General features: G+C 41.8%; 1 protein-coding gene across 1 annotated transcript; it reads right to left on the bottom strand.

The window, feature by feature from the left end:
- Positions 1–5,414: 5,414 nt before the first annotated feature.
- Positions 5,415–23,068, bottom strand: LOC109897605 (heparan sulfate glucosamine 3-O-sulfotransferase 2). Its single transcript, XM_020492122.2, has 2 exons — positions 21,972–23,068; positions 5,415–6,409 (listed from the first exon to the last, which is right to left on the bottom strand). Exons 1-2 carry the CDS (start codon positions 22,505–22,507, stop codon positions 5,791–5,793), a joined length of 1,155 nt encoding a protein of 384 aa, XP_020347711.1. The 5' UTR covers positions 22,508–23,068; the 3' UTR covers positions 5,415–5,790.
- Between the last annotated feature and the right edge of the window lie 28,935 nt (positions 23,069–52,003).

The following is a 52,003-nucleotide window of genomic DNA, read 5'->3' as shown; positions in this document are numbered from 1 at the left end:
ACAAATAGGCCCTAGGTAGTCATTTTTAAATACAACTGAGAATTTCAGGATTATACGTGTGCTTGGAAAGCAATACGTGATTGGAATTATAATGATTTGCATAAATGAAAAGTAGTTATTTAAAGGTCTCCGCAAGAGGAAATCGGAGTAGATAAAACATGCATCAAATCAATTGTAACCAATATCTGTGAAGCACGTTCGAGAAAGACTAATACAAAAAGCTGGAATACCGTCAGAGCATTCAAATATACTGCAAATAAAACTGCTTTGACTATCAGTAATGATGGAAGGATCTGTCCGCATGCAAACAAGATATGTGAATGGGATCAATATCTACCCAATCATTAAATGTATCTGGCTCTGAGCACATCCTAATATCCAGTACATACTATACAGCACATTGTCAGTTGAGTTGTATAAGATCCTGAGGGGATGCAGAGGGGTATGAGTACAAGAGAATGCAAATGGCTACACATGCATGAATCTGGGACAAGCTGGCCGTGACCTCCAGCGATCTACCCATGGCTGGTGGTACAGTAGCTATCCAGGGAGCTGGTATCCTCCAACGTTGCAGCTTGTTGCTAATTAGCCACACTGGGCTACTGAAATCCTGTCCTGAGACTGACCTTTCTCCAAGGTGAGGCAGCTTACTTAGAAATGAGCCGAGTCAAGGTAGAGCGTTTCCTGTTCGTTTAAGAGGGGCCACAGTCCAGGGGAAAGTCTATTGAGAGACATATGGCAGAAACATTCACCAACAAACATTTTAACTCTGGAATCAACCTGAAAATAGATTCTTATTTACACCGTTTAGGTGTGGGGGTCTCTAAAGAATGCAGAGGATCAAAATAGGTTTCACTGTACCATGGTGTGTGTATCCATATACGTTTTTGTATTTTCTTCTCTCTGCACGTACAGGGCTTGACAGGATCAAAGGCGATGAGACTTTCTGCAGCAGTTTTAATGGCATTGGTCTTCGTTAGTGTGGCGTTCAGCCTGTCAGGTGGAGAGCACATCAACTATGAAGCCGCAACATCCACACAGCTTCCCTTCCAGACCTCTCAATAACAAATGTGTTATCCACTATCACTCCCGTCTGGGAAATATCTCCATTCATTTTGTACACCTTTTGATTTCAAATATCCCCTTGAGGTAAAGAATAGCAAATATGTGTTCTCAGGGAAGGCCTTGGGGAATTATAGGGATTCATGCACTGTTGATGCACGTAGAGGTTTGCCCACATGCCATCCCCTGCATTTAATGAGAGTTCCTTGGAGAGGGGGTTATTGCTGCCACCATATAAATCATCCATATTGCTTCCTTATTGTACTACGGAGAAAAGAAACATCCTCATTATCCTCTATAGCTTTGCCTTAGGAGGAGAGAGAAGGTGATGTCTCCGATAAAATAATCTATAAATACCACAAGACTATTAACTTTTATACGGAAGAATCCAAGTTGCTGAGAAAAGTGTGTGTGTGTGGGGGGGGGGGGGGGGGGGACTTACATATTTATTAAAATGGTTAAATTTCCCTGCAGTGCATTGGTCACCAGTTTTATTGTGCAACCGACAGTGTTACGGTGATTCATTTAGAGAACTACATACAATTATGCGACCATGTATATGCTCAATCATTCCATCTGGATACAACCCAGGTTAAAGGGGTTGAGATGGATCTGTTTTCTTCTAAAGTAAAAGACAGTGAACATCGAATATCAATCCACATACTTTGAATTTCCTGTTTTGAGAAAAAGTTCTGTCTCCAGTTTCTGTATAATTGCTGTTAGAACCAAACCAACACTGAACAAGCTGGCTAATCATTGCCTGCCACAAATATCTAAATATACCTGGCCAATCATCTAAACTAAGTTCTTGTGAATGTGCAGAGAGAAAGATGAGTTGCAACTAATTTGGTGTAAGGACTGCAGAAATGGTTAGTTCAGTCCTCAACAGATGCTCCTCTGATCAGCTACAGTAGATGTAAATTGGAACTGAGTAACACTCACCTTTTCAAGCTGAAACATCTGGTTTATAAGTGGGAACCTCCCAAATGCTAAAATCATTAGGGATGGTATGCCTCTGGAGTGACCTACTGTGTGGTGAATTCTGACATGACATAATCTACTGTACAGTAGGTTGTATGAAAGGCCAACACCACATAAGTCAAATATTACAGGGCCTGATAAAGTTGCCTATAGGACAGCAGACAATCAGCAAAATAAACTGCAAGTCTGTCTAAAAAAGAATTCCAAGCTCAGTTGAAGCTTGAACTTCGGATAGAGAATAGGTAAGAGTTCAGGTAATTTTGTCACACCCTGATCAGTATCACCTGTCCTTGTTATTGTCTCCACCCGTCCAGGTGTCGCTTGTTATCCCTGGTGTATATATCCCTGTGTTTCCTGTCTCACTGTGCCAGTTCGTCTTGTATGTTCCAAGTCAATCAGCGTGTTTTTCCCGTGCTCCTGCATTTTCTATTCTCTTTTACTAGTCCTCCCGGTTTTTACCCTTGCCTGTTTTATGGACTCTGTATCCTCCTGCCTGACCATTCTGCCTGCCCTGACCTCGAGCCAGCCTGCCACACTGTACCTCCTGGACTCTGAACTGGTTTTGACCTTTGCCTGTTCACGACCATTCTCTTGCCTACCCCTTTTGGATGTAATAAATATCAAAGACTCAAACCATCTGCCTCCCGTGTCTGCATCTCGGTCTCGCCTTGTGCCCTTGTAAATTTCCCCATACATTTCCTCCCAGACGTCAGCTAATGGACAAAAAAATATGTAAAAGTTTTATGTATAAGCCTGGCTTTTAAGATGATTTGAACAGGCTTTTTCTCATCTTAGAAGTTTTAGTGCCCGCAACCATTTTTCCATTATTGATGTCTCATGACCAATATCATTTTCAGAGATGAGCATACAGCACACCCTGGGACTGTTCAACCCTCTTCACTTCTCTCTTTTAACAGTTGTTTATTTAACACTGCCCGAGAGCAGACATCAATTCTGTAAAGTTCATGAAGTTTCGGGTCCCCCTTGAAATCACAATGGGATTTCCTGTCTGGTAAGGTAAAAGAAGTTTCAGTAAACCGGTATCAACTCTGAAAATAATGACTCCTTAAATGCTGTCCTGCATGTATATTGTTTGTTTTTTTAATTCAAAAGCTGTCCTGACAGTGAAGGTTTTGACGAAATGAAACAATGAATCCATTGGAATTGATCGCATCATGTACTGCTTGACATTGCCTGGTAAATGCTGTGGCAAAACTTGCCTCGGTCTTTTCAAAGTTCATGACATTTACAACAGCAGCCTGTTTGGTGCTTGGTATTTCTTTTGAAGGTTAGGCTGGCCATTGGAGGTAATTGGACTGTTACTTCTCCCATGATCATGTCCAATCAATACCTGATGTGGAGAGCACAGTAGAGTAGGCCTGGGAAAGATGACATTTTGCCTATGACCATACCAGTTCACTGTGCTGACTGTAGTGGCTAAAGGACAGTTCTGAGGTTCACTGTCAATACCGTCTATTTGAATGGCATTGAAGAAATAGTACACACACACACACACACACACAAGGAATAATATATGAGCCTCAGATTTCAGGCTGTAGACAGATTTCTATACATTACCATGGTGATGCATTCTCACACACTCCTCTTTATTGACAACCATCTGGGAATAGTTACCCATAAACATTACGTGAGGTGTGTTTCTTGCATGGCTGCTACAAGTCAGCTAGAAATCCCATAAGTCTGTTTTCTTTGTACAGGATGGATCATTATTTCTGTCTGCAGTGCAATCGCACCAAACCGGGAAATAACTTTCTCTCAGATGTTCTGTAGTCAAGCCAAATGCATTCTGGGAGGAAAAAAAGTTGTAATCAACTGTGGTTAGATAAAGTTGAGCTCATTGCTAAACTGCTCAGCGTATCAGTGTGTACGGTGGTGGCTCACAAAGTAGCAGGCAGGGGTAGACAAGCATTGGCAGGTTAATCAAGAATTAATGGAGAGTATCGCAAATGACAATTTAAATTAGGGATGGGAAACTTTGATGGGGGTGGGGGCTGCAGTGGCTCGCAGGTCTGCATACCCACATCCATACCCACACATGCAGTCAGAACCGGCCCTAGCCTTTTGGGGGGCCCTAAGCGACATTTTAAATAGTGCTATGGCACGTAGGTCCCCTGAACGCAGCTCACTTTCCAGCTCACACTCTCAAACACCTAGATCCCCTGAACGCAGCTCACTCTCCAGATCCCAGTCACCTGAATTCTAATCACCTGTTCACACATCTGTAGGTCATTATTACACACTATTTAGTTCAGTTCTTTGCACCCCATCACTGTGAGGTATTGTTTGTTTTGTGACACATGTCTTCGGAACTCTGTTTTTCACGTGATTTACACCTCCCGTGTATGATAATTTTTGCCTGCCTCACTAATGACACCTTTTGCCTATTCCCTGCCTGTACTTTAGCCTATCGGATTTCCTGTTATCAACCTATTGCCTGATCTCCCAGATGACGTCACTAGCCTTTTCCCTGCCGGTACTGTTGCCTTGTTGGACCCCCTGTGTATGACCTTCTGCCTGCCCCTGGACCCAGCTACCTGCCTCCTCCTGTGGTCCTTTTCAGTCATCACCTGCTGCGCCCTGAACTTGAAACCAGCTCTCTGTCTCCCCTCGTGTTCATTACACCAAGGACATGCCGTGGAAGGAACAGCACAGTTTTTATACTGCTGCTATGAATATGTAATACATATGTAAAATATGCATTAGTTCTATGCGTCTATGTTACATGGAGGTGGTTATTTTACAACCCTGATTGCAATTAAACTAGGAATACTGGGCATTTATTACATCCCCAAATTTGCAAATGCTTTGTAGGGGTTCAATTAGATGTAACGCTCTGTAATTTGTGTACTTCTATGTACTGTTTGGGCAATGATTAATACACAAGTTCTGCCTTAAAACATTTATCCAAGACTGCAGTGCTCAACTTACATTATTCAATCTGAATCTGCTTGTTTGGGAGCTTCTTAGTTGAGCTTCTTTAATCAAGCCATTCCTAATTTCTCAAAAGGCAGAGTAAAAACAACAGCTGTTTTTCTACATGCTGCCTTGGATGAAGAGCTCACTTTGCTCTGTAGTTCCCCACGTCTTCCTCTGTCTTTCCATTACACTCTACCTCTTCTCTCTTGTGTGAAACTGAAAAGACAAATGCTTCCAATTATCATCATAATGCCCATGATTTGATACGATAATATGCATGAGGGCATCCATGAACTGTTTTTACATTAATTATGGTTTCAATTTGCCAGAATGCCTTTATGATACACATTTTATGCCAAGTTCACATACAATAGCTTTGTCATGTCTGTGATCATACTGTAGCATAGGACAGACATGTTACAACAAATCTCAGCTGTCTCTATACTCTTTATTGTTGTCCATTGAGTTGGAACGATTGACATGGTACAGTGTTGTAAAAGTAACAGGCCTTTGTGAAGAAGCACAATTTAGTTGATGACGAATACTAATTGTGAGATTAAATGGCATGGCAGCATATCTTTCTCTTTTATTTGGTTAACAAAACCGGCATGATGTGAAAGTAAGAACTAGGAAATTATACCAAAGGTCTTAAAGTTAGTGGCAGATTACACACACCTTGTTAAACTCGCACTGTATTTTCAAACATGAAGAGAAATTGGATTTACTTTAAGGTGTCCTCATTCGAATGACTCCACTAAGGTATGCATTTCAATAAGCACATATCACCTGGTTATTTTTTTAATCAGATTCTCAATCCCACCTAAAGTCTTGCCCCACCATCTCATAGAATTTGATATTGAAAGGCCTATAAAAGTCCCGGAGCTGCTCAATGACCTCCCGGTCGATCTGCACGTGAGTTCTGCCCTTGGACTTGCCCAGGCAGCGGGGCTGGCTGCTGCTCTCTGGCTTCTTCAGGCAAGGGAAGCCTTTGGTTCGGTTAAAGTAGAAGTGCTTGTCTGTGATGATGCGTTTGAGACCCAAGAAGTCCTGGACGCGGCCCAGCTCCCCCGCCGGGTCCGTGATCAGCCGCTCGCCGCTCACAAAGTGGATCTGGGAGAGGCGAAAGTACTGCAGCCAGTTCTCTAGGTGGAGGATGTACATCCCTATGCGGATAGCGTTCCATGAGGTGTCTACCAGACCCTGGCTACGGTTCTGGAAGGCCAGCTCCTCGAAGGTGGGGATGTCCGGTTTCTTGGACAGAGTCTGTGTGTAGTCTGAGATGGCCCTGGTGACTGGGTTACGCACCACCACAATCAGCTTGGTGTTGGGGGACATACTGGCGATGCGCCTGGGAGCCTCTCTTGTCACAAAGTAGCTGGGGGTTTTCTCCAAGGTGATTTGGCTGTCTAGAGTCCGTGGCATTAGTCCTCTAAATAGGGAAAGACAGAAAGAGAAAAACGCTGATTTAACTTTTATGCCTGGAATCCATTGCATTAGTACTCTAGAAGGGGATAGAATAGTAAAGCAATTTAATTGTCTTGCAGAAATTGTTATCCACTTCGACAGCTGAAAAGGTTTCATGAAAACAACTCATGTTCCCTATCTCCAGGGTGACAGTGATGCTGAGGGCTGGAGGGAAATCATCCAATCACATTTTAGACTGGTGTTCATAAATCACAATCACCTGCATTAAGGACATCCAACAGAAAAAGATGCTTGGGAGAATCTGGGTCACACTAAATAGGTCATCATTTTCATAAAGTTTCTGGGGAAATGCATCTTAAAATGTTTGTAAAGTTTTTCTCATATCTATGGAAACCATGCATAGCAAAGTAAGGACTAGTGTTCTGATATTTTCCAAGAAAATGTAGAGACTGGCATTGCTCTGGAAATTTCCTTTCATGATTCGAGCAATGGGAGTTAAGAAATGTATCATTCCTGTTTAAAACCTGGGTTATGCAAAAGTTGTATTTAAACATGGAGCCACTAGAGCCAAGTAAAGCCCCACCGGCCAAACCCTCCCCTAACCCGAACAACACTGGGCCAATTGGGCCCGGTTGTGGCACAGCCCGGGAATGAACCTGGGTCTGTAGTAGCACCTCTAGAACTGCAATTCAGTACCTTAGACCGCTGTACCATTCAGGAGGCCTGAATAGTACTAAGATACAATTACAACCTACATTTGAATACAACATCATTGTCCATTGGTTAGAACAGAAATGTGTATTCTGCCTTTCCCAACATGCTTCTGGTCCACCTCTCTAACCTCTAGGCTACTGGGCTTTCCCATTGTGTATCCATAATAAAAGCCATAATAAAAGCTCTAGATACAGGTCAGGACCTTGATTCCCTGAAACTTTTGACCATTGACATGGATAGATCCCACCTAAAGTGCATCGAGCAGTTTCTCCCAAAACCATTCTTGCACTTAAAACTGATACAGTAAATAAAATAGTAACTTTATGTCTGTGACTGATGATTCTGTGCTTCTGACTTTGTGGCAACAGTTTGGGGAAGGCCCTTTCCTGTTTCAGCATGACAATACAGAAATAGTTTGTCGAGATCTTTGTGGAAGAACTTGACTATCCTGCTCAGATCCCTGACCTCAACCCCATCGAACACCTTTTGGATGAATTGGTACACCGACTGTGAGCCAGACCTAATCGCCCCAATATCACTGCCGAACTCACCAATGCTCTTGTGGCTGAATGGGAGCAAGTCCCCTCAGCAATGTCCCAACATCTATTGGAAAGCCTGCCCAAAAGAGTGGAGGCTGTTATAGCAGCAAAGGGGGGCGACCAACTCCATATTAATGCCTATGATTTTAGAATGAAATGTTTGACTTGAAGGTGTCCACATACATTTGGTCATGTAGTGTACCTTAACCGTCCGATAAATATTGATCAGTTTAGCTTGACTTATGAATCATGTGCGGTTCTGCTGGGTGTCTCAGTTAGCCTTACCAGTTTAGGGCCACAGGCAATCATTAATCTTCCATGGGATAGAAGGAACAGAACAGCAGTAGCACCATCCCCAGAAAACAGCTTTACAGTATGCTAAATACATGCTACTACTGTATATCTCAGGTGCTATGTGATGGAATCCCAACTTAGTTATATCATCAACCTTAACCTATAGTATAGCATATTCTTCCTCTTTCTTCACACTTCCATACATGTATTATTGCGTTGATGGAATTTTAGGGACCTATATAATCTCATGGAGAAAGCTACAGACATTCCAACACTGTTGGGTTATATCATTTCAAACGCTACCCTTTTCAGTTTCACAATTCTCACTGTTTCACAATTCTCACTGTTTTAACACTGTTAAAAGAAATAGCTGCAATTAAGCATATTACATAAACCTTTTGTTAAATCCACACAACCAACACCCAGGATGGTGTTACTGACAGTCTAACACTTCCCCTGGTGCCTGGTGCAGGAGCTGAACGCAGCGTGAACAAGATCTGAAATTCTCACTCTTTTGCTGATGAGAAGGAGTGTTGGTGCTGTACTAGCTTTAGCAGCCGTGCTTTGTAGCATTTCTAGACTGCCACGAAGAGGTGCATTTCTTGTCGATTAGGAATGAAAGAAAATCCCTCACCTCCTATAACTTTATTTAATCCACCAAGGTTTCAGACGAGACCAGGACACAAAAAGGTTTAGTGCAGCTTTCCATAGAGAAAGCCATAATGGAACATATAATTCAATGGGATTCTCTTACTCCACACAACCAATTACATTTTCCATTTTCCAAGTACAAGACAACAATGATCCACTGCCTAAAGATGAACATGTGCATGTTGGGGAGCACAAGAAACAACATGACATGTTCACATTATCTCCTGGGTTTGCTGAGTCCTGGGATTGGTTGAACAGAAACCTAGCTTGAATTGAACTTTATTTGTTCATGATTGGAGTGATGGGATGCGCATGTACATTTGCTCTTTCGATTATTCCCCCCTTCTCTTTATCATTAAACGTTAACAACTTGTCAGGGACAGCCTTGCCACTGTTTCATTAACCTGATTTGAATTACATTGGTGGAATTTGCATTGGCATAATCTGCCCTTCCATAGTGTAGGCCTACACGTTGTGCATACATTCTCATTTCAGCAGAGATTTAATCCATGTCATGTATTTGAGAAATGAATTTGCCCTCTCAGATCGAACAAATTACATTGATAAAATAAATGGTCCACCTGCTGTTCTCTGCAGTTTTTTTAATTTATTGAACTAACATTTGTTTTACAGATATTGATTATTATAAATGAAAGCCCATCCACATGATTACAAAACATTCAATTGACCAGAATATAAACCCGCTTCTCATCAAGAAACATTTCATTAACATTTAACTAAAGTGCCATCTTCCATTTTCCTCTTATGTAAATACCCAAACCGAGGAGAAGAACAGTTATTCATGTGAGCATACTGACTGCGTAACTGAGAACACAACCACCACAGTGGGACATTAGGAATGGCTCCATGCAAAGGTCTGATATCACACCAGAAACTTCCACTAACATCAATTGCCAGTTGCTATTTGCATTGGTCTCCCTGTATTTAGATGCCTGCCTTTTTCAATGGAGGTGCTTGTAGCATTATAGAGGATGGGAGGAGGCTGTAATTGTAATACGCCAAGGTTTCTGTGACATGGCTGTAAGCCATTTAGCAGCAGTGTATTCTGTCCTGACACCCTATGGTGCTTGAAGAGAACAGCGAGCACCTTCAGTCGTGTAGCTTTCTAAAAGCCTTCATTGTCGCTCGATAGGCCTACTCTCAAAAGGATAGGGTCACCATGATCACTCCAGCTCTCAATTACTGACGAGCTTTTTGGAGCTCTGGGACAATGTTACAGATGATATATTGTAAATCATATCAGATAACTCTGTAGAATTAACCATTAGTGAAATATTAATAATGATGTAGAATATAGTTGGAAGGTATATCCACAATGTGGAACTGTACTGCCATTGCACACATTTTGACACATTGAGTACACCCACACACATATATCTATAAAGCTGGCAGTAACTGGCATTTTGTGTCATGAATCAAAGTTGTAGAGAGATGGATGGGCTCCCCGCTCTGATCATCATCCGGATCCTGTGAGCTGGAACTAAATTGACTGGAATAATTTACAGCCGTCTCCTGTTCAGGTTATTGGTGAAACTCTGAGAGGAGTCAGGATGCGTTACAGGCTTGGCTGTGACATTTTAATCCCTCTAATGAATCGAGGTGTGGAGGATCTATCCCAACATTGTAAATGTGCCCAGTGCTCACAAGATTGCAAAGAGATAGCAATTCCCCCCTCACTGGTAAAAACACAAGTGTGTATTTAATATCCTCCCCTGACAGATGTGTTGAGACCAACACCTAAAAATCATGTCTGGCATACTGTAACATTAAAAGTGCCAAAGGATGTGCCGAGTTCCCTGGCTGCTAACGTGGCTCCACTGAGCAAGTCAACATTGTACAGACACATATATCAGGCATGTAAGACCGTAGCAGCAGGTAAAGGTCGGCTTTGGATCATCTCCTTCAGCACAATCAATTAACCCAGACCTCGCCAGTGTAACTTCATTGATGTTTCAAATCAAGAGGGAATTGAGTGCATTGTAAGAGTCCTCAGTAAATATTTGCTCGTGAACCACAGTAGTGCGTCTACATTACTTTGGTATGGTCATTTTGCAGATCTTTTGATGTGGACGAAATGGAATGTGTGTGACGGCAGATGCACAGAACACCTGTAGCATCTCTAAGGTTGAGCTAAAATGTAGCATAGCATCTTTCCATAGATGTGTAGAACACGTGTGGCCTCTCTAAGGTTGAGCTAAAATGTAGCATACATCTTTCCATAGATGTGTAGAACACGTGTGGCCTCTCTAAGGTTGAGCTAAAATGTAGCACAGCATATTTCAATAGATGTACAGAGTCAGGTATTGATGTGGCTAAGTCAATAACTCAATCATGAAGTATTCTGCTTAATCTTAAACCTATGTGGCACAGGAGGTTGGTGGCACCTTAATTGGTGAGGACAGGCTCGTGGTAATGGCTGGAGCGGAATCAGAGGAATGGTATCAAACACATCAAATATTGTTTGATGCTGTTCCATTTGCTCTGTTCCAGACATTATTATGAGCCGTCCTCCCCTCAGCAGCCTCCACTGCATTGATGATTTTGTTTGCCTTCTTCAGTGTTGTATTCACGTCCTCCACGTTCAAGCTATCATCCACTGTCAGTAGAAAGGCTGTGGAGGTGACACACTGTTTTCAACAGAATTAATCCAGGCCTCATGGTACTAATTACCCAGCTTTATGATGAGTCGGAGGATTGGACAGTAATGCGAGGGCCAGGCCTGATCTGATTGGGATTTAAATTGGAAACCATCAATCATGACAAGCAGGCAGCGTCCCTGCAACAGACAGACGGAGAGATTTAGAGAGTGGCCCCTATCTCTGGCAGAGCAGAACGTGTCTGTCATCACACAGACTAATAATGAACCCTGCCTATTATACAACACACTTTTTGTGAGTTACTGTCTACTAACCAGGGACAGGGAGCATGGTGACTTCAACGTATCCATTATCTGTGGTGTTGGAATGGCCTCGGCTCGAGCGGGGGTTATTTGGAAAAACCCCTGATTAAATTATTACAAAGGTCTCATGGCTCATCATGGTCACTTCCAAACGATCTGTAGAACGTAAGACGAAGTGAGATCAGTGCAGGGAAAAGCCTGGGATTTAGAGCATGTCTATACTGCTTTCTTGGTGGATGCTGTTGATGTTGTTGAAGTGTCGTGTTATACAGTATTGCATGTGGATTTCAAAGCTTTCTCACATACCTCTATTACCGGGGCCTGAATTATATTCACATTCACATAGACAGTCATACTCTTATCCATTGGTTTCATTCTGAAGCCTTTCATCTTCCAATTTGTATGACATCTCACAACAATACAGTGAATACTATCTAAGGTTATAGGATTCAGGGAAAGGTAATACCAGTATGTGAGAAAGCTTTTAAATCATTATAGAGTATTGCTACAAACTACTTTATGTGTCTATGTTTAAGGTATGGCTACGGCATATCTTCAATGACACAAGGAGGGTTCATTTGTACAGACCATTTTATGTTACGGTTGCAAACAACCCAGACTGCAATTACACAGCTTCATGTGTTCTAATGCACTAAGCTGTAATAAAACCAGAGTCGCTATACAACCGCATCACCAACTGCAGTCTACTCCCCTCGCCTGGTACGAAGGAAATGGCTTCATTCTGTCTCCACTGGAAAAGATTATCTTATTAATATTTCACTCACTCCCATTTCTGCTGGAATGACGTCCAAGCATTAATCACCAGTCAGCAGCGACAGAAGCTTGTCTCAATGGAAGTCAATTAAGGGTTACCGAGCAATGTCCCAGGCAGCAATACTGAAGCCAGGTCAGCTGGTTGGTTAACTAGACCAAGAAATCAGTTATAGTCAACTGCCAAGACAGTTGGAGATGTAGAGATGTTCCAGAGTAATCTATGTTTTTACATCAGGACTGTCCTGTTTGTCTGTATGGGAAACAAATAATTCAGAATCATAATCAGTCTGACCTCAATGATGTCTGATTTAGTCGTGTTGGCTCTGCCCTACGTTTCACAGAAATGACAATACATTGGAATATTCTAAACCACTGAGGATGTTTTGAGACAATTGCTCTACTGAAGCGATAAAGCATTGAATTAAGGCGAACCAAATGCTGTTACTGTGTCTGACTTTGATGTGGGAAAGTGTCCAACTATACAAAAATGAAGACACTCTTCGGAAGACCCCGAAATCCATGGCTGGCAAGCTGCACATCCTTAGATGAGCATTTCAGTTAATTGTGTAAATGTTTCAGATGAATTAACTGCGGCTCAGCTGCCAATTTCAATGAAACACAGTGTAAACAAAACTATTTCAGTGCATGTCAGCCTGTCCTCACATCCTGTTCAGTTTAAACTTGTTTCCTCCTGTCACATTTCCCCCTGCCTGTCTTTGCAAAAGGCTTTCTGCTGAACTGCAGGGAGTAATGGAAAACATTACCAACGCATAATGAGACACAGCAAATATTCATTCAGTCTGCAGTTGAAATAAAAATGGTTCTAAAGACACCTGGAAAATGCTAGAGATAGGAAATATTGGAATATTCCTGGCAAGGAATCAATTCAAATTCAAATCAAATTGTATTTGCCACATGCGCCGAACACAACAGGTGTGTAGACCTTATAGTGAAATTCTTACTTACAAGCCCTTAACCAACAATGCTTTAAGAAGTTGAATTTTTTTTTAAGTGTTAAAAAATAGATAAGTAAAAAATACACATTTTTAAAGTAACAAATAATGAAACAGCAGCAGTAAAATAACAAGAGAGACTATATACAGGGGGTACCGGTACAGAGTCAATGTGCAGGGGCACCGGTTAGTGGAGGTAATTGAGGTAGTATGTACACGTAGGCAGAGATAAAGTGACTTTGCATAGATTATAAACAGAGAGTAGCAGCAGCGTAAAAGAGGGGTCTGGGTAGCCCTTTGATTAGCTGTTCGGGATTCTTATGGTTTGAGGGAAGAAGCAATTAAGAAGCTTTTTGGACCTAGACTTGACGCTCCCATACCACTTGTTGTGAGGTAGCAGAGAGAGCAGTGTGGCTGGAGTCTGACAATTTTTAGAGACTTCCTCTAACACAGAGGTTCTGGGTGGCAGGAGGATTGGCTCCAGTGATGTACTGGACCATACACACTACCCTCTGTAGTGCCTTGCGGTCGGAGGCTGATCAGTTGCCATACCAGGCAGTGATGCAACCTGTCAGGATGCTCTCGATGGTGCAGCTGCAGAACCTTTTGAGGATCTGAGGACCCATGCTAAATCTTTTCAGTCTCTTGAGGGGGAATAGACTTTGTCGTGCCCTCTTCACGACTGTCTGGGTGTGTTTGGACCATGATAGTTTGTTGGTGATGTGGACGCCAAGGAACTTGAAGCTCTCAACCTGTTCCACTACAGCCCCATCGATGAGAATGGGGGCGTGCTCGGTCCTCATTTTCCTGTAGGCCACAGTTATCTCCTTTGTCTTGATCACGTTGAGGGAGAGGTTGTTGTCCTGGCACCACACGACCAGGTCTCTGACCTCCTCTCTATAGGCTGACTCATCATTGTAGGTGATCAGGCCTACCACTGTTGTGTCATCGGGACAATTGATGATGGTGTTGGAGTCGTGCCTGGCCATGCAGTCATGAGTGAACAGGGAGAACAGAAGGAAGGCCATAAAGATCATCAAGGCCATAAAGATCAACCACCCGAGCCACTGCCTGTTCACCCCGCTATCATCCAGAAGGCGAGGTCAGTACAGGTGCATCAAAGCTGGGACCGAGAGACTGAAAAACAGCTTCTATCTCAAGGCCATCAGACTGTTAAACAGCCACCACTAACATTGAGTGGCTGCTGCCAACACACTGACACTGACACTGACTCAACTCCAGCCACTTTAATAATGGGAATTGATGGGAAATGATGTAAATATATCACTAGCCACTTTAAACAATGCTACCTTATATAATGTTACTTACCCTACATTATTCATCTCATATGCATACGTATATACTGTACTCTATATCATCGACTGCATCCTTATGTAATACATGTATCACTAGCCACTTTAACTATGCCACTTTGTTTACATACTCATCTCATATGTATATACTGTACTCGATACCATCTACTGTATCTTGCCTATGCTGCTCTGTACCATCACTCATTCATATATCCTTATGTACATATTCTTTATCCCCTTACACTGTGTATAAGACAGTAGTTTTGGAATTGTTAGTTAGATTACTTGTTGGTTATTACTGCATTGTCGGAACTAAAAGCACAAGCATTTCGCTACACTCGCATTAACATCTGCTAACCATGTGTATGTGACAAATAAAATTGGATTTGATTTGATTTGAGAGTAAGCACAAACCCCTGAGGGGTCCCCGTGTTGAGGATCAGAGTGGTAGATGTGTTGTTACCTACTCTTACCACCTGGAGGCGGCCCGTCAGGAAGTCCAGGATCCAGTTGCAGAGGGAGGTGTTTAGTCCCAGGGTCCTTAGCTTAGTGATTAGCTTTGAGGGCACTATGGTGTTGAACGCTGAGCTGTAGTCAATAAATAGCATTCTCTCACAGGAGTTCCTTTTGTCCAGGTGAGAAAGGGCAGTGTTGAGTGCAATAGAGATTGCATCATCTGTGGATTTGTTTGGGAAGTATGCAAATTGGAGTGGGTCTAGGGTTTCTGGGATAATGTTGTTGATGTGAGCCATGACCAGCCTTTCAAAGCACTTCATGGCTACAGATGTGAGTGCTACGGGTCAGTAGTCATTTAGGTAGTAGTCATTTAGTGTTCTTGGGCACAGGAACTATGGTGGTCTGCACTTGCCAGTTGGTCAGCGCATGCTTGGAGTACACGTCCTGGTAATCCGTCTAGCCCTGCGGCCTTGTGAATGCTGACCTTTTTTAAGGTCTTAATCACATCGGCTACTGAGAGCGTTATCACACAGTCTTCCGGAACAGTTGGTGCTCTCATGCATGTTTCAGTGTTACTTGCCTCGAAGCAAGCATAGAAGTAATTTAGCTCATCTGGTAGGTCTGTGTCACTGGGTAGCTCGTGGCTGTGCTTCCCTTTGTAGTCTGTAATAGTTTGCAAGCTCTTCCACATCCGAGGAGCTTTGGAGCCGGTGTAGTATGATTCCATCTTTGTATTGATGCTTTGCCTGTTCGATGGTTTGTTGGAGGGCATAGCGGATTTTCTTATAAGCTTCCGGGTTAGAGTCCCACTCTTTGAAAGCGGCAGCTCTACCCTTTAGCTCAGTGCGAATGTTGCCTGTAATCCATGGCTTCTGGTTGGGGTATGTACGTACGGTCACTGTGGGGACGACGTCATCAACGCACTTATTGATGAAGCCAGTGACTGATGTGGTGTACTCCTCAATGCCATCGGAAGAATCCCGGAACATATTCCAGTCTGTGCTTGCAAAAACATTCCTGTAGCTTAGCATCTGCTTCATCTGACCACTTTCTTATTGACGGAGTCACTAGTTCTTCCTGCTTTAGTTTTTGCTTGTAAGCAGGAATCAGGAGGATAGAATCATGGTCAGATTTGCCAAATAGAAGGTGGGGGAGAGCTTTGTACGTGTCTCTGTGTATGGAATAAAGGTGGTCTAGAGTTGTTTTCCCTCTGCTGCACATTTAACATGCTGATAGAAATGAGGTAAAACTGATTTGAGTTTCCCTGTATTAAAGTCCCCGGCCACTAGGAGGGCCACCTCTGGATGAGCGTTTTCCTGTTTGCTTATGTCCGTATACAGTTCATTGAGTGCTGTCTTAGTGCCAGCATCAGTCTGCGGCGGTATATAGACAGCTACGAAAAATATAGATGTAAATAATGTGGTCTACAGCTTATCATGAAATACTCTATCTCAGGCGAGCAAAACCTCAAGACTTCCTTGGAATTCGTGCACCAGTTGTTGTTTACAAATATACATAGTCCGCTGCCACCAGAGGCCACTGTTCTATCCTGCCGAAAAAGATTGAAACCCGCCAGCTGTATGTTAATCATGTCGTCGTTCAGCCACGACTCAGTGAAACATAAGATATTACTTTTTTAATGTCCCGCTGGTAGGATATACGTGCTCGTAGTTCGTCTATTTTATTATAGATTGATTGGTAAAGGTAGGTAGATTATCCTCTCCATGACAGATCCTTACAAGGCACCCGGACCGTCGTCCACGATATCTCTGTCTTTTCCTCCTGCGAATGACAGGGATGAGGGCCTTGTCGGGTGTCTGGAGTAAGTTCTTCCCGTCCAACTCGTTGAAGAAGATTAATTCCTCCAATACGGGGTGAGTAATCGATGCCCTGATATCACAAGAAGCTCTTTTCGGTCAATAGACATGGTGGCAGAAACATTATGTAGAAAATGAGTTACAAACAGTGCAAAAAAACATACACAATAGAACAATTGGTTATGGGATCGTAAAACGGCGGCCATCTCCTTCGGTGCCATTATCATTCCGGAAAATGTTTGAGGCGTGTATACTATGTATTGTACTAACTAGTCTAGACTCCAGGAAAAACAGTTTGAACAGAGTTGTGCATGTCCCCATTTAATTCAACTCAATTTACTACAGTCAAAACTACACATTTATTTAATCACATTATACATTTATAGGTTTGGTGTCAGCCATGTTAGATTCTGTCTCTCAGAATAGTGTCATTGTGTGGCCTTGCCTCCAGGGTGGCCTACCACTCTCAACAGCTCTTAATGTTATGTACTGCTGGGTTACCTACAGTTGGTAAAGGCTCTATCCCTGAATCCGAGTAGGAAGCTCACAACACCACTACCTCTGTCTCTTGCTGCTGGCAACTCCAGTTAATGACTTATTCAATACAAAATCCTAATACAAAAACCTCACTGTGCCATAGTGTCTTTGGGGGATATTCCCGAGAGGAGTTGTTTTTGTAATTAATGTTAACTGCTACATGTTTCTGAGCTATATCGGGATTAAGACTCCTCATTACTAGTGGAGAGAGATGCCTGGGTCAGTGGAATGTGCAGTTCCCTCCGTTAAATGAGCAGCAGACAACTTTCTGTCCTCGTCAACCTTTCTGACGCTAGAGTTCCGGGGCTCAGTATCCTCCCTGAGCCAATTAATGGTGGACCTGGAGAATACTCTTGGCTGAAGCAGAGTCTACGAGGCCTCTTGCACAATTTGAACAGGGAATCAGGGAATCTATTTGATGTGCGTCTGACTCCTGTAAAATCAGTAGAGCTGAGATGCCCTTTTAAGTTCTGATGGTGATGGTGTGTAGTGATGCGGATTTGTTAGATGTTTTTGATCGTGTGCGAAAATGGAAAAACGGGTCCACGAAGTGTTGCGGAATTGGTTGCAGTATAATGTATGATTCATCTGCCCCTTATATAGTCACAGGGATGGAGAGACACTCACATCCAATCTAAATGAGGCCAAATGGGTCTTATTCTATTCTGGAGATCATGTAATGAACACTGCACTATTTCACTGTCGTTGCACAGGTCTGTCACTTACAATGGGGTGAAAATAGTTGGATAATGCAAGTAATGCACAATGAAAAAGATTAGAAATAGAGGACAGTCTATCACAGTGCCTCATTAGACGATGGTGACAATCGTATTATTTAATGCTGAGACCAGGTCGTATTAGTTCTAGTCTGCATAAAGTTTCAGCCACCATGACTGAGGTGAACTAATACAGCAAACACTCATTCCATTTAAATGGATGGTGTCTCATGTCTTGGACTGAAATCAAATGAAAAATAAGACTCTCTAAAGCACATTATTAAAGGTGATTTGTATGGAACTTCTGACGTTAATCAGCCAATTTATCTTTCTCATTACTGGCGGCATTTATGTGGCTCTTATTGCAAGATGTCAGTGGCTAAACTAAAATTGCTTTCAGAGGGGATTAGAGACACTGTTGCTAGGTCCTGGCCTCTGTGGCATTTTAATTAATCAGTCCCCAAATAGTACTGATGAATTTAGAGCCTGTTCGTGTGTGTGTGTGTGTGTGTGTGTGTGTGTGTGTGTGTGTGTGTGTGTGTGTGTGTGTGTGTGTGTGTGTGTGTGTGTGTGTGTGTGTGTGTGTGTGTGTGTGTGTGCATGCATGGGGGTGGGTACGTAAGTGTGAGTGTAATTAATAATTAACGTGAAACTAATTATATGAATACAGTATCTGCTATATTGGCACTATATTGGCAGAAGCCTACTGGCACACTAACTTCCCGCTGTTCTATTAGTCTAATATTAGCATTATTGAAGTTATATTATAGGCCTATTCTTAACCTCCAGAGCTAAGTGTGTGAAAAAGCACTGCTCCGTCAAGTCCTCAGCCCTGAACTGAATGCCTCCAGGTCCCTTTTATTGATTTAAGCAGCTCCCCATGGGTGAGTCTGACTCAACTGACTTAAACACAACAGGTATAAATGGCATCACACTGCGATGGAACAGTGAGCACACACCACAACCAACTGGGCTTAGGGAGAGGTGCTGGGTGATTTCACTAGAGTGGCCTGTCTGACAGAACCTCCTACAGAACAGAACACTTTCTAATGGCACATTCTTTGTTTCAGTGGGTTTTCTCTCTCGGCTAAGTGTAGATGCGACCCATGAGAGTTCCCTGCTCGGGTTCACTCAACAGGCACCATGTTCTGTCAGAGAGGAGAATGTGACACCTGTGTAATGCCTGCTTTTAGGCATGCAGGTCTTCAGCAATGGTCTTACGGCTGCCAAGGGATGAGAGCAGGTAGAGTCACACAACTGAACCAAGCTGAGCTGAGATTTACTGGATCTGGCCATGCTGGAAAGGATCATGTGAAAGGAAAATATAAAAGCCAGCGCGGTACTGTTTGGGTAGGCACAATAATGAGAAAAGGCTATTACTCTTCTATGGACTTTGTTATCCAAGGTCTGACTCGTGGGTACGAGACAGCGCCAGTGTCCCGTCTCATCGACGTACAGTACACTGGAGGGGCATCCCGTCAGAGGGAAGGCAGGAGGAGTCCTACCCTGTCCGATGTCTCTAATCAATATTAGCCATGTTTCTGCTGGAGAGGGTTTCTTAAAAGTCTGCCCCTGAAAATATCTATTACCGTTGATCTGCATGTTTACTTACTGAAATTCGACACTGCAGGTATACTGTGGCATTTCAACCTGGGTATCAAGCCAAAGTAACTTCATCCTGGATTTGGGGCATGATTACTTGTAATGCTTACGATTCCAATTGCTTTCGGTCTGAGTGTTTCTTTTACTCTGGTATTCCAAAATATTTGTATGCCTTGGGAAATCAAATCTTTAGATCAATTATCTCACAAACTACACTATATGGTATGTGGCTCCCTCTTCAAATTAGCAGATTTTACTATTTCAGTCACACCATTGCTGACAAGTGTATAAAATTGAGCACACAGCTGTGCAATCTCCATAGACAAACATTGGCAGCAGAATGGCCTTACTGAAGAGCTCACTGACTTTCAACAAGTCCGTTTGTCAAATTTCTGCCCTGCTACAGCTGCCCCAGTCAACTGCTGTTATTGTGAAGTGGCAACGTCTAGGAGCAACAACGGCTCAGCCGCAAAGTGGTAGGCCACACAAGCTCAGAGAACGGGACCACCGAGTGCTGAAGCGCATAGCGAGTAGAAATCATCTGTGTTCGGTTGCAGCACTCACTACTGTGTTCCAAACCGCCTCTGGAAGCAATGTCAGCGCAATAACTGTTTGTCAGGAGTTTCATGAAATGAGTTTCTATGGACGAGCAGCCGCACACAAGCCTAAGATCACCATGCGCAATGCCAAGCTTCGGCTGGAGTGGTGTAAAGCTTGCCACCGTGGAGCAGTGGAAACAGGTTCTCTGGAGTGATGAATCACGCTTCACCAACTGGCAGTCCGACGGACAAATCTGTGTTTGGCGGATGGCAGGAGAACTCTACCTGCCCCAATGCATAGTGCCAACTGTAAAGTTTGGTGGAGGAGGAATAATAGTCTGGGGCTGTTTTTCATGGTTCGGGGTAGGCCGCTTAGTTCCAGTAAAGGGAAAACGTAACGCTACAGCATACAATGACATTCTAGATGATTCTGTGCTTCCAACTTTTCCTGTTTCAGCATGACAGTGCCCCCATGCACAAAGCGAGATCCATACAGAAAAGGTTTGTCGAGATCAGTGTTGAAAGAACTTGACTGGCCTGCACAGAGCCCTGACCTCAACCCCATTGAACACTTTAGGGATGAATTGGAACGACGACTCACTAATGCTCTTGTGGCTGAATGGAAGCAAGTCTTACCAGAAGAGTGGAGGTTGTTATAGCAGCAATGGGGGAACCAACATCCATATTAATACCCATAATTTTGGAATGAGATGTTTGACGAGCAGGTGTCCACATCATTTTTGGTCATGTAGTGTATCTACATTGAGAATACAAAACATGAATAACACCTGCACTTTCCATGAAATAGACTGACCAGGTGAATCCACGTGAACGCAATAATCCCTTATTGACGTCACTTGTTAAATCCACTTCAATTACTGTAGACGAAGGGGAGGAAACAGTTAAAGAAGGACATTTAAGCCTTGCAATAATTGAGACATGGATTGTGTGTATATCATTCAGAGGGTGAATGGGCAAGACAAAATATTAAAGTGCCTTTGAGTGAGGTATGGTAGTAGGTGCCAGGCACACTGGTTTATGTCAAGAACAGCAACGCTGATGGGTTTTTCACGCTCAACAGTTTCCCGTGTGTATCAAAAATTGTCCACCGCCCAAAGGACAGCCAGCCAACTTGGTACAACTGTGGGAAGCATTGGAGTCAACATGGGCCAGCATCCTTGTGGAACGCTTTCGACACCTTGTAGAGTCCATGCCCCGATGAACTGAGGCTGCAACTCAATATCAGGAAGGTGTCCCTAATTGTTGTTATACTGTATTTTGTTATGAAAAAAAGATCTCTAAGTGATCATTATCAACAATTTCAACAAGAGTGAGAGGAGGGAATATACTGCACAATTATTCCATCCCACAAGGTACATGAATTGCCTAAGGATCATGAAAAACGTTCTGGACTTTCATGAACACAATCCTGGGACAGTCAAGTACACACCCTGGTACACACTTTTTAAGTTGACTAATAATGTCAGAGATACACATTAGAATAGAATGGATATAGATGCAATACACCCAAGCATATCTATATTATCTCATAGGCAGGCTTACATACATTAGGTTGTAAGAAGTTATAAACCCACTTAGCCTAAGCCTACTGTTTTATTGTGATAAATTCATTTGTAGGGGGCCGTGCACTTGTTCAACAAATAAAATATTGAAAATGAAAATATATCATAAACAGACAAATTAGTTTATTATATATGTAAATCAACGTGACATTTCGTACCTGTACCAGTCCAATCCTCTGTCATAGTTTCTATCGAAAAAGTGGGGCTCTGTTCCAAGCGCGCGCACATCTGGATGAATTCGAATGAACTCCAGCACCGCTCTGGTGCCGCCCTTCTTCACCCCGATGATTAGTGCGTTAGGTAACTTTTTGTTTCCATATTTCTGTGCAACAGTAATATTATATTCGGATGGGGCAATACTCCGTTTGTGAGTGATGGGCAAGGCAGAATTTCTACTTTGGTTGCGAGCATTACTTGATCCTTGGTGAGTGAGTGCCACGTTTAAAGTCTCATCCAGAGCAGTCCTTCTGTCCGCGATGCAATCTTTTTGCAGAAGTTTTTCGCTTCCTACGTTCTTGTGATGGAGGCACCTTTTTTCCTCATAACTCTGGGTTGGCATGATTGTACCACAACAAAACAGTATGCTGTAGCATAAATATGTGAAGGACAATGAAATGGTGAATATAAAAATAAATCGTTTGCTCAACCTATTTGAAGATGGCACGATTCGGTTTGACATGAACCTATATGCCATATCTCCATGGGCCAAGGGACTGCATGTTTTTCTTCTGTGCTGCGCCTGGACTGCGGTGTCTCCCTGTGGTACCGGACTCTGCCTCTGCCAACATCCCAATACGACAGAAAACCAGGTAAATGTTCCTCCAAGAAATTACATGTGCACAATTTGCATCGTTTCCAATTAAACAATTGTTGGATAACTTTGGAGTAAATTGATATCAGCCATTTTCTTGGAAAAAGTAGAATGATTCCGCCTAAATGTGTTCATATAGTTTGAGTGGTAGGATGATTGCATCAGGAATATTAACTAATTGCATAATATTTTGTCGAAACACTTAAACCCCCACGGAGTCGTTATCCTCAATCCCATTCTTTGTTTTCCTCAATCCGTTGTTCTGGGTAAAATATGCCGTCTGTTGGATAATGATGAGTGACTTTGGAAACCTGCCGAAATCCAAAAATCTGCATCTCTTCCAAAAGGTACGGTGTAATCTGCCATTGACTCTAATCCGTGCGAAGCCTCAGCCTCGCCTTCCCTGGATGTGCGATGTTCAGCTCATGTTTGGCTGCTTTCTCAAAGTTCTCAAGAATGCCGTTGCGGCAGTCAGGGACAGATGATGAATATATAAAGATGCCGTCTGACGTCACTCTTCATATGATCATATTCTCCATGCATGTAACTTTTTAAAGGAATACTCCTGGTAGCCTATTTTATAGAGACATACAGCATATATAGTTGGCAGGTGAAGCATAGTCAATGTGGATACCTGTGTGTGAACATTTCCACATAACTCACATGAACGTGTGTTCTCTAGCCAATTGGAATTCATAGGACAACAAGCATTTTTATTTAGAAATTAAGATTATCTCTAATCTTAAATCTCCAAGCTGTTGCACAGATCTCTGCTTCACGGACATTCTAAACTGAGAGACGTGACTGAATATTGCTAGTCTGAGTCATAAAAGGCTTAGATTTGAACAGGTAAAATCTCCATGATTCTGTGCTCTCTCTCACAGATGGGTGTTCTGGGGCCCTGCACTGTAGCCAAGGAGATAAACACGTTGCTTTGTGTCATACCGAAGCACAACCATTGAGCAGATGTTATCCAGTAAAGCCATACAGTCTACCCACCAGACAACATCAAATCAAATCACATTTTATTTGTCACATGCGCCGAATACAACAGGTGTAGGTAGACCTTACAGTGAAATGCTACAAGCCCTTAACCAACAACGCAGTTTTACGGAAAAGAAGTGTTCTTAGAACTGCATGGTTGGTTAAGGGCTTGTAAGTAAGTAATAGAATTTTAAAAAATATCCACAAACACAAATACAAACACACATACACACACAAAATTGTTATTCCACAATTCCATCACAGCTTTTTATTTCAGTCATTTTAGCATCATTTCTTGAAAAGCAAACAGCAAACGTAATGGCTCACAATACATCATTACATGATTTGAGCATATTTTAATCAGTTTACTCAGCTAATGTGGATGCTCTCCCAGTCTCAGAGAGCAGAGAGGAAACGTTGGAGTAGTGAAACACTAGATTTTCCAAATTAGCGAGGCACCAGGGAGTCTGTTTCTCTGTTTCACTCTGTGGCTCTGCCATGGGGCTGAACCTGCTATTAGTGAAATGTGATTTGGGACCACCGATCAATTGGGGCCACAGTCCCCAGTAATATGACATTGATACAGCGAGGCGTAGGGGGGTTCATTAACCTTTCCAGTCCAGCTAGAGAGAACCCTGGGGCTTCAAAGTGCAAATGCTTTACAGTCATGTCTAAGGGAGCTCTACAGTATTACCCAACTGTGTTCTGCTCAGTTTGTACCGGTAATGTAGATTCATCACTCTTAGAATGGTGGTGGGCTGTTGTATTGAGGCTATGTTCTGGACTCATGTCCTCATAGCTCAACCTCCATCTAGCAGAATTGTTAATATTGAAAGAATCCACGGGACAGTGCAAAGGGAATTTTAAAAGCATCTGGCTGTATTCCTTGCCTCACAGTTAGCTTTTATATTTCATAATGAGACTCAATGTCTAATTTGGAAAAGTAGGCACTGTAGGTCTCTGTATACACACGGATAAAACGCTCAAACTCCTGTCCTTGCATTGGAAAATTAGGTCTAATCATCAGATTCTGAGGGAGTAGTAAGGCTTGGTGGCTGATGGTTAATGTCCTATCAGTCTTTGATAATCAATCATTTGAAGGAAGACATTTTCCCCACAGTATTACTTTGGATGCTGTCCATGGTGCTGAAAATGGTTCACGGTTATAATAATCTGCATAGTGTTGTCCATGGTGCTGAAAATGGTTCACAGTTCGAATACTGCCCGTTGTGCTGTCCATGGTGCTGAATATGGTTCACAGTTACAATAATGTACATGGTGCTGTCCATGGTGCTGAATATGGTTCATAGTTACAATAATGTACATGGTGCTGTCTATGGTGTTGAAAATGGTTCACAGTTATAATAATGTACATGGTGCTGTCCATAGTGCTGAAAATGGTTCACAGTTCTAATACTTCCCATTGTGCTGTCCATGGTGCTGAAAATGGTTCACCGTTCTAATAATGTGCATTGTGCTGTCCATGGTGCTGAACGTGGCAACTCTTCTCTGCTGTATGCTGCTCTGAGCTCTAACTCCTGTACCCCAATGCTGTAAAAAGGACGGATGTCTCAATGCAGTGCATGTAGGGAACTTAAGACTGTTATCCAGTATAGATTATGTATGACATTTTACACGTTATTGTAGTATTTTTTTTTACTTGTTGAATACTGTTAATGAGAGATTGTCACACAGTTACAATGAACATTGAGATACACACATGTTATAGTGCTTTTCCACATTGGGAGATAACTTTGAATGTGTTTGTTTATCCCTTATGGGAGAAACTGCAGTTGCACTGACAACTGTAATGCAATGACACAATATCCCTCACCTGTATATATAGTAAATAAATAAATGTGCTTCTCAAGTTGAAGAAAGAATGATTAGCCAGCTTGTGTTTTATTGAAGTCTGATGTAGTTTATTGTTGTTGAACAGGGATAAACTTCTGCATTCCACCGCCATGATACTGTACAGTATGCAGCACAGCAGGAGGATTTGACATATTTAAGCAAACCACTCCACCAAACTGCTGGCTGCCCTTTCCGTTACCTTTTACATCGAGCTGAGCTGTCCTCACTCTTTACTTTACTGTCCATAGTACATCTGTTCATTTCTTTTAATGTGGTTTCATGCTATCATTTAGCCATAATGAGATCACAGACTTGACTAAATGCATCACTTGGAGTCTGAAAGAGAAAATGACTCCACCCACACTAAGGGTGCTACCTAGAGTGGAAAACGTGACATTATGTGCTGGAGAATGCATGACATATGCCGCACAATTGTAGATACATTTGAGTAAGAGCCCTATGTGAAGCTGACGCTGAAGACTGTGTTTTCATATGAACCTATTTGATTTCTTCACCGCTAGGCAGTGCTACGTATACATTTATATGGACTTCTTTCATGGAATTATGAACAATCCACTTGTCAAATTGAGCCAACAACAGTAAAACATTAAACAATGACTTTGTGCAGACCTCCGTGTACTGTATACACATCATTTGGGTGGCAGGTAGCCTAGCGGTTAGAGCATTGGGCCAGTAACCGAAAAGTTGCTGGTTTGATTCCAGAGCCGACAAGGTGAAAAATCGGTCTGTGCACTTGAGCAAGGCACTTAACCCTAATTTACTCCAGGGGTGCTGTACTACTGTGACTGACAATATATATAAAAAACACATTTCACTGGGGGTTTTATTTATTTGTTTTTTATAAATATCTTGGTTTCTGCTTTCTTATCTATAGAAACAGAATAATAGACAAGTCAGAACCCAGCTAAAGGCCATTGAACAGCAGGCCATTTCCCTGCCTGCCAGCCACTGACTCAGCTAATTGTTGCTGACATTTTGCCCGTGTTGTTCAAATCAAAACCATTTTCATCTATCGATTTCCTAAGTCTCTCACAAAAGGAGGAACATGGGCTTAGAAATGTCACCCTTTTGGTGATCCGCCGAGCGTCTCAGTGGGAGTGCTTCCTGGAAATGAGTAATTGTCTCATAGACAGTTTATGCTGGAAGTGTTCAGCAGGATCCTCAGTACAGGGACCAGGTCTGATCCTCTCCAATTTGTTCACACTGAGGATCAGGGTCCAAAGTCCAGCGTTTTTGCAAGCACAGGGGAAAAAGATGCCAAGCAGCCAAGACTCGGCGCCAACGTCACATTATTCATACCCTGTGCACATAGAGCTGAGACACCGGAGCTTAGAAAGGGGCAGTGAACTCTCTGAGAGGTAGCAGAGACTATATAACTAACTTCTACAGAAGGCTAGACATGCTACTGTGGCAAGATGTAGTATGTGTTCATTAATGCAATGTCAAGCTGGTCTGTTTTGAACTTCTCAAAAAGACTTCCTAACATGGATTTTACTCTGAAGGGGTTTGTCGGTCTGATATTAGGTATTTAGTTGATTTGAATATGTTGAATTATTTATCTGTGTTGGAAGTCCAAAGGCTGTAATTTTATGAGGAAATAAAAATGTTATGACTCTGACTGTTATGTGGTCTGACAGTGTATAATGTACATTTTCAATATTCTTACTGTATTATTAGTAATGGTAATTAATAAGCTTTCCTAGTGGCATTTCTTGCTCAGTTCTTGATGGTTTGTGGACAATGACGGAGGTATTGTCAAACACTATCTTTGAAGAATGCAGAATGATACTAAGAACGGCACATGGCATAATTCATCGGAAAGTGTCATCTTTCAAATTGTGGGTAATTTTTCTAGTGCTGATTGTGTCTCTGCCAGACAGCTGAGGAGGATTTGACTATAAAAATGTTATTAGATGTCATAAAGAGCCCCTCCATACATCTTCTCTGTCCCACCCACACATTTGATATTAAACTCTAGTTTTAATTTGAACACCTATCCTAAGTGGTTTTCTGCTGAGGCGCCAGCATCATTGAGTTCTTAAAAGGTAGGAGACTATCATGGACTTTTGGAAGTTCATGATACTTATAGGTAACACATTTATTTGCATTCATTTTTTCAATAGCGATCAGGTATGGAATGCTATATGTTTAACTATCAGCACAGGCCTTGTCCTGGTGGATGGACTGTGGTTTACAGTGGAAGACACAGAACCAATAACATACAGTAGACGCTGCATAAATACTGTACCATCTTCTCTGAGTCGACTGTTTTGCTAATTTACATTCCATTCACACCCCGTGTCATGGTTACAGTTTTAGATGCACCAGCATTTTAGGGACAGAGCTGTTCATTAGTGGGGGAAAACATAATTTTGAGACATAGGTGACTGTCTGTCAAATGGTACAGGGCAAAGGAAACAGCATAGCTGAAAATGGGGGCATTTCAGGGTGAGAGATATTGCATATTTAATTTTGATGGAATTAAATGAAAAACAAAAATGCTAACAAACCCTTTCACAATAACAGAGTTTAGTTCCCCCAGTTACTGAATGCAACATATACCATTTTGTTTAAGTATCAGCATAGAACAGGTGGCAAATATATATATATATATTGGTATTTCTTGCCAGACAACATTTTGGAAGTTGACTGTATAGCTCAGGATTTCAACAGCAGAAACCAGACCTTTGTCTTTGAAAACTATACTGTCGAACATAATCCAGCCATTTTTCTGCAAACCTCTCAATGAGAGTAGATCGATTGGTGTGATGAGGTTTTCAACGCCTTTTCATTTCCTGCCCCCTCTCTTTTAGATTGCATTTCCACATGTTCTTTACAGCATCTGGTTTGCTGACACCCTATGAAATGCATGCAAACAGCGAGCACCTAACCAGAGCGTTATCTATTTTGAGCCCCCAACCAAATTGAATCCAAACAAAATGGCTGAGGAATGAGAGCTGGTCCTCAATGAGGCCATCTATCACAGGTTCTCCTCAGGCTTCCAGACCGGAAATTATTCTGATAATGACACTGAATGTGCTGAATCTCTCCCTGTCCCAATAAACCAAACTTTGCCCTCTCATTAGTAAGGCCAGTGACGACTATTAGTTACTGTCAACGGATTCCTTAGTAATTAGCTGAACGCAATTTAAAGGGCAGTCTCTGTTTCTTTTCTGCATCCTTTAGTGATGACAGTATCTGCTTCTTTTCAGTTGGACTCAGACAATGGCATTAGATTAGTCTAATAGGAGTTTCAGCTCAACCATAGAAAGGTGTAACACATACGTTAACACACTGTTCAGTACACACTGATTAAGTCTTGTATTGATCATTTATCAATAGGAGATGAAGGAAGCATTATTGAACAAAATCCAACAAGTGCCTAGCCAATGGCAGACTTGTCTCTGGCAAAAGCTTTTAAATGGATAGGATACTAGGTGAGTGACCCATAGTGCTTCTTAAAGCTCACCCTATTGTCTATGTAAATCACAGCTGTTTGTGTCACTGACTCCTCCCCCAGACAGAGGCACTTGTCTGTGAAATGGGTTGACACAGACCATTGATTCCAGTACTAACAGGTGATTTGCTGTCTACTAACGGTAGAGGCAAAGATCAACACACGTCTGCAACGAGGAGGCGAGGAGGGCCTCATGGTCTTCATATGGTGCTTATTTCAGGGAAATGTTTGCAGAGCTACACTCATAGAAAAAAGGGTTCCCAAAGGATTCTGAGGCTGTCCCATAGGATAACCCTTTTTGGTTTCAGGTAGAACTCTTTTAGGTTCTATGTAGAACCCTCTGTGGAAAGGGTTCTACATGGAACCCAAAAGGGTTCTACTTGGAACCAAAAGGGGTTCTTTAAAGTGTTCTCCTATGGGGATAGCCGAAGAACCCTTTTTGGTTCCAGGTAGCACCTTTTTTTTCTTAGAATGCCACCAATGCAACGTTCAAACAACGTGAAAAGCAAGTTATACCATTTTTAACCAAGTACATACAAGCAACTCATGACTATACTTTGATGTTAATAAGTTGCTTAGACGGAGCAGAGCAAATTTCATTCTTCACCATCAATAGGGAAATGTAATATTGAATTCTTATTAGACAAACAGAATACAGATGTTTAGCTTTTCGCTGTCACAAACACCAGTACATAAAATCTCAAATGGATCAGCCAAGCACCATACCATATGCATAATTCATGTGTGAGGGCTACATTTTAGAGCACTCTGAGATTCAACTGTGTTCATTATTTATGTGTGAATATTACTCAGTCCCCTCTTCATATTCAGAACTCATTTAGTCTCATCCATGCAGACGTGGCACCTTTATCCTCCTGAAATCTAGTCTCAATTAAATGTTCTTACTGGGATTTGGGAAGGGATTTAACATGGAAAGGCACGGGGCGCCGACTGTGGAGAAACACTGAGCTGAAACTGTCTGGGGGTTCTTGCACATCCGCTTGTTCTTCTTTAGAATAACTTGTGGCGATAATGCTGCCAGATTCTTTGTTGCTATGTTCACATCACATTTGTGTCACAAAGTTCTGAAACAGCCAGAGAGAAGACGTGCTGCACACTACAGTATGTTAATTTCAATCTGAGGAGATCGGGCACCGCCGAGACCATCTAGCGAGGTCTTTATCACGAGGCAGCTTTAGGACGGATACATAAATATTTAATAATAACAAGTTGATTGTGGCAAATACTGATGCTGCTGTTACATTTTCTGCCCAATTGGTCCTGTCTGGATGGAGCCCAGTCAGATAGGCAGTCAGTATCTGCTGGAGGAGAGGTATTGTAGGGGGGGCTGTAGCTAGGTACCTTGTGGTAGAAAAAAAAAGGAGGACAGGAGGAGTCAAAAAAAAATGCAATCATTGATCATCTCTCCCTGCGCCAATGTCAATTTGAGGAGGAGGTTAGCATGAACAGAACAAGGTCCAAAAATATAGGAGAGAACCTTTTTTTGGTCATTTGTCATATGCTGACTGTAGCGTCGCATTACCATTTGGTTGTTGGCAGGATTTTCTGGAACACAATGTCCAAAGTGTCAGCTGGAGAATGCTGTTGTGTGTTTTGTTTGTGTGTTTGGTAACACTTTACTTGACACCCAGCGTTATAAGACGGTCATGACCGTGTCATAATACGCTATAACAGCTGACCTAACGTGTCATAACTTGTTACAATATGGTCATAACACTGTCATGACACACATAATTGTTACCTGTTTTGACATATATTGAGTACAAAACCTACCACACAAGGCAAAACATCCCATTATGCCATAGCCTACGTGTCAACAGTATGTTTATGTTACTGGCTTATGATTATGGTGGTCATAATGCTTCATGACAGTGTCAAAGTGCATTTCCTAAAAGTTACTTAAAATATGATGTAAAAAACACGACTGTAAAGAATTCATTACAACAACAGCAACAACAACAACAACAACAACAACAACAAAGGATTTAAGAAACAAACTTTCAAAGGAAAGGTAACTTCTTGGCAGGCAAAAAACTCATTTGAATAAATGTAGGTGTCATAACCAGCCATTAAATAACGCAATATGTCACAGCAGGTGTAGACATATGTGCCATAAAAGCGTTATGACATATTAAGACATGGTTATGACGGTGTTTAAGCCTTGAGACATGGATTGTGTATGTGTGCCTTTCAGAGGGTGAATGGGCAAGACAAAACATTTAAGTGCCTTTGAACGGGGTATGGTAGTAGGTGCCATGAGCACCTGTTTGTGTATGTCAAGAACTGCAAAGCTGCTGGGTTTTTCACACTCAACAGTTTCCCGGGTGTATCAAGAATGGTCCACCACCCTAAGGACATCCAGCCACATGACATGTTATGACACTGGGTGTCAAGTAAAGTGTTACCGTTTGGATAATACGTTTAACACCAAATGTAGCCTGTTAATACTTGATTTAATTAAGATGACAAAAATAACTTTTCTGTAGATAATAGGGACGGTAGCCAGCCAGGAATTCCATCCTCATTCAGACCACATTCTCCTACGAGCCTCCCCCTATACAGTCCAGCCATACTAAACACAAGAGTCTAAACAGTAAAACTCCGACCTGATCCCCAGTCAGGTATACTGCTCTTTTGTATTTGTCTAAACTGGTCCACTGGGTCCTGTTACAGATGTTTTGAAGGGCGTAGTGTCCTTCTGTGTATCAGTGCATTGGATTACCTCCCATACTAATACTTATCCAGTCATCTCGAGAGACTTTTTTGTTGTGGTTGAAGTCTCATCCATTGCTAGTGCGTGACACAAATACACAAATATACTGCAGACACACATATTGCCATATTGCAACACATAGCACAATATATTTGATCAGATGCAGGTATCAGCACTCGGAATCTATGTCTGAATGGGAATCATATAATAACTAAGATACAGTCTGTCTGTCTGTCTGTCTGTCTGTCTGTCTGTCTGTCTGTCTGTCTGTCACTGTTCCTCTCTTCTCTGAGCAACAACCACATGTTTTTGTTTGCTGTCCATGACACCTGCATAAGGAACCATTTCCAATTTAGTATACAGCATTGTAGATATACACGACTCTTTCCAGTCAGTGTAGATGAAGGGGAGGAAACAGGTTAACAGATGTTTAAGCCTTGAGACATGGATTGAGACGTGTGTGTGCCAATCAGAGGGTGAATGAGCAAGACAAAATATTTAAGTGCCTTTGAATGGGGTATGGTAGTAGGTGCCAGGAGCACCGGTTTGAGTATGTCAAGAACTGCCAATCTGCTGGGCTTTTCACACTCAAGAGTTTCCAGGGTGTATCAAGAATGGTTCACCACCCAAAGGACATCCAGCCACCGGCAGGACAGTTGTCAAAAACGGGTCATTGATGAAAGAGGACAAAGGAGTCTGACACGAATTGTGCAGAGCAACAGACGGGCTACAGTTAGTCGACTGAGAGTCCAGTACAACATTGGTGCCCAAAGACCTATAAAATAATGAACAACTCATTGGACCTTGACACGAATGGGGTATGGCAGCCGACGACCTTACAGAGTTCCACTTCTTTCAGGAAGAAACAAGAAACTGCAGTTGCAGTGGGCTAAGGAACGAAAACACTGGACACTGGAGAATTAGAAAAACATTGCCTGGTCTGGTGAATCCTGGTTCCTGCTGTTTCAAGCTGACAGGAGGACTAGGGTATGGAGAAAACCACATGAGTACATGCATCCATCATGTCACGTGTCAACATTGCAGGCTGGTGGTGATGGTGTGATGGTGTGGGGTTTGTTGTCATGACTCACATTGGGTCCCTTGATAAAAGTGAAGCAACATTTGAATCCCACAGGATATCTGAACATCATTGCCAATCAGGTGAATCCCTTCATGGCAGCAGTGTATCTATCTGTGAATATATTTTTTCAGCAGGATAAAGCCCCATGCCACAAGGCTAGGATTGTCCAGGAATGGTTCCACGAACATGACTGTGAATTCAGCTTACTGCAGTGGCCTGCCCAGTCACCAGATCTCAATCCAATTGAGCATCTGTGGGATGAGATGGAACGAGATGGAACGATCCACTGCCAGCCAACTTGATACAACTGGAGTTAACATGGGCCAGCATCCCTGTGCATTGGAGTTAACATGGACCAGCATCCCTGTTGAGCACTTTCAACACCTTGTAGAGTCCATGGCCCGATGAACTGAGGCTGTTCTAAGGGCAAAAGGGGGTACAAAACATCTTCATGTTTTGTACACTCAGTGTAGATCTGAGTGAGAGTTGACTATTTCTATTTACTTTTAGTCCTTCTCCTAAAGGTGAAAGGTTATGTATTTTGATTCAACATAAACAACTTTTCTCGGTAATGTTCTAATCGTCTAACATGTAATGAAAACTATTGATTCTTATTGATTGCTTGCGGAGTTGCATTATACTCTACTGATCTCGCCTTAACTACCCAGAGATAAGAGAATATTACAGATAAGAACTATTCAGGAAAACAAAGATGAAAGTCGAGGTTCTTATTCCAGGAAAAGTATCTGCCAGCAGCAATTACTTTCAACGAATCTTCATCAAGGGCTACAAATACAGCTTCAGATGAAACAATCTCCTAAAATACTCCAGAAGGGAGTGTAGCAACTCAATGCAGCGTCAATGGTTTAAAATGGGAAAGACAGAATAATACTCCTGGCCAAGTGAAGCTGAGAGCACTCCCATTTTAAGGAAATGACAGCCCTGAAAGCTTTGCTTGACTTGATACGTCCGTTGAAAGCGTATTATAATGTCCTACCACTGAGGCTTGACAAGCTGCCACGCTATCAATTGTACCACTCTGCTATTAAGGGAGGCTGGAGGAACACAGACCACCCAATGAAGATTTGGTGCAAAACGTTGCTCAGCTGTGACCACCAGGCTGAGAGCATGTATACAGACCAACCTGAAGAATATGTTGATATCCCCCAATAAATGAAGGCTGAATACTGTCTCACTCTGAAAGATGAACCATTTAGTTTGGGATGATAGGAAGGATTTTACAGTATATCCCAGCGCAGGTATAGACACCACAAAAGCTATACTGTTACAGTCCAGAGTCCAGGACAAACTGTCATCAAGGCAAAGGATGGAAAACTGTCATCAAGGCAAAGGATGGCTACTTTGAGGAATCTCAAATATAAAATTAATTTTGATTTGTTTAACACTTTTTTGCTTACTACATGATTCCATATGTGTTATTTCATAGTTTTTAAAATGATTCTATAATGTAGAAAATAGTAAAGAAAGAAAGAAAACCCCTTGAATGAGTAGGTGTGTCCATAATTTGGACTAAAAACAAAACTGTAACTTGCCACACAGGAACGTTCAATGTCGTCTTGGTAAACTCCAGAGTATATTTGGCCTTTTGTTTTAGGTTATTGTCCTGCTGAAAGGTGAATTTGTTTCCCAATGTCTGTTGGAAAGCAGATTTAACCATGTTTTCCTCAAGAACTTTGCCTGTGCTTAGCTCTATTCCATTTATTTTTATCCTAAAAATCTCCTTAGTCTTTTCCAAAGACCAGCATACAAAAAACATGATGCAGTCACCACCATGCTTGAAAATATGAGTACTGAGTGGTACTCAGTGATGTGTTGGATTTGCCCCAAACATAACCCTTTGTATTCAGGACATAAAGTTCATTTCTTTGCATTTACTTTAGTGCCTTATTGCAAACAGGATACATGTTTCGGAATATTTTTATTCGGTAAAAGCTTCCTACTTTCCACTTTAGTTTAGTGGAGTAACTACAATGTTGTTGATCCATCCTCATTTATTTTATGTAATTATGGCAGACGTTCTTATCCAGAATGGCTCACAGGAGCAATTAGGTTGAAGTGCCTTGCTCAAGGGCACATCAACAGATTTTTCACCTAGTCAGCTCAGGGACTCGAAGCAGTAACCTTTCAGTTACTGGCCCAACACACTTAACCTAGGCTACCTCCCGCCCCAGGTAGCTCAATCATGAAAAAATCATGTTAAACAATATTATTGCACACAGAGTCCATGCAACTTATTATGTGACTTGTTAAGCACAAAAAACATAGACAAAAGGGTTCCAAAAGGGTTGTCTCCATAGGAAAAAACTTTTTGGTTCCATGGAGAACCCTTTTTGGTTCCAGGTAGAACCCTTGTGGGTTGCACGTAAAACCCTCTGTGGAAAGGGTTCTATATGGAACCCAAAATGGTTCTACCTGGAAACAAAGGGTTCTCCAATGGGAACAGTCGAAGATTGGGTTCTAGATAGCACCTTTTTTTCTAAGAGTACTGTACATGGGGCATTAGTCTCTAGGTGCAGGGCAGAGTACCGGGCAGGTAGCTGGCTAGTGATGGCTGTTCAACAGACTGATGTCCTGGAGATGGCCTGTCTCCAGACTATCGAGCTTTCTCCACTGTGTAAAAAACTATTTCATTAGAACTCAAAAGGTAAATGCTGATTGTACCGAGAGATGGAGAATAGATAGAGGAGAATAGAGAGAGTGTTGAGAGACACACATATATATATATATAGAGAGAGAGCTGAGTGCAGGAGGAGCAGTACCACAGACAGTGGTTCTACTGTGTGGTCTGTGTCTACCCTGGCTCTCTGTGTGCTCTGATTAAACTATGATTCATGGGTCTGCTGGAGAGCCTTTTCAGCAATCCGTCTCCTCAATGAGATTTTTTCCCCTTTCAAGGGGTTTGGTAAATCAAGCATTCCTGGCAAGGATCCTGGCTGGACAATGTCTATGTATTGCTGAGGATGAGTTATTAAACACTATAATCACGGAAGCACAGGGGTCTGATCACCACAGACAGACACATATTCATCTTGCCACTGTCAGTGGAATAACATCACCATTTGGAGACAGTTAGGTAATCACTCCCAAGACTGACCAGAGTAGCTTCCCACCTTCCGCCCTCCCTCTGCAGTGCTCATCTGCAGAATGTGAGTGAGCTTGCCTGTGCTGTTTGATGGTGGATGTGTAATCGCGCTCTATGGGCGTGAATACAATTCTACATATTCTATTCCTCTGTAATCCTACAATACTCAGTAAATATAACAAAGATGCCCGCCACAATGTGTGACGTACAGTGCCACAAAGACGTGATTGATTTACCCGACTGTAAAGCGATAGATTATATAGGTACAAAAGAGATTCAGGGTACATATTGTGAGAACTGGTAGCTTCCATAGACACGGCAGCCCATTGCTATAGTAAGGGTTTTGATGCACTCATCAATTATTAGCGAATCGCCTTGGGGCTGGGGTGTATCAGACACTATTATGATGCCATTAGTCCATTCCATAACTGTTAGATGTCATGTTCTGTACCTCTATTAACAGCGATTAACTGCATTGATAAACGATATACCTTTACATTCACTCATTGTCGTCAAAGTCTAGACCGAGAGCACAGAAGCCTGCACATGAGAGACAACACATTTCTGTCCTTGCTGTGATCACTGCATTCAGGTCGGCTACCCAAAGTACCGAAATAATGCAGGGGGGGGTTAGAGCTGTCGGAAGACCTGAAGGATCACAGGCAACATCAGAGCAGTGCTTTGTGACAGCAACGGATATAAAACGAGCCCTCGCATGAGAGCTTGTGGACAGGAAAAGCTAGGCACAAACATTGCTTGCAGCATCCACAGCCATCCATAATCAATGACAAATGGGCATTTATATTGGATGGGAGTGCTACTGTGTTCGAGTCAGATTAGGCAGAGGGTTGATTTGTTGGTCAACTGTGAAGATTGCCTCAGGAAGAGAGTAAGGAAACCCTTTGACCACGGATGATTGAAAATACTAGGACGTCTCTGGATCATAGTGACTAAAGCTAAATGAAGGACTTTCGACCCTAGAAGGACTTGTTATGACATTGGCGACTATAACTGCCCTGTTAAAGTTTATATTTGCGAAACTAATCTCATGAAGACTTTAATTGCTTACATTGCGTATCATTGTAACTGACCTCTTCTCAAAAGCTGCATTTGCAATAGCTGGTTTATTTGAAGAAAAATAATGACATACTTTATTACGAAGCCAGTAATTAGTAAGTGTACCTCGTGTTCACAGTAAATCCCTCGGTTATTAGTTATTTTCATGTTACTTTGAGCACTGTGTCTCTGTATTCTGTTCAAATAGTTCTCCTTGAGCCACCTTGACAACCTGTTGTATTATTTTGTAATTGCCAACAATAATTCCTAAACCATGATTGACATGAGGGACATTATTGAGCTTTAGATGTTTTTGTCAATCACATTTATTTTATAAAGCTATTTTTACATGCTTCACAGATACACAGCCTAAAACCCCACAGAGAAAGCAATGCAGATGCAGGAGTACACAGTGCCTAGGAAAAACTCACATTTCTATTTATTATTATTGTTTTAACAGTTCCTGTAATCAGTGATTTACATGTATTTATCCCTGTGTTGTCCTTAAGTACAACCCGCCATGTGTTGTCCTTAAGTACAACCCTCCATGTGTTGTCCATACATTACAACCCTCCATGTGTTGTCCTTAAGTACAACCCGCCATGTGTTGTCCTTAAGTACAACCCTCCATGTGTTGTCCATACATTACAACCCTCCCTGTGTTGTCCTTAAGTACAACCCGCCATGTGTTGTCCTTAAGTACAACCCTCCATGTGTTGTCCATACATTACAACCCTCCATGTGTTGTCCTTAAGTACAACCCGCCATGTGTTGTCCTTAAGTACAACCCTCCATGTGTTGTCCATACATTACAACCCTCCATGTGTTTTCCTTAAGTACAACCCTCCATGTGTTGTCCATACAGTACAACCCTCCGTGTGTTGTGTATACAGTACAACCCTACATGTGTTGTCTATACAGTACAACCCTCCATGTGTTGTCCTTAAGTACAACCCTCCATGTGTTGTCCATACAGTACAACCCTCCGTGTGTTGTGTATACAGAACAACCCTCCATGTGTTGTCCTTAAGTACAAGCCTCCATGTGTTGTCCATACAGTACATCCCTCCGTATGTTGTGTATACAGTACAACCATCCATGTGTTGTCTATACAGTACAACCCTCCATGTGTTGTCAATACATTACAACCCTCCATGTGTTGTCCATACAGTACAACCCTCCATGTGTTGTCTATACAGTACAACCCTCCATGTGTTGTCCATAAGTACAACCCTCCATGTGTTGTCTATACAGTACAACCCTCCATGTGTTGTCCATACAGTACAACCCTCCATGTGTAGTCTATACAGTACATCCCTCCATGTGTTGTCTAAACAGTACAACCCTCCATGTGTTGTCTATACAGTACAACCCTCCATGTGTTATCTATACAGTACATCCCTCCATGTGTTGTCTAAACAGTACAACCCTCCACGTGTTGTCTATACAGTACAACCTTCCATGTGTAGTCTATACAGTACAACCCTCCATGTGTGGTCTAAACAGTACAACCCTCCATGTGTGTCCATACAGTACAACCCTCCATACAATGTCCATACAGTGTGTTCTGAAAAGTATACTTAGCATACTAAGACGCACAGTTTAACACAAGCACATTACCATGCCAAGATTACATTAGCTTAACCTTTTTTAACAGTCACAGCACACCATGCCACATCATATGATGATGTTTTCAATCATGTCTTCCCATTCACCCATTTACATCAATTAGAATGTATATTCATACCCCACAATAAATAATCCAATGAACTAAACCAATTATTCATATTCTGTGAAGGTAATTACCACCTACTGTTTCCATTAATATAATATAATATTATTTCTGTTGGGGAAGTGTTGCTGTGAAGCTGTGCTGGCTGGTGTGAAAAGCAAGCCACCTTGAAATATGAGAGATTTGCTTCATTGTCTGTCTTTGTTTGGGTGACAATGTAAATATCTAATTATTAGATTTGACAAAAAGGCCACATTTTCTTCATTTTAATATGAGATGAAGGAGGTAAATCTCACAGATGTTGACCACTTGTAATGCGGACTGTGACCTAGCTGTGAACGATCAACATGGCCTGAGGGCTGTACAAACATTCTGGGAGTATGCATCAGTAAACAGCAGCCATTGCTGTTATTGTAGTGTAATCTCCAGAGTCTCTGCTGTGATATTTACCATTTCCCTGTTAAGTCTTGTCCAATAGTGTGGGGATGCCCATTGACCAGAGTACGCTTAAATGCTTATAATGGAATTTTGAGTACATTTTTGCAGTTATACTTAACTCTAAAAATATCATGTTACTTGAATGCAAACAAAAATCTGCATGGCCCCCCAGCGAGAGTCCCTTTTTTACCTGGTGCTAATGCGATTCTATAGTTTCCAGTATACAGTATACTATTGGGTTAGTTGTCTGACTTTTAAAATTCACATCTTTCTTTAATCCATTGAGAATTGGAAGATGGTACTGAGATGTTCACACAGATGTAGGAGGTGAGAGAAAGCTCTACAGCTGTGAGGTAGTTATGCAGCCTAGTCTCATAGACTAGACGTAACATAGTAAATGTAAATCCGAGACACTGAAATTGTCACGTTCTGACCTTTATTTCCTTTGCTTTGTCATTATTTAGTATGGTCAGGGCGTGAGTTGGGGTGGACAGTCTATATTTGTTTTTCTATGATTTGGGTATTTCTATGTTTCGGCCTAGTATGGTTCTCAATCAGAGGCAGGTGTCATTAGTTGTCTCTGATTGAGAATCATACTTAGGTAGCCTGGGTTTCACTGTGTGTTTGTGGGTGATTGTTCCTGTCTCTGTGTTTGCACCAGATAGGGCTGTTTTGGGTTTTCACGTTTCTTGTTTTGTTAGTTTGTTCATGTGTAGAGTCTTTATTAAAGAACCATGAATAGAAACCACGCTGCATTTTGGTCCGCCTCTCCTTCAAGTCAAGAAAACCGTTACAGAAATGTGTATATTTTACGTTTGGTATGGTTACATAAGACAGAAGGTTATTTAAGGCAAAATTGAAAGGGGGTGGATAGGTAGTTGTATCATGCAAATGTCTAGCAACCCAAAGGTTGCATGTTTCGAATCTCATCAAGGACAACTTTAAATAATTAGCAACTTTGCAACTAGGGAAAAGGGGACACCTAGTCAGTTGTACAACTGAATGCCTTCAACTGAAATGTGTCTTCTGCATTTAACCCAACCCGTCTGAATCAGAGCGCCCGGGGAACAGTGGTTAACTGCCTCGCTCAGGAGCAGAATGACAGCTTGGGGATTCAATCCAGCAACCTTTCGGTTACTGGCCCAACGCTCTAACAACTAGGCTACCTGCCGCTACTTGCTACTTTCTAGTTGCTTTGCAAGTACAACACTTCCCCCCTAACCATAATCGTAACCCTTTAACCTAACTCCTAACCCTAACCTTAACCTTAACGCAACAAATTGGAATTCGTAATTATCATTCGTATGGCAAATTTGTAACATATTGTACTAATTGCAATTGGTAACCTATCATACTAAATGGAGGGAGACAGATTTACATGCACTATGCAATGAGTCCAGGTTGCAGCTCCTCCAAGTTCTCCTCCACATCCTATGCCATGTTGGAACAATGACTCCCCATGATTTACCAGGTAGCACAGCTCGCGTGGATATGACAAAGGCCCGCTGTGATTATGCTCTGAATAAGTTATGGATTTTCGAAAGCAAGTGGTTAGTTCCCTGCAACAGAACCATCTCCATGAAAAAAAGTGCCAATTATACTATTAAAGCTGTCTGTACCAGTGACCTTTTTGCATTTGCTCTGTATGCTATTAAACTCAATCAAGAAAGGTCAGCAGCGGACGTGGGTCCCATGCAAACCATCTGTTTTCTCTATTGTGTCTGCTGTTTGTTCATTCTGACCTGAGCACACTGAATTATGCACTTGGATATTTGCTCATGACCAAAGTGAACTTGCATTTGATTTACTATTTGTTTTGTCTGATATAAATCCTACGCTGTTGGTTGTTCGATAGCAGGTTTATTAGTTGGAGCAATTACTGACGAGGGCAGCTGGGAGAGGATGTATTGGTCAGTTAATTCCTGAACTGTATGCCTTTAGTTCAGAAAGGATACAGTTGCATGCCCATTGCAGTTCCAGGTTCTAGGAGAAATATACAGAATAATTATGAAACAGAACTTGAACACACTGGTATTCTTGTTTCATTTCATTTTTCATTTGAGTTATTTAGCAGACAATCTTATCCAGAGCAACTTACAGTTAGTGGATTCATCTTAAGATACAGTACATTTGGAATGTAATTCAGACGCCTTGACTTTTTCCACATTTTGTTACTTTACAGCCTTATTCTAAAAATATTAAGTAAATTGTTTTCCGCATCAATCTACACATAATACCCCATAATGACAATGCGGAAAAAAACAGGTTTTTAGAAATGTTTGCAAATGTATTAAAAATAAAAATGTCAAATACCTTATTTACATAAGTATTCAGACCCTTTGTTATGAGACTTGAAAATTGAGCTCAGGTGCATCCCGTTTCTATTGATCCTGCTTGAGATGTTTCTCCAAAACTTGGAGTCCAGCTGTGGTACATTGAATTGATTGGATATGATTTGGAAAGGCACACACCTGTCTACAGTGCATTCGGAAAGTATTCAGACCCCTTGACTTTTTCCACATTTTGATGCATTACAGCCTTATTCAAAAATTGATTAAATAGTTTTTTTCTCCCCTTATCAATCTACACACAATACCCCCTAATGACAAAGCAAAAACTGGTTTCTAGAAATTTAGCAAATTTATTACAAATAAAAAACGTAAATATTCCATTTACATACTGTACGTATTCAGACCCTTCACTCAGTACTTTGTCGAAGCACCTTTGGCAGTGATTACAGCCTCGGGTCTTCTTGGGTACAAGCTTGGCACACCTGTATTTGGGGAGTTTCTCCCTTTCTTCTCTGCACATCCTCGCAATCTCTGTCAGGTTGGATGGGGAGCGTTGCTCCACAGCTATTTTCAGGTCTCTCCAGAGATGTTCGATCAGGTTCAAGTCCGGGCTCTGACTGGGCCACTCAAGGACATTCAGAGACTTGTCCCAAAGCCACTCCTGCATTGAACTCCCTGACCAAGGCCCTTCTCCCCTGATTGCTCAGTTTGGCTGGCCAGCTCTAGGAAGAGTCATGGTGGTTCCAAACTTCTTCCATTTAAGAATGATGGAGGCCACTGTGTTCTTGGGGACCTTCAATGCTGCAGAAATGTTTTGGTACCCTTCCACATATCTGTGGTTCGACACAATTCTGTCTCGGAGGTCTATGGACAATTCCATCGACCTCATGGCTTGGTTTTTGCTCTGACATACACGGTCAATTGTGGGACCTTATATAGACAGATGTGTGCCTTTCAAAATCATGTCCAATCAAATGAATTTACCACAGGTGTAATCCAATCAAGTTGGAGAAACATCTCAAGGATGACAAAACAAAACAACGGAGATGATCGTGGACCTCAGGAAACAGCAGAGCGTGCACCCCCCATCTACATCGACAGGACCGCAGTGGAGAAGGTGGAAAGCTTCAAGTTCCTCGGCATACATATCACTGACAATCAAGGCACAAGGCAAGATCCAGATGCAGACACAGGAGGCAGATGGTTGGAGTCTTACAATGTTTATTAATCCAACGGGGTAGGCAAGAGAATGGTTGTGGACAGGGAAAAGGTTCAAAACCAGATCAGAGTCCAATAGGTTCCGAAGGGCAAGCAGAATCAAGGTCAGAGCAGGCAGGATGATCAGGCAGACAGGAAAGTAGTCCAGAGTCAGGCAGGGGTCAGAACCGGGAGGACTAGAAAAATAGACTAGAAAAGGAGTACGGGAAAAACACGCTGGTTGACTTGACTAAACATACAAAACGAACTGGCACAGAGAGACAGGAAACACAGGGATAACTGGGGATAACATACACTGGGGAAAATAAGCGGCCACTGGAGGGGGTGGAGACAATCACAGGAACAGGTGAAACAGATCAGGGCGTGATACTGACAAACTGAAATGGACCACCCACACAGACAGTGTGGTGAAGAAGGTGCAACAGAGCCTCTTCAACCTCAGGAGGCTAACGAAATTTGGCTTGTCACCTAAAACTCTCACAAATTTTTACAGATCCACAATTGAAAGCATCCTGTCAGGCTGTATCACTGCCTGGTACGGCAACTGCACCCCCCGCAAACGCAAAGCTCTCCAGAGGGTGGTGCGGTCTGCCCAATGTATTTCCGGGGGCAATCTACCCGCCCTCCAGGACACCTACAGCACCTGTTGTCACAGGAAGGCCAAAAAGATCATCAAGGACATCAACCACCCGAGCCGCTGCCTGTTCACCCCGCTATCATCCAGAAGGCGAGATCAGTACAGGTGTATCAAAGCTGGGACCGAGAGACTGAAAAACAGCTTCTATCTCAAGGCCATCAGACTGTTACATAGCCATCACTGGCAGATTAGAGGCTGCTGCCTATATGCATAGACTAGGAATCACAGGCCACTTTAAGGAATGGTACACTAGTCACTTTAATAATGTTTACATATCTGGCATTACTCATCTCATCTGTATATACTGTATTCTATACTACTCTACGGTATCTTATTCACTTAATAATGTTGACATATCTTGCATTACTCATCTCATATGTATATACTGTATTTTATACTATTCTATGGTATCTTAGTCTGTTCCGCTCTGACATTGCTCGTCCATATGTATATAGTCTTAATTCATTCCTACTTAGATTTGTGTGTATTGGGTATATGTTGTGTAATTTGTTAGATATTACTTGTTAGATATTACTGCACTGTCGGAGCTATAAGCACAAGCTACACCTGCAATAACATCTGCTAATCACGTGTATGTGACCAATACAATTTGATTTGATTTGATTTGGAAACAGGATGCACCTGAGCTTAATTTCGAGTGTCATAGCAAAGGGTCTGAATAATTATGTAAATGTTTTTTTTATACATTTGCAAAAAATTCCCCCCAAAACTTTTTGCTTTGTCATTATGAGGTATTGTGCGTAGATTTATGAAGGACAAATATAATTTCATCAATTTTAGAATAAGGCCGTAAGGTAACAAAATGTGGAAAAAGTCAACGGGTCTGAATACTTTCCGAATGTACCGTAGATAGGTGGGACATCCACATATCACAGTCATACTAAGTCAATTTTTCCTCAATAAAGCAGCTATCAGCAAAGTCAGATCTAGCAAGAGGGGGAAAAAGTAAAGTGCAAGTTTTAGTTCACCACTCATTTATTAGTAGTAATGTTTTCTCTGCTGATGCTCCACTGTAAGCCTCTTTTAACCAACATTTTGGTTAGAAGACCGTCAGGATATTTGATTAGCCTATTAAAAAGCACTTAAGACAACTTTGTTTCTCAAATCAGTGTCCTGTCACTTTCATTACAGTATGGCAGGTAGTAGCATTCAGGTCTAGTGTTTCTTGGATATCACAGCTCTTTTTCAGACAGCACTCAGAAAGGTTGAGAAGGGAGACACTCAGTGGATAAAGACTGAACAACCATTAAAGGCCCTATGCAGACATTTTTATATCATTATCAAATCATTTATGGGTAACAATTAAGTCCCTTACTGTAACAGTTTCCCATTTTTAGCAAAACTAAACTCGCTAGGACTGTCTGGGAGTGGTCTGAAAACTATCTGTTATTGGTAGAGAAGTTAATGAACTCTCTTTCTGATTGGTCTATTAGCAAATATACCGCCTGGTGATGTCACCAGGTAAAATGAAACTCCACCCATGCAAAACCTGCTGATTAGAAGGCCCTATGTAGACTATGGTGAACTGTCATTACAATTGCTTCGTGGGAACTGGTCAAATTAAGTATGTAGTGTGGCTAACCACTAGATGGATCTGAATGTACTGTGCATGCAGTCAAAGCTACAAAACACTTTTGGAGCTAACAACTGCTCTCAAATAGTTTGCTGATGTCGACAGCAGATGAGAGTTATATTCCTAATATAGCCAACGTAGATACATTTGGAGAAAACAAGTTATATTAACTAACTGGTAAGCTAGCTATCTAGCGTTAGCAACATTTTCAATGAATGCTAGCAAACCAGCTAGTTAGCAAACAATGCAACAGTGTAATTTTGATTCAAAACACTCTCCAACAGTCTCTGTATGTCAGGTATCGTAGTTGCAACTACCCCTGGTGCACTATTGAAATTATTTAGCCATTTAAGCAAAACATTGTTTTTGCCATTGCCTCATTGGGCTCCATTGGTTTGATGTGTCAGACTCGTCGACAGTTGCTTTCCACCGAAGTGCTACAATTAGTTGCTCAAAACTCTGGGGCGGGGCTTAGCAAAGGGTCAATTGTTAGGTCTGAATCTTGCATATAGTCATGGAAATGTGTCGTGCTATGCAGAGGTTGCCTCCTTTCTGCTTTCTGAGGCATGTGTTGCTAGGCATCCCCCTGTACATGCCCAGACAGGCCTGCGCTTCCCCTGGCTAAAACCAGTGTGAGAAACTTGCTAGCAAACATTTGGCCTATAAAACTAAACAAATACTGCACTCTGAACCACAATACGCATTTGCTAGTTTCATTGTAGTGTTGTTAGACAAAGCAAGGAAAGTAAACTTCAAAACATTATGCAGTTTTATTGGGATTTGCAGCTGTTGTTGGTAAGTAATGCATCCTGAAATCTTCTAAAATAACTTACTCAACCTTTACCAGTGTTGTCAACAAATGTTCAGTGAAAATCACTATTGGCTCCTTGATTTATCGCTAGAAGTGGCTAGATGAAGTTGTGCACTTTTGCTTTGACTTCTGTTGCACAGACAGCTTCTCTCGCTCTCGTTTATGGCAGAATTGATTGGAACCCCCCCCCCCCATAGAGATCCTCAATGTCATAACTCCCTAAAAGGCAGCCTGAAAAGTATCTGAATTATTGTACCTTTATTTAACTAGACAAATTCTAGTTAAAGAACAAATTCTTATTTACAATGGTGGCCTACCCCAGCGACGCTGGGAGAATTGCCCAGTTGTGATACAGCCTGGAATTGAACAAGGGTCTGCAATGATGCCTCTAGCACTGAGATGCAGTGCCTTAGACCACTGCGCCACCCTTTTACCAGTTAAAGTCACTGGAATAGTCTGAAAACTCACTTAGCGACAAAGTTGCTAAATTGGCAACACTGACCTTTACAGTCACTATGGGAACTCTTTCTAGAGCTCCCAGTTAAATTGCGCATAAGATCATTTTTAAACTCTAAATGGTTAAACTAGTGAGAAATAAATGTGATTTTTGTAAAAATCTGTGCGTTTGCTTCATTTACTATCATCCTAAATTAAAATATAAAATAATTTGACATATTTAGTTCATTTATATTACTCTACTTTCCTTGATGTGGAGAGTATGTGTTACTCGTTCAGTGAAAATAACGAATATTCAGACTAATTTTGTTCATTTGAGTCAGTAATGCCCACAGCATGCCCTGCCGGCGAACGATGAACTGAAAACTCAAAATAGTCATGATTCTACAAGCCTCTCGTTCACATCTCATTCACCATAGGCGGCAGGCAAGACCCCCTAACGGCGAACGATGAACTTAAACATCTAAATAGCCATTATACAAGCCTCTAGCTCACATGTTGTTCACCATAGGGGGTTTATTGAAGCTGGAATTTGTGACAGAGACTTGTAAAAGTATGATTTAAACAATGGACATTTGTTGATTGCTAGGCATACAAATATGATCATTTTTTTTATACATTTGAAACAAGGTCTAGTTGGGGCTGCAACTGGACTAGCTGCAGGATGACATTTCATGTTAATTAACCAGCTACCTGTCTCAGCTTGCACATTTAAATATATGGGCTCATGTTGATAGAGTTCCCCCTACAGACCAGCAGAGATATCACATCTTGAATCAGTGAAATGCTGACCAAAGGTATCAAACACTTCATGTTGGTATAGTCGACAGGATTACTTTAGGAAAGTAAAATTGTAGTTGTATATGTAAATGTACATTATTTGAGTTTAAAATGATGCTATTCTGCTGAAGGTATGTTTAGAGCCCTAAACACTGAGCCCTAAACACCCATCCAAAGAGGATAAACTAGCAATGGTTATAGCCATCAACATGTCTAGCATGCACTGCAAGTCCCTTAGTCTCCCTCTGAGTTCCACGGCATTGGTTTCTCTTGATGGAAGATGTCATGAAATCCCACACAACAGCACACTTTTGGATGAAGGATGGCAAATTGAATTTCTTCTCAATTTGCTGAATGCCCTTGGAAATGGATGCTTATTGACATCTGTACCGGAGAGCCCCAAACGTCCAAACCTCAAGTCAAATCAATAATATCTATTAGCATGCCTATGCAACCAGTCTAGGTGAATTAATAATATAACCCAAACTAATATCTGTGCAAAAAAATTGATTTATTGTAAGTTCTTTGTCATATTACTTGACTCCCATTCATCTTTGTCATTTCGACAACATTGTCTATCAATCAATAACTGTGGGCCAAAGTAGTCAAGATGAATAATGCTCTAAATTTGGATTCCTAACTGTTATCGATCATGAGTTTGTCCCTGTCCTTGAACTCATTCACTGGGCCTAAATGCTTTTATGTGAAGGGAGTGCTTCAATCTCTTTATTTGCCAACTTTTTTTAACAAAGAGTATCTATCCCTTGCCCATCATGTATACTAAGATGCAGGTTGTTAACATTACTGTATGTGTGGTGTGAGATTCCTTAACATTGCCCTTCAGAACAGAGCGAGCCAGTATTGCTGATGAATCATGGCTGCAGTGGTTATCTGCATCTGATAACCTGGTAAGGGATGTAACGTGGAGAGTGCCAGAGAGAAAGGCCTAACAGCTGTGAAAATCAGCCCAGAATATTTCCCGGGAAACAGGCTTTGTTGCATCATGGCATGAGGCCTTGGCAAAGTACAAGCCAGAAACATGGAGTCTGAAATTATGTCTCTGTCTCTCTGGGTAAACAAGCCAGCACACATTCATTACACAGCTCTTGACTGGGCCTCAAATGTGTATTGAACAGCTGGGGGCAAATGGGAACAATTTCCTTCTATGAATTGAGCCCATTTGTTATATTTTAGGATTGATTCTTTGTCATGGGAACCATCAATACCAGTATGTGGATGTGAAATACGAAATTATGTTATCTCAACAAAATGGATTCCCACAAAAATGTCATCTCTCTCTGACAGATTGAAAATCCTTATCAAGATGCCACCCAGTTGTGACCGTAAACATCAAAAGAATGTGGCTGTATTTTTCTAAACATAACATTTGCATTTTCATGCATTTAACAGTGTAATCGTGAGCCTTGGTCTGTCCAGCAGCAACAGTCTTTGCCTCCCCCAATACCCTGTAGAGAGCTACCCAACAAAGCAACTCTGACATGGCATCAGTGTTACATGTAACTGATGTTTGAGAAGCCATTACCTTGGCACATAGTAGACAGCTTTATTTAATCTACAAGCTGCCAGGTCTGTCACCTTTGCAGACTGGCACAGCAGGTGCTTGTTCCTCCAAGCTGCAGGGGTTGGCACGAGCCAGGTCATTTTATTCAATCTGGGGGCAGGCTGGAAAATCAGGCAAGGAACAAAGTTCAAAGCTGACCTCCAGGTAAATGTATAATTATTGGTACCGACCATACGCTTTCAATCTTCCAGTATACACCAGACAGAGGACTGCAATGGAGTCAATTAAGAGTTCAAAATGAATGCATTGCTCTGGTGGAATTTTGGCCAAATGCAGCATTTGATATACCTGATTACGCATTTAAACCTTTTTTAATGTATTTTTTCCCACATCTAAGCAAAGCAGAATTGACCAAGTAATAATAGATATGTGTAGATATTGAGATGGTAAAATACCTCTCATATTGAATAGGTATTCCCCATCTCCTTTTCATATCATCTAGATTCAGGATCAGGGGAGCATTGCCCAAGAAGACTGTCATTCAGAGTGGACAACTACCTCATCTCATACAGGCATCATTTTTAAATTAGGGAGATTAGGGCCAGGTGCTGAATGTAATGTTAAGCTGTCAGAGCCACAGTATGTCTGGGATCAAAGGTCGGTGGGATCCTCTGTCTTCAGTCTGGAGTTTGGGACTACATGTGGAAAAAGAGCTTCTCCCCAGGATCTACCAGGCCAGAGGGGTTAAAGGCACAGCTATAGGACTTGTCAGAGATGCCATGCTGGTGTCCCGATGTCAGGATTAGACCATGACATACATGTATGGTAGCTATGTACACTACGACATTAGATACTTAAAGCAAAGGGGACCTGTGGTCATGGTGGAAATTCGGGCTGAGCATTTGAGTCATATTTCATTGTGAAGTTAATTGTGCATAAATGGACTTTGTAGACACTTCCAATTGAATATGACTCATATATTCATGTAGCTCATACAAGTGGTTGTGTGCCCACAATCATTTTGGATAAAAGCATCAACATCACAGACATCAGAAACATACCTTTTTTTGCACCTCAATGGAAACATTACCATTGGACAATCTGCTAACAATGGTTGACATTTCATTTGACAAGGCCTTCATAGTATCATTGTTTCGTTAACCTCCCCATGACATTCCACCCCCCACACACTTTTTAACAAAGCACATTTTATGTTCTTTTTACACAGCATTGTCTTTTATTTTCTCAAAAACATTTTGTTTGAATTTTTTGTAAAGTTCAGTTATTCCGACTCATGTCTCTCTTTAGTGGTGCTGCACCTCTCCATTTCAATTTTTCTGATAGACAGAATATAAATTGAACATTTATATTGTCTTACATTTCTCATGACTCTTGAAGAAGAGAGGATGCGCCACTGTCATCTGCTATCTGAGCCTGTTAGTTTTCCCCAGATGAAATGTGATTTGTCCGCACCAAATCTCCGACCATTTAATGTGGGATGTGATCAAGTGTGCAGGCCGTATCTATAATGCATCACCGTGTTGCTCTGCACAAGGAAAGGCCTATAATAAGTCCTCTTTCACCACACCATTAGAGAGCATGTCTCTTTTCATTTCAGTGTACACTGATAATTTACACAGGGCCTGACACAGTAAATGAGAAAAACCAGGGTTATTTGTTGTTTTCCAGTCTCATCAACATAATGGTGGTTAACGCTTTTCTTCTTCATATGCATTGTCTGAAAACGAGTTATTGTATTCTGTAATTGTTGAGCGGTAAACACAATACTTGTTGACATTTGCAGAAAATAGGTGTTGATCACTGAGCCAGAGCAGATTCACAAAGCCAGGAATTGAATAGCGAGGAGTGCAGCGAGGGAGGGAAAGATGTGGCGAAGCCTGCTGTGAACAGCAGATGGCACTGGCGGAGCAGGAATGAGTGTGAGATCTGAGCTTGGTCTATCTATGCTTTCCTCTCTTTGAGGCTGGCTGGTCCATCCACTCCACCCAAGGTGAATAATGACGGTGTATAACCCACCCGAACACTAGAGTAGCACTTTTTAATCTAGTTCAGATTTATGATGTCAACAGCGTGAAAATGCCCCCTGCTTCTTGTTCGGGATGAAATAGAATGTATGTGTGGGCATTTAATAAGAGGAGGGTGTTTTGAAAGGTGATAGAAAAAGGCCTTTGCCTCGGCTCTCACTGAAGTGAGTGGAGTTGTGAGTCATCTCTCAACCTTTTAGATGTGCGAGTGAGGAGGAAAAGCATGAGGTGAACTGATAACCAAGGACTACATCAGACAGGAATGAATTGAAAGACGAAGTGTAAATTGCAGCAACTCCAAGAGAGATGAAAGGGCAGAAGCGAAGAATGTTGAAATTGGAACTCAAAACAGGGCCAGAAAAAAAAGATGATGAATAACAAATATAGATTGACTGTATCTAGTGCCTCATTCACCATGTGCACCCCTGTGGCAGAGTTCCTCATTTCCATAAAAGTCTACTTCCTCCGTCTGACAAGAGAGAAAACACTAGCTGCTGCTTTACAAGAACACTGGGCGTACCATTAAGAATTCTCCATTACATGGCGGTAAATGTACTGTGCGTCTAGGTACGCTTGTACTTCATTGATTTATTCATGAATTTATTAATTCACTCATTCATTTCCGAACGATACCCATGGTAGCAGTTCAATATGAAATCCAACACGGGAATATATGGAAATACAATGCAATGTTGCAATTGGGAGTATAATTTTGAGATACAGAGTAACTCTGCAATTGTCAACAATTAACAACAAAGAACGAATTCATTGTATTGTATTAAGGATGTATGAACTGAAGACCCGATACTCCAACTCCAGCGACAAATGAGGGGTCAACCAACAAATAGACAGACTGTGAAAACATTTGACAAGCCAGAGTGCGAGAGATTAATGTGATAGATCAATCTAAAGATTTATTCCTTCCCAGCCAAAGGTCTCCATTTCTGTCAAACGCCTCCTTGCTAGATCACTCACCATAGACACAGGGCCATATCATTATCTCTCTAAAATAATTGTTTTGTTGGCTGGCAAACAGATGACCTTAATTATCATGTGCCAGCAATGCTGGGTTTTAGGTTACTGAGTTACTTGAGCAGCCTGCTTCAGTAAAGAATGCTGCATGTTATATTGTGATTGTGTGGGCAGGAGCCGATAGCCCCTCTCCTTTCCCCTGTATGGAACCTGATGCCAGCACAGGGCACTCTGGGGAAGATTTCAGCAGGACAAGGCATTCAGCCAAATAGCACTGCTGCTCCCACACAGGTCTACAATTTGTCTCGCTGCTCCCCTGGATACACCTCATGAAAACAGATGATCTCTCACCTGTGTTGCTACGGCAAGGAAGTACACAACGTTGTTAGTGACAACAATTCATTACCGGATGCTCAGGGTTATTATGGGATTGTTGAACGCCACCCCCTCAGGGTCCAGATGCCCTACTGTACGGCTGCAACTGAGATATGATTGTGGTGGAAATTGGATGGGGGAGAAATAAAAGTGAAGGATATTTAGTGACCTCAGTTGTCCAGTGATGTTTTGTCCAAAAGGGTTGTCAGGACTACATC

Source organism: Oncorhynchus kisutch, linkage group LG10, assembly GCF_002021735.2.
Source record: "Oncorhynchus kisutch isolate 150728-3 linkage group LG10, Okis_V2, whole genome shotgun sequence".
Lineage (NCBI taxonomy): Eukaryota > Metazoa > Chordata > Actinopteri > Salmoniformes > Salmonidae > Oncorhynchus > Oncorhynchus kisutch.
Note: the sequence above shows the minus strand (reverse complement) of the source record. Positions and strands in the feature narration are given on the sequence as shown.

Coding starts and splice junctions, on each gene's coding strand:
- LOC109897605 (XM_020492122.2), bottom strand. CDS start 22,507: ATGGCATATAGGTTCATGTCAAACCGAATCGTGCCATCTTCAAATAGG. Junction 6,410..21,971: donor AGAGGATTGGACTGGTACAG/GTACGAAATGTC, acceptor TTCCCTATTTAG/AGGACTAATGCCACGGACTC.